The 70,759-nt window shown below is 34.1% G+C and overlaps 2 protein-coding genes across 4 annotated transcripts; one reads left to right on the forward strand and one right to left on the reverse strand.

Moving 5' to 3' along the window:
- The first annotated feature begins 14,407 nt into the window (after window positions 1-14,407).
- LOC114334860 (ribokinase-like) lies at window positions 14,408-27,844 on the forward strand. The gene is made up of 5 exons (XM_028284972.2): window positions 14,408-14,715; window positions 14,775-14,907; window positions 18,805-19,089; window positions 19,841-19,971; window positions 23,635-27,844. The coding sequence occupies exons 1-5, from the start codon at window positions 14,663-14,665 to the stop codon at window positions 23,948-23,950; spliced, it is 918 nt and encodes a 305-aa protein (XP_028140773.1). The 5' UTR covers window positions 14,408-14,662; the 3' UTR covers window positions 23,951-27,844.
- An 8,653-nt stretch (window positions 27,845-36,497) lies between these two features.
- On the reverse strand, window positions 36,498-56,750 carry LOC114334858 (uncharacterized). 3 transcript variants are annotated; one of them, XM_028284970.2, is made up of 5 exons: window positions 56,424-56,750; window positions 42,644-42,787; window positions 39,493-39,565; window positions 39,316-39,432; window positions 36,498-36,784 (listed from the first exon to the last, which is right to left on the reverse strand). In XM_028284970.2, the coding sequence occupies exons 1-5, from the start codon at window positions 56,481-56,483 to the stop codon at window positions 36,705-36,707; spliced, it is 474 nt and encodes a 157-aa protein (XP_028140771.2). In that variant the 5' UTR covers window positions 56,484-56,750; the 3' UTR covers window positions 36,498-36,704. The 3 variants fall into 3 exon arrangements, with proteins under 3 accessions (XP_028140771.2, XP_028140772.1, XP_028140770.1); XM_028284971.2 differs by lacking the exon at window positions 56,424-56,750 and adding an exon at window positions 56,237-56,330; XM_028284969.2 differs by lacking the exon at window positions 56,424-56,750 and adding an exon at window positions 45,871-46,047.
- Window positions 56,751-70,759: the final 14,009 nt, after the last annotated feature.

Raw genomic sequence — 70,759 nt, forward strand, 5'->3', positions numbered from 1 at the left:
CAAGGTTTTCGATACTTTTTATATTTTTTGGGCAATATTTATGATATAAATATACGAAAAACCCAGACATCCAAAGTGAAAGTTATCCTTCAACACCAAATTGTTCTATATGATCCACATAATGTTCAGAAAAAAGTCTCACCATTTTGAGCGTCGGGTTTGGGGGGAGAGGGGGAGAAATCGGTAAATATAAAAAGTATCGAAAACCTCCACTTTTCACCCTCAGTAACTCTGGAACCGTTGATTTTATAACAATTATGTATAGAACCTTTTTTGTTTTTAATTTTATGTAGAACATTTAACTATAGAACATTCCTTACGCTAAAGTATAGTTTTAGAAATATTGACGAAAAACGTAAAAAAACTACTAATTTACCGACTTCTCCCCCATCTCCCCCCCCCCCCCCCAAACCGGACGCTCAAAATGGTATAACTTTATACTGAACAATATGTGGACCATATAGAACAATTTGGTGTTGAAGGAAAACTTTTACTTTGGATGTCTGGGTTAGGCCTTTTTTTGGACCAATTATACTATACTACCTCCGTAACTTTGGAATCGTTCATTTTAGAAGGGTTATGCATAGGGACTTTTTTATTTCAAATTTAATGTAGAACAATTTTGTGTAGAAGGTTGTTCATAGACAGTCATAGACATCATGCTAGCAACAGCAGAAATATCTAATAAAATTCAGAACTGGCAGATCTCAGAGAACATCTCTATGTCTGATCACTGCTGGTTGTCCTATATTATTAGTCTGGAAAAGCCTTATCAAATCTCGCGACCCTAGGAGGACGGATGTAGAACTCTACAGCCGCTTCTTAGAAGATGCTCTGCGGAATGAAAAGGCTTTAACTCTGGGAACTAATACAGAATTGGAAAGGTACAGGGTATCTATCCAAAACCAAATAAACTACGCTTATAAAAAATCCTGTCCTATAAGGATGATCCAGGAAAGTCGCAAAACCAACTCTTGGTGGTGTGCCGAAGTGGAACAGTAGAAACAGTAGAACAGTGGAACAAGTAGAAAGACAGCAAGAACTGCATTTAATAAAGCAAAACGCACCAAACTCAAAGAGGATTGGGATATTTATCAATCAAACCTCAGAGAGTTTAAGAAAATCTGCAGACAAATACAAAGAGCTGCTTGGAGAGTCTACTGTGAGGAAATCGATGATTTTCCGCAAGCTTCCAGGCTAAAAAAAAGCGCTCTCAAAAGATCCACATCGGCATATCGGCATATTAACAAAGGAAGATGGAAGCAAAACTTCCAGCCTTTGCGAAAGTGCTGAGATATTGATGAATATTCCACGATTCTAGTGCCTCAAAAGAACCAAACTGGAAGGAAGAAATAATCATACCCACATTGAACGACTGGCATCTTGCCAGAACATTGATTAGTGAGGAAAAGTTAAGATGGGCCATATCGTCACCTTTCAAGTCACCAGGGCTTGACGGCATATATCCAACTCTACTACGGTGGGGACTGGATATCCTTTTGCCGCACCTTGTAGGAATGTTCAGAGCCTTCTTGGCTCTAAGATATATTCCTACAAAGTGGAGAGAGGTACGTGTGGTCTTCAAAACCAGATAGGATGGATTACACCCTACCAAAGGCTTTCCGACCAATTATCCTAACATATTTTCTCTTAAAAACGATGAAAAGACTGTGCGAGAGATACAAAAGGGATGAAGTTCTGGTTCATAATCCACTTTACCCAAATCAACATGCATATACTTCGGGAAGATCTACCGATTCTGCACTGCATCAAGTAGTGGGAAGAATTGAAAGATCGCTGGATAATAAAGAATCCACCCTAGGTATATTCATAGACATTGAGGGAGCGTTTGATTAAACAACATTCCCAACCATCACCCAACAGCTCAATATCAGGAATGTCCCCCTGGCCGTGAGCGAATGGATATTTAGTATGCTCTCCAATAGAGCAATAAGCGTGTTGTCCGCTAGGTGGAACAAATAAGGGGATAAAAAAAGAATGTGTGTGTACTTTGTACGGACGTAAGAAGTTATACTTCTATTATATGATTTCAACGAAATAAATATACTTTCAACAGGTTACTTGTATTTTATTTAGAGATTAAACTAATTTTTACTTACTATATATATATATATATATATATATATATATATATATATATATATATATATATCGGTTTTAAAACGTTCTCCTACGTCTTCCGATGCCTAGTCGCCATTCACTTCGGTCCATCCAAAGGTCTTCATCCAATTCTCTTTCTCTCATTTCTCGATTTATGCCTTCTCTCCAACTAAGGCGGGGTCTTCCTCTTTTTCGTCTACCATGAGGGGTCCACGTTAGGATTTGTTTCGGGAGTCGTTCTTCGGACATTCTTTGTACGTGTCCATACCATCTAAGCTGTTTGGTACTAATGTCATCTACTATTGTGTGTTTCACATTCATTATTTCCCTAATTCTGTTGTTGGTTACCCTTTCTAATCTTGATTTTCCTGCTGAGCGCCTCCAGAAATCCATTTCTGTTGCTTCAAGTCTTCTCTTGTATCTTTCTTTTATTTGCCATACTTCACTGCTGTAAGTGATTATACTCTTAACAATTGTATTGTATATTCTATGTTTGTTGTTGTTTGATATTGACTGGTCCCACAGGATGCTATTGAGAAGGGTAATTGCTTTTCTTCCCTGGTTGTTTCTTTCTTCTATCGTCCGGTCTACGCTTCCTTCTTGTGTGATGGTCATACCCAGGTATTTATATGCGTCGCAATGTTTAATAATTTCGCCATTCCCCAGTGTAAGGTCCTGCTGTGTCCCACCGATACACATATATTCGGTCTTCTTTATGTTTATTTCCAAACCACCTTTTTTGTACTCCTCTATTAATTTCCTTGTCATATATTCTATATCATCGTAGTCTTGCGCTAGTACAAGTTGGTCGTCTGCAAATGACAAAGTGTATATTGTATTGTTGCTGATCGGTAATCCCATGTTTTTGCATTTGCGTTTCCAAAGTTTTAGAGTTTGTTCGAGGTAGATCTTAAATAATGTCGGTGAAAGGCAGCACCCTTGTTTTAGGCCTTTGCTAATTTGGAATCCTCTCGATAGCCTGCTTCCAACTTTCACCCTTGATGCAGTTTTGGTATACAATTGTTTCGTCGCTGTTATTAAATTTGCGCTTATATTGGTTTTCTCTAATGCTTCCCATAGTTTGTTTTGTGGGATGCTATCATACGCTTTTCTTAAGTCCACATATAACAGATGCACCTCCTGGTTGACGGCCAGTTTCTTCTCAATAATCTGTGTAATACAAAACAGATGGTCAACCGTTGATCTCCCTGCCCTGAATCCTGCCTGTTCTTCAACTTCTATATCTTTATATTCGTTTTCGATTTTATTTTTAATCAGTTTTCCGTATATTCGGCTGATCGAGTTCGTTACAGCGATGCCTCTGTAGTTGTCACATTGATCCCGTCTGCCTTTTTTATGTATGGTGGATATCCATGATGTCTTCCATTCTTCTGGGATTTCCGCTCCGTTGATGCATCTTTGAAAGAGTTTAGCCAGGTTTTCATATAATTTTGTTGTGCCATATTTTATTAGTTCAGCTGGTATGTTCCCTGGTCCTGGTGCTTTGTTATTTTTTAAAAACTTACATACTTCTTCTACTTCTTTTGTTGTTACCCGTAATGGTGAGGCTAAGATATTTACATTGCTGGTATCACTGTTATTTAAAAATTCCGCTCTGTCCTCATTTAGGAGTTTTTCAAAATATTCGTCCCATTGATCCGGTGTGATTGCTGATATTATATCTCTTTTCTTTTCCTGTCGTAGCGATTTTAATACTTTCCAACTTTCTGTACTTCTCCGTCCTCCTAAATGTGTGTTAATCATGTTACACTTTTGCTCCCAAGCCTCATTCTTCTTTTGGCATATCATTTTTCGCACTTTAGCTTGGACCCTCTTGTATTCTACCTTATCGGCGTCGGTCCTTGTGTTCAGAAATTTTTTATACTTCTCTCTTTTATTTTTAATCTCTTGTTCTATTTCTTCGTCCCACCAATACGGAGTTTTTCTGTGGTTTTTTATTTGGAGTCCGAGGGCCTTTGTTGCTGCTTCCTGAAGACATGTTTTTATATAATGATAATGCTCTTCATTGCTGGTAAATTGCATGGTTTCTAACTTTTTATCTAATCTACTCCTGTATAAATCCCTCACGCTTTCTTGTTCTAAGCTGTTTAGGTTGTATTTCTTTTCTGTTAATTTTTTTATTTCCGCTGCAGCTTCTTTTAAATCTCTTGCTCTATCTATTCCTATTGTGAGCTTTGTTTTTAATAGATGGTGGTCACTGCCGCAAGTGGCTCCTCTATATACCCGCACATCCTGTACAATCAATTTAGTCTTTTGTCTTATGATTGTATAGTCTATGATTGATTTCAGCCTTTTTACTTACTACTTTCCAAAAATTTTTATTAAAACAATATCTACCAAAAATAAAAATAAAAAGTTAGATAACACACGGGTTTTAACCGGGGACCTCTCGATCTCCGGACGAACGCTCTACCACTGAGCTATACTCCCTTTGTTTTGACAGGTTACAAGATTTCTCATACATACTGACAAATTTAATATGCCCAGTGAAGTATAAAAATACTTTAAAATTTAAAGTAAATATACTTACTATTATTATAAAATATTTTATTCCCGAGGAAGACAAATCCAAAGACACAAAAATTATAATAAACTAGCTGACCCGGCAGACTTCGTACTGCCTCAATAGATAAGAACAAACTTTTGTAAACAATAAACTTAAAATAAACAAAAGGAATTCGTAATTAATAAACAAAAAATGCTCGATGTGAATGAGTTTTTATTATTATTTTTAATGAATTACACAGGATGTTTGAAGTAATAAAGTTTAGTTAGAAGTAACAAAATAAAGCTTGCAGTGCAACAGTTGCAATCTTAAATTTGTTTATCTTATAATGAATATAACAGCTTTATTTTATTTACATTCAAAACAACCCTGTATTTATAATTGGGTTCGGGGTTTTCCAACAATATAGGTGTTGATTAATCAAAATAAAATAAAATTAAAATTAAATATCAATAAATAAAATGCAACAAAATTTCATAAAATTGAATAAAAGTTGATAAAAATAAATAAAACTGAATAGCAAGGAGTACACCTAATTAATTTCGTATTTTTCACGTCATTATTCTGAGAGTTATGACGTCATACGTAACCCCCTTATGACGTATAGGTATGAAATATAGATATAAACCTACTCCCAGTCAAACCAAACATAACTGCCAAACTTCATAAAAATCGGTAAAGTCGTTTCGGAGGAGTATGGCAACAAACACTGTAAAAAGAGCATTTTATACATATAGCTGTAAAAATTTTGGTGGCTACTAAAATGACAATATAAAACCGTATAAACCTTCCCTGAACTTCCACAAAAAATTCCACAAATCAAAATTCCACAAATCAAAATTAGCCAAATCGGTCCAGCCATTCTCGAGTTTTAGCGAGACTAACGCACAGCAATTGATTTTTATATATAAGATGCAAAATTTTAGATGGCTATTAAAAAATAACGGTCGAAGATAGAAAAGTGAAAATTTAGGGTTGTATTTACTTTTGCCTTCCACATCACACAAAATTAAGAGAAAACAGTTTGACCAAAAAAATATATTAGGGGGACAGCCCCCGTTAAGACGTACGAATATGAAAAATACACAACAACCTATTCTCGGTCCGGTCGAATATACGTGGAAAATTTCATAAAAATCTATTCAGTCGTTCTCGAGTTATGTGTTGGTAACTGTCACGACTTTCTTTTGTTTATATAGGTGTAAAATATTTAAATGGCCATTAAAAAATAACAGTTAGTGATAGAAAAGTGAAATTTTAGCGTTGTATGTATCTTTACGTTCCACATAATATAACATTTAAAAAAAAGAGATTTTCCGAAAAAATAGAAATAAATATCAGGGGGGCAACCCCCCTTAAGACGCACGGGTATGAAATATAGATAATAACCTACTCCCGGTCCGGTCGAGTAAACTTGCAAAAATTCATAAAAATCGGTAAAGTCGTTTCGGAGGAGTATGGCAACAAACACTGTAAAAAGAGCATTTTATACATATAGCTGTAAAAATTTTGGTGGCTACTAAAATGACAATATAAAACCGTATAAACCTTCCCTGAACTTCCACAAAAAATTCAACATCAAAATTAGCCAAATCGGTCCAGCCATTCTTGAGTTTTAGCGAGACTAACGCACAGCAATTGATTTTTATATATAAGATGCAAAATTTTAGATGGCTATTAAAAAATAACGGTCGAAGATAGAAAAGTGAAAATTTAGGGTTGTATTTACCTTTGCCTTCCACATCACACAAAATTAAGAGAAAACAGTTTGACCAAAAAAATAAAAAATATATTAGGGGGACAGCCCCCGTTAAGACGTACGAATATGAAAAATACACAACAACCTATTCTCGGTCCGGTCGAATATACGTGGAAAATTTCATAAAAATCTATTCAGTCGTTCTCGAGTTATTTGTTGGTAACTGTCACGACTTTCTTTTGTTTATATAGATGTAAAATATTTAAATGGCCATTAAAAAATAACGGTTAGTGCTGGAAAAGTGAAAATTTAGGGTTGTATGTATCTTTACGTTCCACATCATATGAAATTAAAAAAAAAAGAGTTTCTCTGAAAAAATAGAAATAAATATAAGGGTGGCAAGCCCCCTTAAGACGCACGGGTATGAAATATAGATAACAACCTACTACCGGTCCGGTCGAGTACACTTGCAAACTTTCATAAAAATCGGTCAAGTCGTTTCGGAGGAGTATGGCAACAAACACTGTAAAAAGAGCATTTTATACATATAGCTGTAAAAATTTTGGTGGCTACTAAAATGACAATATAAAACCGTATAAACCTTCCCTGAACTTCCACAAATAATTCAACATCAAAATTAGCCAAATCGGTCCACACATTCTCGAGTTTTAGCGAGACTAACGCACAGCAATAGATTTTTATATATAAGATAATACATTTACTAAAAACACTAATATATTCTTTTAATGACTTATTTGCGCTGATACATACATAATTTGAAAGATTAGCAACGAACTACATACTGTCTGTCTGCGCATGCGCCAGGGAATTATAATTTCACTCTCAATCGTAAAGAAGTATAATTTCAAAAATAGTTGTTCTGGCAATACCTACCTGATGACTTCTGTCTCTATAAAATCAATTACATACTGAAATTTGTGTCTATAGAAAATAAATATACCGTAGGGGCCAGTGTAATCCTGTTAAGAAGCCTTCGTTGAGAGTTTTATATCGCCCCGAACTGGAATGTCGATATATGTCGATAATCGATATCGCATATAGATATATATATAATCGAAAGAAATATAGAAACGGCGTTTATCGTATGGACGGTGAATACGAAATCTCAATCGCTCTGAGCTGAGGATATATCATAGAAATCGTGCTTGTCTTTTATTTATGCATTTTGATATTCTCTATAGGTTACAATTTTTGCCTCATAATGGAAATATTATATTTTATTATTACGAAAATCGAATAAAGCAACATATACTTACACAGTTAAAAACTATGATTTTATTTACCTATATACAGAGAGGGGCAAAATTATGGATAAATTAATTTTTTCGAGAATGGGAGATTTTGGAGAGACATCCCGAAATAGATCGATTTTTATTTTTAAATTATGATTTTCTACCATATATTATTTATCATACTAGTGACGTCATCCATCTGAGCGTGATGACATAATCGATAATTTTTTTTAAATGAAAATAGAGGTCATGTGATAGTTTATTTGAAAGGTTATTCAATTCTCTTTTCAGTAATATAAACATGACCATAATTATTTATACAGAGTGGCCAAAAAAGTACATTAGTATCAATTTGGCCCATAAAGATTCACGGTTATATGTTGATGGTCATATAACTCAAAGAGTACCTAGTTTTAAATATCTTGGTTGCCATATTACTGAACAACTAGATCCAGATAAAGAGATAAAATGTAGAATCGAGATAGCCCGCACGACATTTTTAAAAATGAGGTCATTTTTCTGTAATGATAACTTGCAACTTTAACTTCGAAAGCGCATGACTAAATGTTACATTTGGTCAGTCCTCTTGTATGGTGTCGAAGCATGGACATTAAAAATATCCACCATTAATCGTTTGCAGGCCTTTGAAATGTGGCTGCACAGGCGTACACTGAAAATACCATGGACGGTTACGATGACAAATGTGGCAGTCCTTAAGAGAGCAAATGCTGCCCGCGAGCTGCTTGATAACATCAAATATAGAAATATGGCCTATTTTGGACACGTAGTAAGGGGAGACCGCTATAATATTCTTCAACTTATTATGATGTGTAAAATAGAAGAACGCAGAGGAATTGGTAGAAAGCAGGCCTCTTGGTTGAAGAATATACCCAGATAGCACAAGTACGTTTTATGGACATCCAATGGACGTACATCTGTGTACATTGGAACGTCCAATGGACGTCCCGCTAAGGTACAATGGACATCCGATGGACGTCCAACGAATGTCCAGAGTTCACAAAATTGGACGTCCATAGAACGTCCGCTACAAACGTACATTGTACGTTGTATTGAAGCTTTCAGTGTACACCTTATGTACATTCAATGTACGTCTTATGGACATTTGTAGGGCACTTTTCAGAAAGAAATCTAGTATCTATAATTTTGTGAATACATAGCAAAAAGCCTTTATAGGAAATAGTTCCTTATAATACTAAACTTATACTTAAAAATATTACACAAAAGACCTTTTTATTTCTCTTTACTATAACTTCATTATAATATATACTTTATTATAGGAACTAGGAACTTCATTAATGCACGACTGCACTTGCACGATAAACAGAAAACACAAATATATCACAGGATGTATTTTCATAAAAACGAGATTCAGATAATGACGCCCTAGGAAGCATGCACATTAAAAGAGGTTTAATCTCTGTTCTGTTTCTGTTCCAAACTATTTTTAGAGTCAGTACCGTTGTTGTATATTACAAGCGCGTTTGCCATTCTGTGAATTATCATAAATAAACCATCCTTCAGTATTCCACAACAATTAACAGCGATAATCCCCTAAAAGTACCTGTCTAATACTAACTTTCACGACCGATAGCGCGAAGAGCGACAACGTTGTCAAGAAGATTCTCATTTAGTTTGTATTGGGACTTAACATAATAGTCGCGTTTTGTGTAAAATATCCATGGACCACAAATGGATGTCCAATGTACGTTGAAATCCAACGTCCAATGGACGTCCCGTAATGTACGTACATAGTACGTCCAGTTTTGGTCCATGGACGTTTGGACTTTAAATGTACGTTATATGGACGTACATCGGACGTTGTGTGCTATATGGGTAAGGGAGTGGACAGGGATAAAGAAAGCAGAACAACTATTTAGAATAACTCGAGACAGAGACAGTTTCGCCATGTTAGTCGCCAACGTCAAGGGGACTTGATAGGGCACGTACCGTTAAGAAGAAGAAGGCCAAAAAATAATTTTTGAATTAAATTAATTCATATAAAAAGAAAAATTCATGTAAATTATTTAATTCAAAATACATTTTACTACTATCAGAATATAGAAAGAAAATATTTAGTTTACAAATAAACATTGCTTTTCACTTAAGAGCACACCGTACCGATCAACAGGTAGCAACAAACGCGTTCCAAGATTGCGGCTGTAATTTTGAATATTTTGTCGAGATATTTCACACACATATTCGTAATATAATAAAGAATGGCGGTATAGAGCCCAATTTCAGAAATATGTTAGTATGTGGAAATTACTCTATAACTAAATAAAATATTGCAAAACGTAGCCTGTACCGCCATTAAGAAAGATGAAAAAATAAACTTTCTTCAAATAAACTTTTTTATCCCGTTCCTAGATTTTGTGCAACATTCGAACTACTAAAAATCGATTTTTTTATAACAAGAAATCGAACGACACTGACTTGGCAACATTTCGCGCCTATATGTGTATAAAAATTATTGTTTTTGATAGTATAAACGTCACTGTCAGTGTCGAATTACCGACGCACTGTTGCCTCACTTTTGAAAGTTCGCAGAACTTCCGAAATCTTGGACCGCGTTTGTTGCTACCTGTTGATCGCTACTGTTTGCTCTTAAATTCAAAGTTAAACCTACCGCCCCTGTCTCTTAGCAGTTTGAAAATCGAATTTAAGCGAAAAGCAATGTTTATGTATTATTTAATTTAGAAAGAGAATTATTGTTAATGATTATTAATTGTAGCTTGTCGCTACATAACTTTCAAAAAATTAAATTAAATTTTACATGACCTTTAATGACTCAATAATGTTTAACTCCAATTATATATGTTTTAGGTTAGAAAAGGCTGCCTTAAAATTGATATTGTAATTCACAATAAACATGTCCAATCTTGTGAGAGCTTGGGCCTTATAGGTTCAGTTGACAATATAGAGTTCTACTGGCCTGTTAAGTCCCAAGTTTTTGTAGGAAATTATCACAACAACGGTGCCAAGATTCAAGAAGAAGAAAACTCTACCAGCACTACCATATCACACAAAAGATGGGAAAACCGTGGTAACAGGTTATTATTAGGTTTATAAAAACTGATCAGCACTTCGTATCAATGTATACTGATGGCCAAAAAAACTGCAACACTTTGTATAGGGTTATTTATTTGGATCAAAACTCTTTCTTTGAAGTCTCATTCAAAAATATAAAGTATGTGATAAAGTCTTTACCTCACTCTTTTATTTAACTGAAGTTTTTTTCTTTATTTTTTTCTTGAAGCTAATCCATCAATGGTGTTAAGGGTTTGGAGCAGATGGTCCAATGATAAGACTTATCGGCGTCATGGAGGGTCTGGACGTCCTAGAATATTGCAAAGTTGTAATTAGACTTCTGCTCTCAGAAACATACGACATAGTGTACAGCATTAAGGGATGATTGCATTAACTAATTAAGGGATGATTTAGTTGCAGCTACAGGAAGGATAGTCTAAAGAAGGACAGTTAATCAAAGATTACTTGGAATGGGATTGAGAGCTTACCGTCCGCTTTTGGTGTTATCTTAAGATGTTAGCTGTTAGCTTTAGACTCGACGTTTAAGAATGGTGCAAAACTTGGAAAAACTGGAATGGCCAATACAATTTTATCTGTTCAGTGATGAATCTAGGTTTTTTTGAGTGGCTCTTATGGGCGCATAAGGGTAAGACGTTTTCGAGGTGAGAGACGAAATATAGACTGAACTTCATACCATACAGCAAGACAACCAAACATTATGGTATGGAGTACTAATATACTCTATGCTTGTGAAGAAGATCTAGGATCTAGTTCTTATTAAGAGCAATCTGACAGCTCAACGATATATTGGTGGAGTATTGCAACCGGTTTTACATCCCTACCTACAAAACATTCCAAATGATATATTTCAACAGGATAACACCAGACCTTATATTGCCCGTGAAACCATATGGCGTTCATACAAGATTCTGATATAGACACTTTGGAGTGGGCATCAAGATCAGCTGATTTGTCACCCATCGAACATGTGTGGGATATGGTAGACCGAAACCTAAATCGATTGCCACGTCCTCCAGCAAACTTAGAATACCTTTGCCATGTCATGAGAAGAATCTGGAAGAGTATTCCGAAATACGATATAGACCACTTAACTCGATCAATGCTCCATAGAATAATTGAGTGTATAGAGAATCAAGAAGGAGCCACTCATTAATTTTTTGACGAAAATGTCGTTACAAATTTGTTTATAATGTTATCAAATAATAAGAATATTATAAGAAGGAGGTTGGCAATCATCATAGCTATTTTAATTTTTGAGGCAGTAGCTCTAAATAGTTGATTTGAGCTGCATCCAAACCATTCTCTCAGGTTCTTCAGCCATGAAATTCGTCATCTTCCGATGCTTCTTCTGCCATCTATCTTTCCTTGCATTATGAGTCACAGGATGCCATACTTCTCGCCCTGCATCACATGTCCGAGATACTGTAGTTTTCTTTCTTTAATTGTAAGTTTATCTTCCTTCTCTTTACCTATTCTTCTCAGTACTTCGTTGTTCGTAACTCTATCTATCAAGGAAACCCTCATAATTCTTCTATAGGTCCACATTTCAAAGGCTTTAAGTCGTCTCATTGTCTCTACATTTAACGTCCATGATTCCACTCCATAGTATAGTACACTGTATACGTAACATTTTGTTAGACGTACTTTAAGAGCTAATGTTAAATCTTTGCTACATAGGACCTTTTTCATTTTCATAAAATTAGAACGTGCTTTTTCGATTCTGACTATGATTTCTGCAGTGTAGTCATTATTTTCTGTTATAAGTGTTCCTAGGTAAGTGTACTTTTTTACTCTTTCGATCTGCTTGCCCTCTACTATCAAGATTTCGTTATTATTATAGTTGTTTTTACTAATTTTCATAAACTTCGTCTTTTTGATATTGAGAGAGAGTCCGTACTCCCTACTACACCTTATACTATTTTACTCATGAGTCTTTGCAGATCTTGTAAACTATCGGCTATTTTTACTGTATCATCTGCATATCTGATGTTGTTAACTAAGACTTCATTTACTCTTATGCCGACTGTTTCATCTTCCAGAGTTTCTCGCATTACCTCTTCATATCAAAATCTGAAGTTCAGAAAAAGCGTTAAATAATAATAGAGGTGATAGTATGCAGCCTTGCCTGACTCCTCTCTTTATTTCCATTTCTTCAGATGTTTCTTTTTCAATTCTTACTATTGCTCGCTGATTGTAATATAGGTGTGTTATTAGTCTTAAATCTCTTTCATCTATGTTTTTAGTTTTCAGAATTTCACAGGGACAGTTAACATCCAAACATCTCTGTGTCAGCACATTGAAGGAGAATAATGCCTCTCTGGTACCCATATCATTGCGGAACCCATATTGAGTGTCACTAATATCCAGCTCTAGTTTAGAGTGTATTCTGGCATGGATAATTTTCAGCAGAATTTTCAAGGTATGTGACATTAAGCTTATGGTTCGGTAGTCACTGCATTCTTTGGCATTCACTTTCTTTGGCAAACACACAAATGCTGATGTCAACATTTCTCTAGAGATGATTCCCGTACTATAGACTATAGATAGCGTTGAACAGTTCAACTATTATGTCCAGGATTTTCTCGTTGACCAACTTTATCAGATCGCTAGGTAATTCATCTAGACCAGCAGATTTATTGGTTTTCATAGAGTCTATTGCCTGACTAACCTCTGATTTGGTTATCTCTGGGCCCACATCTCCGGTTTGGCTATCTACGGATGTACTAGAAGCAGCATCAAAATCAATGAGCAAGTTTGGGGTTTCTTAGCGGCATTTGCCAGTATTTGAATTGCAATGCCCTTGGAAATCCCAAATATGTTCACAGTCTCGTACAGCTTTATTAAAAATGTATTATTCCTTGCTTATTACCATAAAAATAATTAGGTACTTATATTGTGCCATTTTAAATTTCGAATGAAATTGTGTTTTAAACTGTGTTTTATTACATTTTTGTCAGATTTACTGCTATTCTATAATAAATAATATTTACGTAACTATACAATATTTATTATTGAATATTTTGTAACTTGTGAAATGAAATAGATACAGTATTACCTGTACCTGTATTGTACCTATTTCTATTTACCATTAAAGTATAATGTAACTACAATGTTATATTTCATAAATCTCGTGGTGTAATATATGTTGCCTATCACGTGGTAGGTAGTTGAATGCCAACAAAAAATACATATACCTCGTCCAATTTACTTACCGTTGCACGTCATCCGCGCCATAGCCTGTGACACGATACCAACACGAAATATTTAGGCGGTGGGTGTGTTCTTTTTTAGAATCAAAATGATTCTAAAGGGGAACACACCTATAGTCTGTTCGCTAAACTCAGACGCAACTGGCTACATATTTTAGTCGATAATTTTTTTGTTTTTTGCCAATTTTGCAAAAACTGGAGAAATTACTAACTATTTAGTGATTATTAACTATTTAGTAATTATTTTTTGCCAATTTTACTAAAATTGGCAAAATTACCGACTAAAATATCTAGAAATTTGCGTCTGAGTTTAGCGAACAGACTATACCGCCCAAGGTCCCTATACCACCGCCTAGATATTTCGTGTTGGTATCGTGTCACAGGCTATGGCGCGGATGACGTGCAACGGTAAGTAAATTGGACGAGGTATAGTTCATTTTAACTGTCATTGATTTTAACCTTGTCTAAGATTTTAACAACCAAAACAAAAAAAGAAGAGGGATGTAACTTAACCAAACAAAATAACAAAATATTCAAAAAAATTTATTAATCTTGTAATTTGTAATTTATGTTGTGAATGTTTGATATAAAAGATGCTTTGTTTGTTTAACAATTTACATACGATACATATAATTTTGAAAACGCGTTAATCTTTCGTAACAACCTATCAAAGTGAAGTAATTATTAAGATTAGATAATGATTTTACTATTTTAACACAGATAAGGCAATGTGTTTAACATTCGCATTAACAGTTAACATTCCATTTAATATCATTATTTTAAAATGACCTCCAGCAATATTGTAGTAGTTGGTTCTTGCATGATTGATTTCGTTAGGTAAACTAATTTTGTTATTCTTTATAAAATCGTAAAAATTGTCTGCATTTCATTTGTAGTTATGCTCCACGATTGCCAAATGCGGGGGAGACGATCCACGGAAGAGAATTCGCCACGAATTTCGGAGGAAAAGGGGCCAATCAATGTGTTGCGGCTGCAAAACTAGGTGGAAATACTGCTCTTGTTGCTAGGGTTTGTGTATTTATTAAATATTGTTTTTTATATCCATTTATTAAAATCATACTGAATCAAGCAAAGATACCAAAGCTACGGATGTGTTATGTACAGCTTAGCAAACCAAAAATTGCTCAAACTTTGGATACTCCTCAGAGTTCAGCCTTGCTCTTGCAGCATATTACACCAGTCCTGTGGACAGTCTTCTCTGTGAAGCTAGAGACCCACCATAAAACCTAAGTAGAAAATACTTAACGCTATTGTATATGTCTTGGTTATAAAATCGAACCCTAAAAGCCCTGCTCTTCATCTTGCTGTGGCTAACAGATTCCAGGAAGTATATCAAAAAACAAATAGGGGTCCTGTACTCTTTTATGAATAGATACTTATTAGATTGTAACATTGAACTACCTCCTATTTAAATATCATACCTGTGAAATAAATTTATGTATTATGTTTTCCTTGGGTTATCCCTTCTGTGGTTTGCAGCCTTAAACTTACAGCATATACTTACAGAAATAATGTGATTCCCATTTTTTTTAAACTCACTTTCTCCATGTTCTCACACAATACAGAAATTACGATCATATTTACATGGGCACCTCTAAGATAATAAATGGAGTAGGAGCATGCTTTTTGACATAAAATGAACATTGTATCTATAAATTATCTCATCAGACAAGTATTTTTATAGCGTACAGAACTATTTGCCATAATTAAGGCATTAACCTTTATTCTAGAGAAAAACTTCCCAAATATCTTTTAATATATTATTCAGTTAGCTATCTGACATCAATTTCTCAGGTTTATCCCTCTCATCCAACATTACACCATATTAAGATTTTATAAGGTATATTATACCTACGGTGACCATATGTACTTATTTAAGTAGGACAGTACTTATTTTTAAATATTGTCCTAATGTACTTTAAAACCTTTCTGAGGACACGCGAATGTATTTATTTTTTCTAAAAAATGAATATTTTTATCTTTTACTACTTTTAAACAAATTTCTTTGTATACTGTTCCAAGTATTGCAGCTTTTGTTTTGATGGTTTCCAATATTTCCATTCTTTTGTTGACTCTTCTCATGACTTCGTTGTTTGTTACAGGCTCGGTCCATGCTATCTTCAGGTACCTTTACCCACAATTCAAATGCTTCCAACTTTTTAGTAGTCGACGCGTTAATTGACCATGCTTCTATCCCGTTAAAGCAGAGTCGAGAAATATAACACCTTGCCAGCCTAACTCTCAAGTCTTAATTATTTCAGTTCTCTTGCACAAACTACCTTTCTCATTTTATTGAAGTTGGTTCTTGCCTTCTCTATTCGAACTTTGATTTCTTTGGAGTAATCGTTTGTGTGATTAATTATTGTGCCAAGATAGTTGTAGTTTTCAACTTGTTCTAAAGTTTTACCTTTAATTGTCAGGCTTTTATCATTATTTTGGGTTTTTGATATCCTCATAAATTTAGTTTTCTTGATGTTTATTGATAATCCATATTGTTCTCCATACTCAACTATCTTGTTCATTATCTTTTGGAGGTCTTGGAGGGTGTCCGCTATTATGATAGTGTCGTCCGCGTATCTTTTTAATCTTGTCTTGTTGTTGTTAATAATTGGCGTTCCATTTAGGTACCTTTATTCCTGCTGTTTCTCCCTCATGAACTTTTTTCATAATTTCTTCAGAGTATGCATTTAATAGTAGTAGTGACAATACACACCCCTGTCGCACTCCTCTTTTAATTTCGAACTCTTCTGATGTGTGTTCGTTAATGCGTATGTGTGCCTGCTGTTTATAATATAGATTTGTTATAATTCAAAGGTCATTGTATTGTAACTGTTTTCCTTTTGAGGACGTCCATTAGCTCTTTGTGGCGGACTTTATCGAAAGCCTTGTTGTAATCTATGAAACAGACGTACATATCCTGGTTCACATCCAAGCATCTCTGGATTAATAGTGTAAATCCAAAGTGGGTTTCTTCAATATCCATATCAAGTGTTTGGTAAATGCGTTTATGAATGATCTTTAAAAATATTTTAAGTGTGTGAGACATTAGGCTTATGGTGCGGGGGTGGTACACAAAACTTCACCGCACAAGTGAAACATTTTTACACAAAATGTGTAACCTACCTAGAAAACTGGAGTACAAATTTTCATGAATTTAAACTATTCAAAAGCATAGATCTAAAGCGGGCTCCACACTCTCGGCGAAGTTACTTCGCCAAAGTTGACCGAAGTCCGAAGTACCCTCTCTACACACTCGTTCTACTTCGCGAGGAAATGTGATACCGACAAAGAGCGGTGCGATACCAACAAAGATCCCTTTGACCAGACCGACAGAGAATGGAAGTATAACGAAGTGAGGCAAAGTTACACAAGGTGGCCGTCTACACTCTCGTACTTGTTGAACCTCGATCGACTTCGGCGAAAGTGTGGAGCTCGCATAAGAAGTGAAATAACATGGAACGATGTTTGTTATTCTCTCGAAGCTTTTAAATTGTATACCAAGGCAACCATGTGAAACGAAGATCAACTCTTTGACGAACTGGGAATTTTGAAAGACGTGGCTACAAGTGAAAAAATTGCTGACTGGAACAGAGAAGAAACAATAGTCAGGATCGATGGCTTAAAGTTTTTAAGTGTGTAGATCAATTCAAACTGAAAAACTTACAAATATTATGCGAATTTATTTTTTGTCTTCCGGGTACTAGTGCGGCTATCGAGCGTTTATTTTCAATGTCCATATCCACTCTCAAAGCAGCGATGCTGGTGTACGCAAGTTCTGACGAGACTAATATGAAATGTTTCATTTACTTCAGTCGAAGCACCTTCTTAAACTAATTTTAAATTCAGAAAAATATGAATGATGCAAAAAACCGGAAGAAGTTGAGGCTATTCCAGGTCCCTCATCTAAAAACTCTTAATTACAGGCTTGTAACTTTTTCAGAGTTAAAGTAATGTGTTATGTTTAGTTTAATTGATATAATTTTTTATGTTTAGCTACATAGTTTATTTATTTTTAATGCAAAAAAGTTATATTTGTCCAATAACAAGATACATTTTGCGTTTTTAATACATTTTTGTTTTTTGTACTTTTTTTTCTTTCAAAAGATATGGTCACCGTAATTATACCAAAACAATTTGGCAATAGAGTTCCTCTGGGTACTGTCATATAGTGGAATAGATGGTAACGAAAAGGCAGATAGTAGCTACAGCCTGAAAAGGCAGTACAGCCTGATGAGTGAAAATCTTAACACTAAATTGATGGAAATAAAATCTTCCATCCTTCTCTGGAACTTCTGATCTTCAAAGCGACATCATCTTCATATCACGTCTCAGATTAGTACACATGGCTTATTCTTCTTAAGGTGCCTTCTCCATTACTGAAGGTTGGCTATAACTAGAGCAAATTGCTCTCTATCTTGAGCTGTTCTTAGTATCAAATGTGTGTCCATGCCTGTCCAGTTGCTTACATTCTTCAGCCAGGAGCATTTTCTTCTTCCTGGACCTCTTTTTCCTTCCAGTTTCCCTTCCATTATGAGTCATAGAAAGTTGTATTTTTCTCCTCTGTAAATATGTTCTAGATAACTGGTTTTTACAATATCTAGGAGTTCTCTCTCAGTCCCCATTCTTCTCGGCACCTCATTGTTGGTCACATGCTCTGTCCAAGACATCTTCAGCTGGCTACACATGGCTGCAACACATGAATATTTGCTGAAAAAAGAAGTGCAACTAATGTGTTTTGTTTGTGAATGTAAAGTTACACTATAAAGCACATTTTGATCAACTGATATCAAAATCCATAAATAAAAAATATATTTTGTATATGTTCACATATACAAAAGTGGTTAAAGAAAATAATAAAATAAAAGATATCAAAACGTAACTAATGTATTTTGATTTTTATTGAAGGTTGGAGATGATATCTGGGGTCCCAAGTACATCCAAAACTTAAAATCACTAAATGTAAACACTGACCATGTTCAAATCACAGAAAATTCTAGCTCAGGAATAGCCCAAATAACTGTGTCTGATGCAGGAGAAAACCAAATAGTTATAGTGGCTGGAGCTAACAACCATCTGAACACTAAGGATGTAGAAGCTGCTCAGGAGCTCATTAGTGATGCAGCAGTGTTGGTTCTACAACTAGAGACTGCACAGGATGTTGCTATTAGGGCCATTCAGCTTTGTAGAGGGGTAAATATATAGTTTTTAATTATTTTTCATGTTTTAAGTCCCTATCGAGATTCACTTCATCTTTCCTCATTAGAGATTGGTAATAGTAGGGGAGCATCGGATACTAAATTTGCAGTTAATAAAGCGTCATGGGAACCTATTGCGTTGTGAAGATTAGGTCCTAAAACCAAAAAAATTTACTTAAGTCTTCCATTTTAGTAGGGATTTAATAGATTTTTAAAAAATTTTGAACAGATATTTTTCAGTTTTTCGATTTGATATTAATTTCGCGAAGTATACACTTTTCTTTTGTGAAACTTTATGACTCCGCCATTTCCCTATGTCCTGCTCAAATCGTTAGATTTTTTAAATTAATGTACACTGTTCTTGATTTACTAACTTACCTTGTCTTAATCTGACGTTTTCAAGTTTTTTTAGTCATAGATTTTTTTATGGACTGCCCTCAACGCACGCCCCTGCCATTAATGCATACTTTGATAATTTAGTTTATTATAATTGTCAACCAGCCGGTTCGTTTTGATTCAGATCAGGCTTCTTAAAAGTACCTTGGAAGGGTAGACCCAGAAATACATAATATAAGAGAATTTATTGTAAGAAACTTGTGAAGACTCATAAGAGAAAGGCAATCGTTTATACTTAATCTATTCTGCATAATATTTTGATAGGATAATGTTATAATTGTGTTCTTTTATTTCTTTTACTTAAAAACTAAAGTTACTACTTTATTATAAAAATATTAATCTTATTTTAGATTTCAATATTAAATGGTGCCCCAGCTCTTTCGGAATATAATGACCAGATATTGAAACTTCCCACTATATTTTGTGTTAATGAGACTGAAGCTTCAATATTTACAGGCGGATTGCCAGTTACTAACGTCAGGTAAATACCAATATTTTGTAAAAATGTTGTTACTAATCGTGTAGATGTGTGATGTGTAGATTTATCGGGAACTTGTTGTTTACATACAAAAGTAGTGTTTAATTGTCTTCACAAAATATTGTATTTTCTGTTTGTGTGTTTTTTTGTAAAATGTATTACTAATTTTCGTTGTTTATTTGTTGCATTTACATAAAAAGATAGTTTTTAATTGTTTAAAAAATGTTGCATGTAGTGGTTGTGTTTTTGTTTGTAAAATGTATTACTAATAAATTATTTTTATTTCTGTATTTGCTACAGTGTTACATTGATTACCGGATTGATAATCGGTAATCTTCAATTGTCAATTCAGTCATGGCTTACTTAAAATTTAGATAAATTTAAACACCTAAAATAATTTGCTCTGAAAAATGAAAATATCTCGAAAACTAATAAATTTGGGCATAGGGAATGTTATATAAAAATTAAAGTACGTTAATGTTACTTTTCAATAATGATATAAAATACAGGGTGTTCCATTTAACATTACTGAGAAAATAATGTACTTGCGTTTTGACTCACCCTGTATTTGGTATAAAGAAAATTAGCAATATCAATAGTTCTTAAAAATTTTGACAATAAATCAAAAGATATGGCATTAATAAACCATTGCTGTTGTGCTTATTTTTATTTATACAGGGAGTTGAACTTGTTACGATTTTCATACAAAATTGGTTATACCTTTGTAAATACCCTGTATAACATTACAAACCTTTATATTTTTGTAATGGAGAAGTTAACAGGATTTTGAATATAAAATAAAATATAGGGTGTTCCATTTAAAAAAACGTGTTAGGTCTGCCACTGTGTTATCGAACACCCTGTAACATTCTAACTAATTTTGTAATGTGAAGCTCAAAGGTGGCTAAAATTTTTGTTATTAACTTTTATTGCTATCTATTACTATAGCGGAGCTATTGAGCTGTACCCTACTAATCAATCACCCTGTATATTTATACTAAAGAGGTTTTAAACTGTTTTCGTGTTACACTGCTACATGTCGGTTTATAGCGTTCTTCGTCGTTTTCCTACTTCCAATCGCCACTTCGTCCATTTGTGCCATAGGTTCTCTTTTATATCTCTTTCCCACATCTCTTTGTCTATTCCTTCGCTTCAACTTTTTGTCGGTCTACCTCGTTTTCTTTTTCCTTCTGGTTGCCATTTTAGTATTTCCTTTGGTATTCTTTGTTCATCCATTCTTTGTACATGCCCGAACCAGATAACGTGTTTTGTTGATGAGTTACTTCTCCAGAAATCCATTTCCGTTGCTCTCTGCGTTGCCAGTATTCTTTCTTTTAGTGGCCATACCTCACAGCTGTATAGAGTGGTACTTTTCACTATAGCCTCAAATATCCTCTTTTTATTTTCTTTGCTGATGGATTAGTCCCAAAAAATGCTGTTTAACATTGTGATGTCTTTTCTACTTGACGTATTTCTTTCTCTTATGGCTTTGTCTAATGTTCCATCGTGCGAAATATTGATATCTATTTCTTGTTACATGTTAAACTAAATAATAATTTATACAGCGTGAGTCATGAGGAACTGTACATACTCCTACCTCGTATAGAGGCCCCTATGGGGAATAACAAATGACCATTAAAAAGTGTCTGCTCCCATTGTTTAATAATATACAGGGCGAGCTTCGCATTTTGACAGAAATTTGTATTCGTCATAATTTTTGAACGGTCAGATCGATGTGTCTCTTATTTTGGTCAATCGTTACACTATTGCCACCTAATCAACTGATTTATTCAAACTAGAAAAAAATCAGGTCCGGCCTTAAAAAAATTAGTTCGTTTGGGTCTTAGAAAAAATTTCACCCTGTATAAGCTTTTTGAAAACTCTAATATGAATTTTACAAATTAGACAAATAGGCAATTAAAGTAACATATTTATTTTTTTCCGCACACGATTGCTTAATTTTTTATAAAAAAATCAAATTTGATTATGAATTAAAAGTTTGGTAAAGTGAACCATAGATTTAACAAAATTAACTTTTATTACCAAAATTAATTTTTTTTTGAACAAATATTTAATTTATGTTACCACCAATCAACTGATTTATTCAAACAAGAAAAAAATCAGGCCCGGATTTAAAAAATAAGTTCGTTTTGGCCTTAGAAAAAATTTCACCCTGTATACGCTTTTTGAAAACTCTAATATGATTTTTACAAATTAGACAAATAGGCAATTAAAATGGCATATTTATTTTTTCCCCACACGATCACTTAATTTTTTATAAAAAAAATCAAATTTGACTGAATAATTAAAAGTTTGGTAAAGTGAACCATAGATTTAAAAAAAAAATAACTTTTATTACAAAAATGAATTTTTTTTGAACAAATATTTAATTTATGTTATCACCCAATCAACTGATTTATTCAAACTAGAAAAAAATCAGGCCCGGATTTAAAAAATTAGTTTGTTTGGGTCTTAGAAAAAATTTCACCTTGTATACGTTTTTTGAAAACTCTAATATGAATTTTACAAATAAGACAAGTAGGCAATTAAAACGGCATATTTATTTTTCCCCACATGATTACTTATTTTTTTATTAAAAAATCAAATTTGACTACGCATAAAAAGTTTGGCAAAGTTTTTGCATAGATTTAAAAAAATTAACTTTTTTTACAAAAATTAATTTACAAAAACAACGTTTTTCTTAAAATTAAAAGTTTTACCATTTTTTTTTTTTTTCTATAACACGTCTAGATAGTTCATTTTTTTTTTTTCATTTTTAGGTTAAAATTCCGATTTTGACAAATTTGATTTTTTAATAAAAAATTAAGTAATCGTGTGGGGAAAAAATAAATATGCCACTTTAATTGCCTATTTGTCTTATTTTTAAAATTCATATTAGAGTTTTCAAAAATCGTATACATAGTGAAATTTTTGAAAGACCAAAACGAACTAATTTTTTAAATCCGGACCTGATTTTTCTCTAGTTTAAATAAATCAGTTGTTTGGATGGTAACATAAATTACTTATTTGTGCAAAAAAAATTAATTTTTGTAATAAAAGTTATTTTTTTTTAAATCTATGGTTCACTTTACCAAACTTTTAATTCATAGTGAAATTTGATTTTTTTATAAAAAATTAAGTAATCGTGTGCGGAAAAAAATAAATATGCCATTTTAATTGCCTATTTGTCTAATTTGTAAAATTCATATTAGAGTTTTCAAAAAGCGTATACAGGGTGAAATTTTTTCTAAGACCAAAACGAACTAATTTTTTTAAAGCCGGATCTGATTTTTTCTTGTTTGAATAAATTAGTTGATTAGGTGGTAATAGTGTAACGATTGGCCAAAATAAGAGACACATCGATCTGACCGTTCAAAAATTATGACGAATACAAATTTCTGTCAAAATGCGAAACTCGCCCTGTATATTATTAAACAATGGGAGCAGACACTTTTTAATGGTCATTTGTTATTCCCCATAGGAGCCTCTATACGTGGTAGGAGTATGTACAGTTCCTCATGACTCACCCTGTATGGGATTAAACCAGGATTGATTGTAACGATAGTTTTGTTCTGTCATATGTTTTCTGTTGTTTCATAATAGCCTTCGTAAAAATAATAATAATTAAGTATTTTAAAATTGACACTGTACTGATGTTTGTTTTAGTGAGGCTGAAAAAGCGGCTCAGGACCTAATCTGTAGAGGCTGTAATAGTGTACTTATAACTTTAGGTAGTCAAGGGGCACTATTTGTAAGTAAAAACGAAAAACACGTCGTATCTAGTCCTTCAGTGAAAAGCGTTGACACAACAGGAGCAGGAGATGCTTTCATTGGAGCTCTAGCCTACCTTCTCGCCAACGACAAAAGTATACCGATGCAAGAGGCCTTGGAAAAGGCTTGTATAGCTGCTAGTGATAGTGTTACAAGACCTGGTACACAGATTAGCTTTCCCGGACCTGAAGTGTTCTCGAAGAGCTCGTAAGTCAAGAAAATGGCTTGAAGGAGCGGCGGATCTACGGGGAGGGAAAAAGCGGAAATTTTCCTCCTAACAAGGTCCAAAATTAAAGAGAAAAATTGTTGAAAAATAAAAATATATTAGCTGACATGAAACTTGAGCCACAGACAGATAAATTCAACCCAATAAACACTCTAGTTAGGAAAATTAAGGGAACTTAATGCATATAAGTTGTTTTTTATGTAAAAAAAAACTAAGTTTTCAATCTAATAGCACATAAAACAACACCCAAAAATGTTATTCTACATCCTACCAGAGTAACACCTCCGAGGCTTCTACAATTTGCAAGCCATAACGGATGCTGAGACTAAGGAAGATGAGGGAATTCTACAATTTATAATTCACGTCCCATCTGCTCAGCCCGGTAAAGTTCCAACGAGAATGGTTCCCTTCGTAAACATATAAATTAAAAATGAATAACCATTTTCAATTTCATTGCAACACGAAACTACAGCCGCATCATTATTCCAGTTCAATCAGAGAGTGCAGCAAGCAGCTCTACCGGTTTCGAAACTTGTTAGTCTCTCATCAGGAGGCACATATGCTGCTCTCTCTGACCCAACTAGGACAAACCCCGGCGTGCAGTCACGGATTGCAACGAACGAAATGGCAGGGATGCCCTAGCGGCAACTGCTAGCAAAAAAACTAAGTTTTCAATCTAATAGCACATAAAACAACACCCAAAAATGTTGTTCCACATCCTACCAGACTGAAAACAATGGGAACCTTCTCTGGTAACACCTCCGAGGCTTCTAAAATTTGCAAGCCATGACGGATGAGAGACTAACAAGTTTCGAAACCGGTAGAACTGCTTGCTGCACTCTCTGATTGAACTGGAATAATGATGCGGCTGTAGTTTCGTGTTGCAACGAAATTGAAAATGGTTATTCATTTTTGATTTATATGTTTACTCTGATTGAAGTACGAAGGGAACCATTATCGTTGGAACTCTACCGCGCTGAGCAGATGGGACGTGAATTATAAATTGTAAAATTCCCTCATCTTCCTTAGTCTCAGCATCCGTTATGGCTTGCAAATTGTAGAAGCCTCGGAGGTGTTACTCTGGTAGGATGTAGAATAACATTTTTGGGTGTTGTTTTATGTGCTATTAGATTAAAAAACTTAGTTTTTTTGCTAGCAGTTGCCGCTAGGGCATCCCTGCCATTTCGTTCGTTTCAATCCGTGACTGCACGCCGGGGTTTGTCCTAGTTGGGTCAGAGAGAGCAGCATATGTGCCTCCTGATGAGAGACTAACAAGTTTCGAAACCGGTAGAGCTGCTTGCTGCACTCTCTGATTGAACTGGAATAATGATGCGGCTGTAGTTTCATGTTGCAACGAAATTGAAAGTGGTTATTCATTTTTGATATTATTTATGTGTTTTATCTAGTTTGCGATTATCTTTTGTATGTCTTTTGGTTGGTGTTTCACTGGAAGTTTCCCCCCTAAGGCAAATTTTCCCTCCCAAGGCAAATTTCTAGATCCGCCACTGGCTTGAAGGATATTATACAAGTAACAAGGAATTATTTTTTTCTATTTTGGCACTAAATGCTTGTTGTATAGCATAATTCGAGCACTATAAGTTAATTGAAGTATTCCTTTTTCACAGTTGTTCACAAGTAATCACAATAAGTAGAATCAAACTGCCACAAGATTATTTTACTTCTCAGTTTTGTTTTTATCATATTATGTAATGAATATATTAGAACTGTGCTATGGAGATGGTTTAATTGTTGATGTGATATAAATATTACATAGAAACAATCCTTCAGAAGGAACAATGGAGTAAACTGACAAATTGAAAAAATAATAAACTTAAAGATAAAACCCATAACTAAATTAAAATTCATGGTGACGTTTCAATTATTACTTTAATCATCGTCAGAATAATAAGTTTCTTGAGCGGATGCTTTAAAATAATTTTAAAGGAACAAACAATAATTAATGAAAACGTAAAAAATGACATTGACAATCATTGGGTTAAGTCAATAATTTCAAACACGCCATGTCTTGTTGCGTGTTTAAGGGTGGCTTCAAAAGAAATATGGATAATGCCTCCTTGATGCTGAGTTCCGTTGGAGAACTTGCATGACCAATGATTGAGAAGTCCTTAAGACTAATAGGGTGGTCAGAATCAGTCATATGTTGGAATACCGCTGAATTTGAAACTGTTCTTGATCGTCTTCCTAAGTGAGGAGTGACACCTAAGTGTTCGCAACATCTGACATTAAAGTGACGTCGAGTCTTCCCGACGTACGTAGCTGCACAGCTACTACATTTGAATTGGTATATAATGTTAGATGCGCGATCACTAGGAATCATGTCTTTCACATGGAAACGAGATCCTATCCTTTCCAAAGTTGTGAAAGCAAATCTTAATTCTATAGAGGGAAATGCTTTTTTAATTGTTCTACGGATGTTGCGTCGGATTTGTAAGCTGTGGTAACCAGTATATGGAAGTTTGATATAGATCTTTTCTTTGATTTCTACTTTGCTGTTTGGTTGGAATTTGTTATTGAAAAAACGTCTGATGTATCTTTCTAAGAAGTTCAACGAAAAACCATTTTTACTTAAGATTACCTTTATGTTTTCTAACTCTTCATGTAGGAATTGCCCGGTTGAACAGATAGTGAAAGCGCGGTGAACAAGTATATTGATTAAACTTGTTTTGTATTTGTTGGGAATGAAGCTATCTGCGTTTATATACAGGCCGGTGAAGGTTGGTTTTCTGTATATTGAAGTGGAAAAACCTGAAGGTGATCTGAAGATGTTAATTCCTAAGAAGGGCAGATTTCCATTGACTTCAATTTCACTAGTAAATTTCATATTGTGGTGTTTCTGGTTGAGATAATCTAAAAAATGTTGAATGTGATCGGTATGTTTGAAGATGAGAAAAATATCATCCACGTATCGTCTATAAAGAAGTGGCTTAAAATCAATTGGACAGTCAGTTAACCATGTTTTCTCATGGTGACATAGAAAAGTGTTCGCGAAAACTGGTCCTAAAGGAGAGCCCATTGCAACGCCATCTATTTGTCTATACTCTTTTCCGTCAAAACTGAATAGACATTCTTTGGCAGCTAATGTCAGTAAATCTTTAAATTTTGACTGCTTCATTCCTAAAATGCTTGAATTGGAACTTGGAAAAAGTGAATTTATTATTATGTTGATGGTTTCATCTAAGGGAACGTTTGTAAACAGACTTTCAACGTCGAAACTGACCATAATTCCATCTTTATTCCATCGGTATTCCAACATATGACTGATTCTGACCACCCTATTAGTCTTAAGGACTTCTCAATCATTGGTCATGCAAGTTCTCCAACGGAACTCAGCATCAAGGAGGCATTATCCATATTTCTTTTGAAGCCACCCTTAAACACGCAACAAGACATGGCGTGTTTGAAATTATTGACTTAACCCAATGATTGTCAATGTCATTTTTTACGTTTTCATTAATTATTGTTTGTTCCTTTAAAATTATTTTAAAGCATCCGCTCAAGAAACTTATTATTCTGACGATGATTAAAGTAATAATTGAAACGTCACCATGAATTTTAATTTAGTTATGGGTTTTATCTTTAAGTTTATTATTTTTATCAAGTTTAATGGTGTGTCCTTATCTACATAAATTAAAAAAAAAATTAAAAAATGAATGCTCCAAGTGAACGTCTTTGAGTCAACGATATTGGCTCTAATAAATTCTGAAGTTACTTGTTGAATATTCACGCTTTATACTACATAGTACTTAATATTGATTAATAGATTTATAGTATTTTATTTTATTTTTTAACAGTTGTTATGTACTTAATTATATGAAATTTTTGTTGAAAAAATGTTTTTAAATAAATGACTATTTTTATTGTGTTGCTTTTTATTTGCCTGTTTTTGTTAAATTTCAGAAGCAAGAAACTGGAAGGTTTCGTCAGACTACACCCGAATGGAGCATCGGATTCTCGATAACCAGAGCAGTGATCACTAATCTGGTCCTGAGTGGATAGGGCGATGAAAATGAGTGGAAAGTATGTGAGGAGTTTATTAAATGGAGAGTGAACTTGCTGGAAGGTTAATCACTGACATTAGAAAATCTGGAGGGAGTAATTAAAGAAGCGATGGAAGGAAATAGGTCGCTGAGATGTAAACAGGATGCCATACTTATAGAATGCGGACATCGAGGCATTGACAATTGAATGTATAGCCATGAGAAGAAGGTTAACAAGAGCAAGGAAGACTACTGCACACGGAAAAGGCAACTTTTAGAGGAAAATTTGTACAGAAAAAGAAGGCACTGCAAATAGCTGGATGACATCTGGGGTCAGGAATACAGGATCGCCATGAAAAATTTACAATTTGTACCCCCATAAGTAACAGGAGAGCTCTTTCCGTCCGAAAGATGGCATGGAATATGAAGGAGCTGAGCGGGCCGTACTCATTACCATGGATGAACTAGTTGAGGTATTGAGCGCACTCAAGATACGCAGGCCCACCGGGCTGGAATAAATATTACCTGAGGCGGTGAAGCTCCTAGTCACATAAGCTAATGCTCTGATGCCCTTTCCTGGGGATTGGAGGACATCGAAGTTGGTGCTGCTTCCCAAAGCTGGGGGAAAATATTGGCCCATCTACCTCCTTCCGTGCATCAGTAAGCTGTATCATAGGAGTAACCAGGGGGGTTTGGGGGTTATAACCCCCCATTGGGATGGACTTTGAGCTCTATACGCTTAACACCATACCCCTCAGAGACCTTCCAGTATTTGTAACCCCCTCCTTTAGGATCATCCTGGTTATACCTATGAGCTGTATGAAAGGATGCTGCGAGAACGAATCGATAACATAATTGAGATATCAGGAGGATATCTCAATTATGTCAGAATAATTGATATAATATACCTGAAGGAATTTGGTTTCTGCAAAGGGAAAAGCACAATTTATGTAATCGTGAATATACTCAACGCTCTGTGCAACAGAGGATTAACAACGCTGAGCGATCATGGTGTTGTTCAATGTTAGGAATTCATTCGATACGCTACAGTGGAACGAGTTAATGAGAAGACCAGAAAGGGAAAGGTCAATTGAAAGATGGCAAGAAGAATGGAACAACACGGAAGATGTGGCACAGTGCGCAAACATTAAGAGATCGGATGGACTGTGGTCACATGCGATTGGACGCATGGTTATAACCCCTCCCCCCCCCCCATTTGGATGTATTTTGAGCTCTATATGCTTAACACCATTACTATTCCAGAGACCATCAAGTAGTTGTAACCCCCCCTTAGGATCATCCTAGTTACACCTCTGCAAAGTTCTTCCTTTAAATTGGTAGTCTAATTAGTGATCATATGAAGAGCTTCTGAACTGCACTTAATCTTCTGATTTGTACTATTTTTTCTTCAAAAAATATTAGGCATCCAGTTCGTTATCAGCAAAATGGTCTGTTCTTATCTTTTCAATTATCTTGTATCCTTATTTTTTCCCTGCATTGAAACGCAATGGCATATGCAGATGACGTGGACCTAGTTGCCCGCACAACACGCAAACTAGAAGAAATGTATACCACCTTCTCAAATGCCTCCAAAAATATGGGCCTGAAAGTAAACGAGGAGAAAACTAAGATGTTGGCATCAACACCCAACAATAGAGCCAGAAACATCGGTCACCAATTCACTGTTGATAACTCTACCTTTGAAGTGGTGGACAAATTCACATACTTAGGCTCCCTGATCACCAAGGAGAACGTCATGACGGAAGAAATCAAGCGAAGGATAATCCTAGCGAATAAATGCTATTTTGGACTGAGTAGACATATGAGAAGCAGAAACTTAAGCCAAAAAACAAAAATAACCATATACAAAACCCTTATACAACCAGTGTTGGCACATGGATCAGAGACATGGACCATCTCTAAGGCAGATGAAAACCTTCTGCTTATATTTGAACGAAGGATCCTGAGAGAAATATTCGGTGGCATCTGTGAAAATGGTATTTGGTGGTAAAGACGTAGTATCTCTTATAAGAATAGGAAGACTAAGATGGACAGGACATTTAGCAAGATCACAGCATAACAAGCCTCTTAGAAGAATCTTTATGTCACAACCTGTGGGAAGTAGAAACGCAATAATAGCTAATTTAATCAAAGATATAAAATTTCGATAGCTTTGTACCACATTTGTCACTTGGCAACTGTTGACTTCCCTTCTATTCTATCATGCCAGTCTTCTCTTAAAATGGAAGTGGAAAATGATTTATCACGCCTTGAGTCCTTTAACGACAGTGTTTCTCTACAAAATTCATTTTTATTTCGTCCATCCTTTTTGGCCTGATATAATCAATTTCTGTCCCCCTTTCGGGGATTTTCCTGAGTCGACGATGGGTAAACACGTGAAATAAACATTTAAATGGCAAATAGCTAAAACCTAGCCACGTCACCTGGTGCCAACTTTATCCTACACAGCAAGCAATCTAACAATGCCATATGTACCTATCATTCTATTGTAAAGCTATAGGCAGAATTTGCTTATTAATATTAAAATATCAAAATATCACTGTTATATTTTTTATGCTAAGTAAATATGATTAGAGCTAATTTTATGTTAAAAGGCCCGTTCAAGACTCATTGTTCACCTTTTTCGACTAAGATAAGTTGAACTTACAACCGAATGACTGAGCTAGACGAAGCCTTAACAAGCCCAAAGTTAGTTGGAATTTTATTGTTATACCGTTCAATGATAACACAAGATTGTATATTCATCAATCAACGTATACCTTCTTGTATATTTATCAATCGACGGTTATACATTAATTCCCCAACTTTCTGTGGAGATCGACTGTTACAATGTATAACAGAGGCGTGCGGTCCATGGAAGCGGGGGAAGCACCGCTTCCCTATTATATACTTCGATATAACAAAATATATTATTAACTAATATTTAATTATCAAAAAATTTTCCCCAATCCCAGTAATCTACATATTTATTCCTAGGCAATAGGCATTGAAAATATTAAAAATTAATCGCATAGGAAGGAACTCAATATGCACTATGCACACAATTCAACTATTCGGTCCACCCCTGACAGAAGCGCATCGCAAAATCGCCGCTTGTCATGCAGTTGTCCCGTATAAAAATTGGTCAGGGTTCAATGACCGCACCCACTAGTCGCGCGAATTTTGGTATCCTGCAGAAGCGATCGTTCGATCGCCTTCCAAGAGTGGGATGCTCTGACTGTTACTGCTTCTAAGGGGTGCTTAGTCTGCTTAGGTACATACATTCGCTTAAAGAATATTTCGATTTAAATCTTTTGCAGAGATTTTTCCTTTTACTGATCTTTTATTTGACATTTTACAGATGCAGTCAATTGACATTACATTTTGTATAAGACAAATTGATGACGAATTGATTGACGCTACTCGTGGGAATAAATATGAATAGTCACCAACATGCAAGGCAATCACGGTGTTTAAATGCCACAAACCCGACCAGTGTAAACCAACCCTATTCAAAGTGCGTCAAAAATATAAACCTCAACATCGCCACATATAATGCTCGGTCGCTCTCTACCGAAGAAAGGTTCGAAGAAATGGAGGAAGAACTTTCAAAAGTGAATTGGGATATTGTGGGTATCAGCGAAGTTAGAAAAAAAGGAGAGAAACTTATCTCACTCCCATCAGGCCATCTGTGGTACTACAAAGGAGAAGAGGAATCGACAGTCGGAGGAGTCGGCTTCTTTGTTCACAAAAGAATTGCGAACAGAATTGTGTCAATAAACCAAATATCAAAAAGGGTGGTCTACTTAAACATCAAAATGAACACCAGATATATCCTAAAGTTCATTCAAGTATACGCACCTACTACAGGCCATTCAGATGAAGAAGTCCAAATATTCTACGACCAAATATCCTGTGCAATTAAGGAAAATCCTGGCCACTTATTAATAATAGGCGGTGATTTCAACGCCAAAATAGGTACCAAGGAAGACCCCTCTGAAATAATATTGGGAAATTTTGGAAGCGAAGGCAGAAATGATAGAGGCAAACAACTGTTAACTTTTCTTTTGGAAAACAATCTCTATCAAATCAACAGCTTCTTTAAAAAGAAAAAACACAGAAGATGGACCTGGGAAAGTCCAGATGGAAAAACAAGGAACGAAATCGACTATTTCTTAACAAATAAAAAAGAATTATTTAAAGACGTAAATGTGTTAAACCAGTTCAGCACAAGCAGTGATCACAGGTTAGTAAGAGCTAAAATAACGATATCGATCGAAAAGGAAAGACTCAAAATGATAAATAAGAAACACCCAAAGAAATGGGTAAAACCAACTAATATTCAGAAGTTCGAAAAATATATTAATGATACATTGAAAGATACAACAACAACAGACATTAATATACTGAACAAGCAAATAATCACCACAATACAACAGGCTCAAACTAAATACTGTCCAACAAACCAAAAAGATGAAAAACTAAGTCAACCTACTAAAACCCTTATAGAACTAAGACGACAGATGAAAGGAGATACAAGTTCCAGCAAAGAAGCGCTAAATCAAATAAATAAGACTATCACAAAGTCAATAAGAAAAGACATAAGAAACTACAATGTAGAAAAAACAAAACAAGCAATAGAGCAAAATAAGAACATGAAAGTTTTGAAGAACGTAAGCGTACAAAAAGGAAAAATAGAAATCAACAAACTAAGAAACAGAACTGGAAAAGAAACTACAAACAGAGATGAAATATTAACAATAGTCGAAGAGTTCTACACAGAGTTATACAAATCAAGAAAAAAAGATGACAATGCGCAACCTCCAATTACAGTAAAAACTGGGGTATTGAATCAAGGATCGGATTTAATGCCCGATATAACAAAATCAGAAATCAAAGAGGCTCTGAAGAAAATGAAAAATAATCGAACCCCAGGTGAAGATGGAATAGTATCAGAAGCACTAAAAATTGGAGGAAATATACTACTTGAAAAAATTAAACAACTTTTCAATATCTGCCTTCACAACGCCAATATTCCAACAGACTGGAACAACGCTACTATGATTCTATTACACAAAGCAGGAGACAAAGCCAATTTAGAGAATTACAGACCGATTAGCCTCCTCAGCCATTTATATAAGTTATTTACGCGAATAATAGTTAACAGAATGGAAAGAAAGTTAGAGATTTATCAACCAAGAGAACAGGCAGGATTCCGAAAAAATTACGGAACAAATGACCATCTACAAAGTATAAAAACCCTGATAGAGAAAGTAGTGGAATACAATAAACCCCTAGTTCTAGTTTTTATCGATTTTCATAAAGCCTTTGACACAGTTGAACTTAGCAAAATATTACAGGCGCTTAAAGAATGCAGGCTAGATTATAGGTATACAAAATTATTACACAAAATATACTTACAGGCAACAACCACTGTCAAATTACATATACTAACAGTAACCGCATAAAAATAGAACGGGGGGTTAGACAAGGAAACCCAATGTCACCTAAACTTTTTAATACGGTCTTAGAACATGCTTTCAAGAGTTTGGATTGGATGACAAAGGAAATAAAAATAGATGGAGAATACCTAAACAACTTACGTTTCGCCGATGATATAGTCATAGTAGCTGAGGATCTAGGTATGGCAAGAGAGATGGTACAAGAACTCGTTGTAGCTACAGAAAATGTAGGTTTAAATATAAACATCTCAAAAACAAAAATAATGACAAATTTGGTACCCAACCAGAACATCAGTATTGGTGGGAAGGAAATAGAACTCGTAGATAGATATAAATACCTGGGACATGAAATTACGATTGGCAGGGATAACCAGACTCATGAGCTGAAGAGAAGAATCGGTCTTGGGTGGGCAGCATTTGGAAAACTGAGAGAAACTTTTAAAAGTGAGTTACCCACATGTCTAAAGAGAAAGGTATTCGATCAGTGTGTCCTCCCAGTCTTGACGTACGGATCAGAAACACTTACCTTAACTAAAGCCTCGGCTACCAAACTAAGAGTCACGCAGAGAAGAATGGAGCGGTCAATGTTAGGAATAACTCTGCGAGACAAAATCAGAAACGAAGAAATCAGGAGAAGAACAAAGGTGACTGACGTCATCGAGAGGATAGCCAGGTTGAAGTGGAGATGGGCAGGACACGTAGCCAGAATGACAGATGGGCGATGGACGAAGAGGTTATTGGAATGGAGGCCAAGAGAAGACAAGAGAAGCGTCGGTCGACCGCCTACAAGATGGACTGATGACTTGAGAAAGGTAAATAAAAACTGGATGAGGGCGGCGCAGGATAGATGGGGTTGGAAACGAGGGGAGGAGGCCTATGTTCAGCAGTGGACTTTTGAGGCTGGATGATGAAGACAAATTGATGACTTTATTAATACGATAATTAAAAAACGAGAGCAGTTTAAAAATATTTGGGATAAAACTGAAAATATGGGGTTTGAACATGAAAGAAAAAGAATGAAGATTGATAATGTCGACAACAGAGAGACCTTTTGATAACATTCTACAAAAAATGAATTTTCGCTTTCAAAATTTTAACGAATTAAAATTTGTATAATTATACAGGGTGTAACAAAATTACAGGTCATAAATTAAACCACATATTTTGGGACCAAAAATAGTTCGAATGAACCTAACTTACCTTAGTACAAATATGCACACAAAAGAAGTTACAGCCCTTTGAAGTACAAAATGAAAATCGATTTTTTTGAATATATCGAAAACTATTAAAGGTTTTTTGTTGAAAATGGACATGTAGCATTCTTATGGAAAGAAAATCTTAAAGAAAAATTATAGTGAAATTTGTGAACCCCATAAAAATTTTATGGGGGATTTGTTCCCTTAAACACCCCAAACTTTTGCGTTCGTTCCAAATTTATTATTATTGTGGTGCGATTAGTTAAATTCAATATTTTTAAAACTTTTTTGCCTCTTAGTATTTTTTCGATAAGGCAGTTTTCGTCGAGTTGCGGCTTCTTTTTTAATATGTTTACATAAAAATTTTGTGAGGGTTTTGTTCCTTTAAACCCCCCAAATGTTTGTGTACTTTCCAATTAAACTATTACTGCGGTACCATTAGTTAAACACAGTGTTTTTAAATCTTTTTTGCCTCTTTGTATTTTTTTGATAAAGCATCTTTTATCGGGATGTGGCTTCTTTTGAATATGGTTCAAAATATACTTAAAAATGTAAATCATAAATAAATTTTCATGTTTTCATTACCAAGTCTCCATAACCGTACTTTACCATAGACAAATATGTGGTGGATTTGATAAATATTCAAATATCTCGATAAAAACTGACTTTTGAAAAAAGTACTAAGAGACAAAAAAGTTTTTAAAAACTTGTGTTTAACTAATGGCTTTACAATAATAATTAAATTGGAACGTACACAAAAGTTTGGGGGGTTTAAAGGAACCAAACCCCCAAAAAATTTTTATGGGGTGTCCAAATTTCATTATAATTTTTTCTTAAAATACTACTGCTATAAGAATACCACATATGTCCATTTTCAATAAAAAATATCTAATAGTTTTCGATATATTGGAAAAAATCGATTTTCATTTTGTAAATTCAAGGGGCTGTAACTTTTTTTTCGTGCACATTTGTACTAAGGTAAGTTAGGTTCAATCGAACTATTTTTGGTCCCAGAATATGCGATTAAATTTATGACCTGTATTTTTGTTACACCCTGTATAATATATTCTTATTTAATATTTCTAATTATAATTCATCAAAATTTCCCACAGAGGAATTTATTTCACTACGATTAAATAATGAAAATATTTTGATATGCCAGCTTTGCATTATAAGTTGAGTGTTGTTTATGAAACAACTACTCACATTAGTGATAAAGATATACTCAGAAATCTGGGTATTTCTTATAACTACTGGTTTAAAAAAGTCCCTGTGTGAAGTGTCCAAGTTGTGTGAATTACTACAAACTATCTCAGTCACAAGTGCATCAGTTGAACGAAGTTTTTCAGTATTAAAATGCATTAAAAGTTTTACAAGAAATTCAACAAGCGTAGACAGACTTTACAAGTCCATTGAAAAAGACCGAATTCAACAATTATCAGAAGTTGATAGGAGAATAGAGCTCAAGTATAGATAAGTGTCATATTGTTGAAAGTTGTGTGTTGTGGAAAATGCCTCGGAATTAAAAAAACATTTAAATAGATCTCTTCTTTAGGAAACGAAGCCCGGAGCGAGGGCTTAAGGCCCGAGCAAGCAATACAGATCAATGATAGGTCACTATAGTCACTAGAAATAGCGGCAATAGAGTGCCTCACGCATTGATCGGGGTAGGATTTAGTGTGTGACTCCTTGTACCCAGGACGTCTCACATAAGCACTTTGCTGATAGAGAGCCCCTATAGCGCATCAGAGTGTTATCAGGTGGGAAGTGGCTCGACCCTCGACCCTTAAGAAAATATGTTTATATCCTTATTGAATCGCTTCCCCTTTAGAAAAAGTCACCGCACGCCACTGATGTATAATATTTCAAAAATCAATTTTTACATTAAAGTTTTTATTTGGTTAAAACAACGACACCAATAATTGATTTTCACCAAAGTTTTATACAACAGCAGTCTTAGAATAAAATTATCTCTTCGTATGGCAACCGTGGCTTCTTCCAATGTTATAGATAGTTAATACTTAACCACATATCGTAGTGTTTTATAAATGAAATCGTAAACTTTGTTAATTATCTACATGTGCTATGTTATGACTAGTCTATTCTTCTGAAAAGTGGGAAAATCGTAATCCTCCAAAGTCTGTGTTCCCGTTTCAGGGTTCTCTAAAACAAAGATATAGTCAGTACATAAAGAAAAACATCAAAAGAAAGGCAATTCACCGAGCCCTTTCAGATTTAATTTAATAATGGACAAGATAATAGAAAACCTTCCCAGAACAGCTGGATTTAAAGATGGGTAATACATTCTTTAGAGTTGTTTGTTACGATGATGAAGCTGTCCTTACCACCGATTCTGAAGACAATCTCCAAAGGCTACTACATGCATTTAATACTAAAGCTAAAGAACTACCTAAATATGCTCATTAACACCGAGAAGACTAAGTGCCTAGTAATTTCCAAAGAACCGATTAGATGCAAATTGGAAATTGACTCTAAAACTGTGGAATAGGTGAATCACTTCAAATATCTTGGAGCGGAAATAACAAGCTATGGAAATCTCTCAAAAGAGGTCAGAGAACAAACAAACAATGAAAACAGCTAGAATCTCGGGATGCCTGAAAGAAATCGTGTGGAAGAACAAATATCTAAATACTGAAAGCTTCTTCTTCTTCGCGCGACTAGGATTTCTCCTGTTTGTCTGCCTCTTATTCTGTTTCAGTTGTTGTTGACTGTACTCTTTCCACCTTTTCGGCGGCCTTCCAACGGGTCTTCTGCTATACGGCTTGTTGTTTTTACAGATGTTCGCTAATCTATCTGATTCCATTCGGTTTACATCTTCGTTCCAGTGTTTCTTTCTTGTTTTTATCCACCTGTTAATATTTTGAATTTTGCATCGTTCTCGTATACTTTGTTGGTTTGTCTGTCTCTTAATGATATGCCCCCTATTGATCTTTCTTGTATCGGTCACTGACAGTCACTGTCTCCGCTGCATATGTTAAGATAGGTCTTACTGTTGTCTTGTATACTTTTATTTTGCTTTCCGTGGTCAGATATTTGTTTCTCCATATAGTTTCTCGGAGGCAACCACTTACTCTTGCCGCTTTTGTTGCTTGTGTTGTGGTCTCTGTTCTTATATTCCTGTCACTAGTGATCTCTACTCCTAGGTAATTGAATGTCATTACTTGTCCTACAATTTTGCCGTCTAGTTCTAACTTGCATCTACGCGGCTCTTTACTTATCACTATACATTTAGTTTTTTCTACTGGTATTCTCATATTAAGTTTATTTGCTGTGATATTGAAAGTGTGGAGCTGCCTTTGTAGGTCATCCTCGTTATCAGCAATTAGTACTGCATCATCGGCATAGCATAGTATCGACATTTTATGCGCTCCCATGTGGTATCCATGTCGTTTTCTTACTTCGTGAATTATTTGATTCATCACAATATTGAATAACAATGGGCTGAGAGTGTCTCCTTGGCGGATTCCTCCCTTTAGTTCTATGCGTTCTGTTTCTCCTGTTGAAATTATAACTCTGGTCTTGTTGTTCTTGTTAATTTCATTAATTAGACTTATAATCTGGCGGTCTATTTGTTGAGCTTGTAATAAATTTAAGATATCATTTCGCCTCACCCTGTCAAAAGCACTTTTTAAATCTACAAAGCACATGTATGCTGGTTTTCCATATTCAATAGTCTTTTCTACTATTTGCCTTCTTCTTCTTCTTCTTCTTGTAGTACCTATCCGTTTCGGATGCTGGCGACCATCATGGCAATCTGTACTTTGCACACTGCCATTCTGAAAAGATTTGTAGTGGTTGTGTTGAACCACGTACGTAGATTTTTCAGCGACGAAATCCTTCGCCTTCCTGGTCCTCGCTTTCCCTCTACTTTTCCCTGTAAGACCAGTTGCAGCAGTCCATATCTTTCACTGTTTCTCATGATGTGACCGAGGTATTCGATTTTGACTATTTACCTGATAATAGAAATTGCATCTATTGTGCTGCGGTTCTTCCGGAATCCTTGCTGTTCATCTGCCATGTACGCTTTTTCCTCGATTTTATCTTTTATGACTGCCGTCAACAATTTTAATGTGCTGTTCATCAGACTAATGCCTCTATAATTTTCAGGATTTTTCGAGCCTCCCTTTTTGAGTATCGGTAGCAGGAGACTTTCCTTCCATTCCGCTGGTACTACTCCGATATTTATTATATCGACAAATAATTTTAGGAGCCATTTGAGTAGTGTTCCTCCTCCATATTTTAGCAGTTCATTATTTATCTTATCAGGACCAGGTGCTTTTCTATTTTTTAATTTTTTTATTCATTCTTGTAGCTCTAATATTGAAAGCAAAGTCAAAATATATAAAAACAACCATAAGACCTATTATTATAACATGGCTATGCATAAACAAGACCAGGCACAAATAGAACGTTACAAATGATGAGAACAGTTGAAATCAGAACACTAAGAAGTATACAAAGCAAAACTCTACGTGACAGAATAAGAAGTGAAGACATCAGACAAAACTGTGGAATACAGGACATAGGAAGGTGGGTCATACAGAGACAAAAATATTGGAACAAACATATAAAGATAATGGAGGACAGTAGACTTTTTAGAAGCCCAATAACTGAGCGCTTGTAGGAGGACTCCAGACGCGTTTAACGGTCTAATACCTGATTTTAAAACATACCTGTATCTGGTTTTGGAGTATTAAGTTTCTCGTCTTTCTTCATTAATAATAAAATACTGAACGGTCTAAATATTAAATGAATTAAAGATGCAGCAGCTGATAAGGAACTTTTTAATCCTAAAATATCAGTGAATGTTTATTTTATTATAATGGGACATTATGATTAAGTTATCTTACCCTGTAAACTGTCCGCCATTGCTACAATATATAAGGCGTCCAAAATTATGGAGCACATATTAATAACGATAGCCTAAAATAACGAAAAGAAAAGTTAGATATCTTGATTAATAATTATTATTATAAATGTTTTTTTTTTCGTTTTGCTTCGATGTTAATGCGAATACTAGTAGGTATACCTAAACATAGATAACGGTAGGAGAGCCCAAGCGGGGATTTTTGCAGTTAGTCGAGCGCGTCAGATTTAAATCAGGAGGGAAAAGACTACAGAAAGAAATATATGACCTGATAAAAAGAATATGGGAAGTAGAAAAAATGCCATAAGAGTGGACATTAGCAAGGATATGCCCTATACATAAAAAAGGTGATAGAATGCTATGCGAAAACTACAGAGGCATCGCACTATTAGAAATAGTTTACAAAATCTTGGCACAAAGTATAAGAAAAAGGCTAATTCAATATTCGGAAAAAATACTGGGGAATACCAGGCAGGTTTTAGAAACAACAGATCAACGACTGACCAAATATTTGCCTTAAAAGAAATACAGACTACCTGTTACGAACAAAAAACATTACTATATGCTTTGTTTATAGACTTTAAGCTGGCTTACCCTACGACACAGTAAATCAGTAAATAGACAGCAGATGTACGAAATGGTGAAAGAATTGGGGATACCAAGTAAAATTGTCAGGATGATAAAGATGACGATGGAAAACACAACAAACTAAATAGCTTGGAAAGGGTATACATCCAAAAAGTTTGAAACCAAGGAAGGATTACGACAAGGAGACCCACTATCAACAACGGCATTCAATCTAACATTGGAAGGAATAATCAGGAAAAGCAGAAAAAACATGCAAGAAACGATATTTAAAAACGACCACCAATGCATAGCATTTGCAGATGATCTGACGCTATTAGCAACAAGCAAAAAAGAACTACAAAAGTTAATGAAAAACATAATAACTGAAGCCAAAAAATTCGGACTTAAAATAAATGAAGAAAAGACAAAGTATATGATAATGGGAGAGATCCAAAAAGAAAAAAAAATAACATCACAGTACAAATAGATGGAGAAAAAACATACTCGTTCAAAAGAGCCAAAGATAGCTATTTGTCTAACAAGGGAGGAAAGTGCTACTTTTCCTCCCGAGAATGAAGTTTACTGCCCGACGCGTAGCGGAGGGCAGTAATCATTCAAGGGAGGAAAAGGCACTTTACTCCCATGTTATACATATGGTTTTTCCACCTTCCTCAAATAACAAGTAATTTTTTCATTTTTACTTAATTTATTTATGTAACTAACCAACAAAATTTATTAGAACTAAAACTAACAAGTAAGTAGGTACGATATAACTGTCAACTGTCAAATATAAGTCAAATTATTAATGTAAACATTGTTAAATCAGAATAACAATTTACTGTTTTTTACCATTCTGCAAAATACAGAGTGTTTTAAATAAACGTTAAAATGTATAGATACTTACCTAATAGAAAATAGATATTGTACAGGGCGTCAATAAGTTATATTTCATGAATGAAATACCATGACGTCACTTTTACTTTTCCTCCCTAGGGAGGAAAAATATTTTCCTCCCTAGGGAGGAAAAGTACAACTTTGCTCCCTACAATCAGGTCCGGAAAAGTATACTTTCGATAGAGGTAGGTGGAAAAATTATTTACCTGGGAGCCAAAATAGATGAAAATGGTCATGAAGAAGGGGAGATAAAGGCAAGAATAGCTAAAGGAAATAAAAAATATGGAGCATTACGCACATTATTGAAATCCAAATACGTATCAAGAAAAACAAAAATAAGAATTTATAAAACTGTTATCAGACCTACAGTAACATACGCATGCGAAACATGGGTGCTCAAAAAGTCAGAAACAGACCTTTTAGAAAGATGGGAGAGAAAAATGAAAAGAGGTGTGAAAATAGAAGGTCAGTGGAGAAGAAGAACAATAAAAAATTGGAAGAAATATATCAAGAGTCAACGATCAGGACGACGATCAAAGCACAGCGAATACGATACTTAAGACACATCGAGAGAATGGGAAGTAAACGAATGCCAAAAATGGTACTCTCACGAAGACCAATACAAAAGAGGAGGAAAGGCAGGCCAAGGAAAAGATGGAAGGACAGTATGTATGAAGCCTAGAAGAAAAGTAACATTGAGAGATGGAAAGAACTAGCATTGGACAGAAGGAGATGGAGGGAAGTGGTGAAGGAGTGTATAAAAAGACTGAAGTGTAATTAAATAAAATTTATAAGTTTTATAAGTTATGTAAGTTATATTAAGTTATTTATTCTATTATTTATGTAATGAGAAATGTAAACATTTTAGCCCTAGGCCTACAAGGTCTGTTGCGCTTAATAAATAAAAATAAAGTACATGCAAAAGAGTGTATATTTTAAAAATCTGACGATTTGAGCGGGGCGTAAGGAAGTGGGTGAGTCAAAAAGTTTCACAAAAAAAGCCAATATTTCGCGAAATTAACGTCAGATCGAAAAACTAAAAAATATGTCCTCAATGTTTTTCAAAAATCTATCGAATTGTACTAAACATGACCCTCCATGGAGAGGGGTGGGGGTAAATTTAAAATTTTAAATACAAACCCCGCGATATTTCTCAAAATGAACATCAGATCGAAAAACTGCAAAATACAGTTGTAAAATGTTTTTGAAAAATCTATCGAATTGTGCCAAACACGACACCCCACGGTAGTGTTGTGGGGTTACTTTAAAATCTTAAATGGGACCCCCAAATTTTTATTGCAGATTTGGATTCCTTACGTAAAAATAAGCAACTTTTATTCGGGACATTTTTTCGAATTATGGATAGATGGCGCTATAATCGGAAAAAACGATTGTTGGAAATGGAAAATTTAATTAAAAAGTGGAAAATCCCCACTAAAATGGAAAATTTTATTTAACTTTTTTTGGTTTTAGGACCAAATAATCACAACCCAATAGGGCCCCACAACGCTCGAGTGACTGCAAATTTAGCATACTTTGCTCCCCTACCATAACGAAAATTGTTGGCCAAACTCGCAATGTGAATAGAAAGGAAAATAGATAAAAAGATAGAAACTAACCGTAAATACGTATGTACATAAAATATGTATATGTATAGCAAAGTAATGTCTTACCAATTTCAGAGGTTCCTCTTGTTTGGCGTATATACTCCATATTAATAAAAATATGACAACAAAATTGTAAAACAAATATACAATGGGATTGTAGCTACCTAAGGCACCCAACACTGAAAGCATGTAATGTATTACAACAACGATCTGAAAAAAAAATATTTAATTAGTGCTATGAAATGCAAGATATAACATTACGTCAATCGTTTACGATCAACAATTAAGGAGTATGTATCTAGTTTTACTATGATGAAAAATGATTTTTCTTTTTGCTACAATGATTTTTTCCGTGTTTGTTTTTATAAATCAGTGGCACGCACGTTGGTCGTTGCCCCCCATAACATTTGAACTGTTTTATCGCATGTTTAATCGGCCGATTAGTATAAGAAGGCGACTGAGCGAAAATTATATCAAATCGATAGTGATTTTAGCTTGTCATGAAAACTACAAAATCTGCTGAGGAAAAGTAGGTGACATGAAAGCTTGTACTGTTGTGTTGTTGCACGTAGGTAATCATGGATATTATTGCGACCTATATTCCAAGTTTTCTCTTATTAATTAAATGCGGATTTTAGTATAAGGGCCATTCTTAATAAATTGACAGATTTTTCCGCTAAGTTTTAAAATATTTAAGATTCATTAAATATGTTGTTTTTTTCGTAACTTGAGATATAGCCATTTGTTAAAGCAATGCTAGAGGTCAAGCTAAATATAAAGTATGTACCTAGGTATTTTTCCCGTAAATTCAAAAAAATTGTAGGTATGGTCCACGGACATGATGTGATCACTGACTTGACAAAGTATTTTGATTTATGATGTCTATGTACGTAGGGTACATAAAATAAATGTGCATTATTTAATTTTTTTATATTAAGTTTTTTTTATAGCAATAAACTTAGTTAAATCTTTCCTTTTTTTATTTTGTTTTAAAAAAATATAATGTTGTCTCATTTTTACAAAATTGAGGCTAAAAATAATAGGTAGGTATCCGAACCAAATGTTTTATCCTCTTATTTTTACTGAAATATATAAAAAATGTCTAAGGTTATCCATCAAATATTCATTTAATCAATTCTACTTGACCTTCCCGCTCGATTAATAATAAATTTATTTACAATATATGTAGTTTGATACTTTTACTAGAACTGCCGTTGATTTTTTTGAATTCAAACATGTGCTTTAGTTCAATATTATAATACGCGTAGTCCTTGTGATATTTATTTATTTGTTTCTTGATAAAAACAGAAAGGATTGAAAAGGATGCAAATAACTGAAAATAAAAATAAGCTAAACAGGCTCACACAACAGTTGCAAAGAGATATGGCTAAAATTAAAAACGAATTAATAAATAAATAAGTAGGTACCTGAGAGAACTAACTGACAATGAATAATGCATGGATTGCTCCCTCTGGAAGGCGGCCAAAAAGATAAATAAGCCAGTTCAACAAGTACCTTCTTTACGAAAAGAAAACAGAAAGTGGTCAAGAAATCCCAAAGAGAAAGTGGATGCGTTCGCTGATTATTTAGAAAATATATTTCAACTAAACCCTGGGAAAACTAATGTAGACGATGAAGTAGCTCCTGATTCTGTTAACATACAATTGACTACTACAAAAAAAGCAGTATTCCTGGATATCGCATAAGCATTTGACAAAGTATGGCACGACGACCTGTTGATGAAGCTAAAGACAATATTTTCTAAGCAACTCGTTGAAATATTGCAGTTATACCTACATCAGCGAACATTTAGAGTTAAAATGAAAACGAATACTCTGTGTAAAGTCTTATACCGTCTATATACATCTGACACTAGGGAGAGAGAAAACATTCAACTACCCACATTCGCTGATGATATACAGCAGTCCAGACAATAGGCAACTATAAAAGAATCCACGATAAACTAGAAGGATGGTCAAAAAATGGCGTATAAAGTTTAATGAACAGAAATTAAGTAGTTTATAATACAAGAAAATAAATTATCTCCCAATTATCTTAAACAACGGCAACGGCATTGTTCGTAATAACAGCGAAATGACTGGGTTTAAATCTGGAGGTCAAAGTCAAATGGAAGGAACATGGTAAAAAGAAAACTGAACAGTTGAAATAAAAGTACAAAAATTATTATTGGCTGATAGGTAGGTACTCTCAACTTTCCACCCAGAGCGAGGTACTGATTTACAAATAGATATTGAAACCGGTGTGGACTTATGGTCTATAATTATGGGGCTTTACCAAAAAAAGCTCGATATCTAGAAACGCTCTAGAACCAAATGTTAAGGGATATTGTAGGTGCTATTTGGTATGTAGTATGGATTTACGTAGAGACCTTAAAGTAGAATCTATTCCAAATGAAATTAAGAAAGTCGCCAGGAGACATGAAGGGAGGTTGCGTAAGAATCCCAACCATGAAATACTTCAGGTTCTTGTCAAACAACCTCAGATGCGAAGGCTCAAGAGGACTAAACCGTTCGAGCTCGTGTAACGTGAGAATTTGTGCAAGGCTTAGTTAGTGTTGTGCATTGTAGCCACAACAAGGGCTTGAGCAGTTAGTGAAAAGCAGAGTCAGTGCTGTGCTGTGTAGCCCCAACAAAGAATTGGGCATTTCATGTCAAAAAACAAGCTAAGATGGACCAGGTGACATCTAGATTACAAACAAGTTTAGGAAAATTAAGTTAAAGAAAAAAATGGTGATTGAGTTTGTATATTAGGTGTATTCGTACTGTTTAAAAAAACAATACAGTTTGATACTCACTATTAGTGATGCAGCGAATGTCATTTTTTGAACATTCGCGAATACGAATGCGAATGCGAATATCTGGTACCGACATTCGCGAATGCGGATGCGAATGCGAATGTCCAGTTTTTTAATAATTTGTTTGTATTTTTGTAATGTTTCCTAAATTTATAATGAAAAGTTAATTGGTATTTAGTGTAAATCAATCTGAATCTTAATCTTTATCTCATAATACCAAATAATAAAATAAAGTGAAACCTGATAATGTGATTATTCAAGGTCAAGTTACCTTTCTTAATAAGAAGAAGTTGAGAAGTGAATAGATTTTGATTATATTAACCTAATATTATCTTCAAATGATTTTTTTTTCTGATATTACTATTCGCAAACATTCGCACAAACTTCGCGAATGCGGATGCGAATGCGAATATGCAAAAATATGCGAATATTCGCGAATGCGAATGCGAATACGAATATTCGTTACATCACTACTCACTATTAATATCGTTTTGTAGTCACTACAACTGCAGTTGATTTTTTTGAAGTCAAAGATGTGCTTCATTTCAATATTGTAATGCGCGTATATTCAATATGGTAATCCTTGTGATATTTATAGAACAACTGGAGATTTTCCTGCTGTTTATTTGTTTTTTAATTACCTGATATTTAAAATGTTGGTGGCTAACTTGTTAAACAATTAAGGATGCTATTTTTGGCTTACAACAACTATCATTTAACGAATAGGTCAGTAATAACCTATGGTCAGTAAGAGTAAGGGGAATTTTACCTAATTTAAATGTGTTAAAAATATCTATAAATATCAGCAGACATATTAATTGTTACCATTTATTAACTTAATTATATCTAGATATACACTGCTCTCCAAAATTAACGCACAGCCCTTAAATGTACACAACAAACCGGCATACAGTTGAGTCCACGACTCTTTACCCGCGTGTCATCATTTAAAGCATACGAAATAAGTCGAAAATCTATTCCACGCAACAGCAAGTGACAGAAAGTGGCTAATGTTCCGATCACGGATTGTATTATAAAATTTGACGTTATCATAAACAAATTAGAATGTAAAATGTTAGTTTTGCCATGTTTTGCTTTAAAATTTTGGTGCAGAATTACAAATACATTTAAAGTAGCTTAATATCATTATGAGATATTAAATATTTGTTATAATTTATATATGATGCTTTTAATATCATTATGAGATATTAAATATTTGTTATAATTTAAATATTTGACAATAAAATATTTTCTTTTTGTTATTTATTTCACTTTTGCCACCTTTTGCGAAAACTTAAACAAAACCATTCCTTAACTCTGAATGAGGTTAACGTTGTATGTAAATAAATGGCAAAATAAAATACACTTACCACAAAATTTCAAAATCCAATTTAAAATTAGTTGTAAAAACAACTGTTTGTGTAATATAAATAACTTCTAAATGCAAAAACAGCAAAAAAAATCAACAAACTGACAGTGACAAGTAAACAAACCAGAAACGTCACAAATTGTACTTAAAATCTGAAGACGTGTCCTCAACAGTGGCCCCACGGGGGCCCCCTATCAAAGTTTGTCGCGGGGCCCTTTTCCACGACTGATATGGGATAGTGCTAAAAAAATGTTCAACAAAAGCAGCAAGAACGTGTGTATAGAATAGAATAGAAATATACTTCTAACAATAAAACACTGTGTATGTGTTTTGTGTTTTATTGGCACTGGTTTTCACAACCAACTGGCCAGTCAATTTCATAATTATTTTTTAGACTATAACTTATCACTAACTCAGGGGAGTAATGTGTAGTGTGTGTGTGTTGAGTAAGTGTCCTGTTACTTTGCAAAGTCGACGTCATTGTCTTTGCAAGGAGACGCTAATTGTATCCGAACGTCTGCGGTCCATCCAGTGAGTACCGATCCCACAAGGACAGAAACTATTTTCATTTATTAATTTATAATAAACGAAAAATTTCTGACCCTGGTGAGATTCGAACTCACGACCTTTTCGGATTTTTCGATCCATAGGTAGGCGCTCTTACCACTGAGCCACGGAGGGGCTTCAATAAAACACTGAAAACGTTTGTTTTATTGTTAGATAAAATGAACTTCCATCAAGTAACGGTCGAATCCATCAATTATAGAAATATACTTTATTGTCACTGAAAATTTTACAATTTTATGGACAAAGCGTAGGTATGTACAAAGAGTAGGAAAAAAACAACAACAAATACAGTCTACTGAAATTACACAAATCGTCAATATTATTACAAAATAAAAGATAATGAAATAAAACAAAACAATACAGGGTGTTTCATAAATAATTGGAAATATTGTAACTGTAGATTCCTGGGAAGGCTTCCTAAGGGAGCTGGAGCTCTTTGAAGATGGTGCCTTTTAATTAGTTTTTTTGAAATACCTCTAGAACACATCTATTTAGAAAAACTAAAACTGGTACGGCTATTTATCTTCCAGAGATAAATTTTTTTCGTAAATTTCGAATTTCTAGTACCGGTCATATGCGTCCTCTTTGGGTAGGGCAACGGTTATTTTATCGCATAACTTTTTTGTCTTTAACTTTTAAGCATTTTTGGCACTGGATTATTAAATTGTATGGTATTCTAGTACTAAAAGTTACTTTTACTTTAAGTCGGTAGGATACACAGTTTTCTAGAAAAATCGATTTGAAATTTTTTCGTTTTTTGAATTTGATCAAAATTTAAAAAATTTTAATACACCTCATAATTTAATAATCTAGTGTCAAAAATGTTTTAAAATTAGGATAAAAAATCTCTAGGAATAATTAAAATGATCGAAAATATCTACCAGAATAACACAATAAAAGTAAAAGTAGAAGAAGAACTAACTGACCCAATTGAAGTTGGCGATGTCATAAGACAGGTAGATTCTCTGAGTCCTCTATTGTTCAACCCATAAAAAAGTAAGAACTAAAGAAGGATACCTAAAGGGAAAACACAACTTGGAATAATCTGCCATTCAAACGATGCAATACAAGGTAATATATCAAGTGGAGATTAGTTACAACGTATGCTGCACTAATCAGAGGCGTAGCTACCGCTGTATCAGCCGTATCAATTATACGGGGCCCCCGACATTCAGGGGCCCCAGTGCAGTATGTAGAAACAAAATTCCATTTAAAAAAAATTAACAAAATATTTTAAAATTAGTTTACTATTAAAACGCTTTGAAACAGTGTATATTGTTTGGATATTGACATTTTCGTGTACTGGATTATTTATTTATATAAAAATTATATTTATCTATTTTCTATTCTCTACCGCTCGCCGCTATTCCATCAACAGAGCTTTTTTTGTTTTCAAGCTACCTTTCATTGTCCATTCACCGTTGCGTTGGCTGTGTGTGAGAAATTGTATAATGTATAATGCCAAATTTCAATTTTTGTGTATTGTTTTGGGTATATTTTCGTGTAATCTGTTCTTTATCTATCAATTGTATTTATGTACCTACATCTATTTGCAAGCCGCTCACCGTTAGAACAGAGCTTCTTTGTTTAAGCTCATTTTTAATGTCCATTTACCCTTGGCTTGAAAAAACTGAATCTGTTTTCAAACAAGGAGTTTCAACAATTCAAATCTATTTTTAGACTTTGATTTATTAGAGTTTATTAGTTTTATTATTATTATCTATATTTGGGTGTTATACGCAGAACTTATTAGTTCCTAAGGTTGTACATATTATGTAATTTGCAATTTATTTAAATTTTGCATATATTGTTTTGTTTTATTTCATTATCTTTTATTTTGTAATAATATTATATACAGTAGCACTAAAGACCTTAGACCCATGGCTTGAAAAGTTTGGCCTTTCTTCATTTTCACTTTTCTTTATGTACTAAGGTCTTCTGTGGCTTGAGATGTGATTTTCCTCTATTCCTTCCTGTTATTCATTTTTCTTTTCTGGTCTTCTATAGTCCCATTCTTTCCATATATTTTTCGACCTCTTACTTCTATCTATTTGTCAGCCTTCCTTTTCTCTTTTTTGAAGCTGTAGTGTAGTTTAGTACCCTTTTTGTAGTCCTCGTGTTCGGCATCCTTCCTAAGTGATCCCGTCATCTAAGTCTCTGTGTGCCTTTATCACACCTATTATATTTGGTTGATTGTATAATTCCTTGAACTCATTATTTAATCTTTTTATCCATTAACCGTCCCTTATTATGCCTCCATATATCTTCCTCAGGGTTTTCCTTTCCCAGATCTCCAATAAATTTTGTTCATTTTTTGTCATTGTCCATGTCTCACAGCTGTATGTTACTCTTGGTTATATAGTTGTTTTGTATAACTGTATTTTTGCCTTTGTTGATAAAAACTTGCTTTTTAATATTCCATTATACGCATGTACACTTCTATTGCCTGCCATTATTCTACCTTGTATTTCTTTGTTTACGTAATATTATTGCTCCTAGAAATATTTCTACCATTTCGAATTCGTATATGATGTTCCTTAGTTCTACTTTAAACTTTTGTACATTCCTGAAATGACCATCTGCTGTCCACGTCATACTTTTGTTTTAGTTTCATTTATGTACAGTCCCATCGCTGCTTTTACTATTTTCTGTACTATATCTTGTAGCTCTCTTTTCCCCTTTTACCTGCAACACCACATCATCTGCAAATGCCAAAACTCGGTGGCTTTTTTGATATAGTAGTTCTTCTCTATTGATTTTCGCTTTTCGCATTATTTCTTCTATTAGTCGAAGGCTATAAGTTGAAGAGTAATAATGACAAAGGATCGCCCCGCCTTAATCTTTGTAATAATATTGATGATTTATGTAATTTCAGAAAACTGTATTTATTATTGTTTTTTTCCGACTCCTTGTAAGCTTTGTCCCTAAAATTATAAAATTTTCAGTGACAATAAAGCATATTTCTATTCTATTCTATACAAGCATTTTTGCTTCTTTTGTTGAAGATTTTCTTAGGACTATCCCATATGAGTCGTGGAAAAGGGCCCCGCGACAAACTTTGATATAGGGCCCCCGTGGGGCTAGTTACGCCACTGGCACTAATATAATATAATCGCCAGAAAAATTAACATGTTAATTTACCCAAAAAAGACAAAATGCATAGTTATAAGAGCTGGAGAGTCAGATAATAGAACAAGTGGTGGAGTTTAAATATCTAGGCATCACACTATCTAGGAAGGACACAAGAGAGATCTAAATGACGGCCTATTATGACAAAAGATGAAAATAACTGTTTTCTCCATTATGGGGTGTAATATTAATTAGAATAGAAAAGTAGAAGACGCAGAAACATTATATTTTGTTATGGAAAACGTCCAATACATTGTAATTTCTTCGTAAAGGTCCAAATTATACGGACTTCCCATAATAAAAACTAATTTTTGATCTTAAGTTCTGCAAATGGTGCATCGCTGTTTTAAAACCATAATAAAAATCATACAATACTGAAAATAAGTAAAATATGAAAGCATGTGATTTTAATTAAGATTGACATATATACATATTTACCAAACATATCATACAAATAGAAAACACATGAATCATGTCAATTAATTACGAATCACAAAAATTTAGGCCAAAGTACGGAGTATATGAAAAGAAGCATTTATTAATTAGTAGTTACAACCAATAATAGCAATTCCTTAAAATTTTAATAATATGTAAATGAGAATGTCTTATACAATGTGTGATCCAATGTTCAAGGCAAATATGAAACTACATCAATATTTGTTTCTTTATACAGATTACAGATGTAACAACAAATAACTCACACTGCAAACAATTCTTATTTTAGAATATTAAATGATGCATTTAATCACCATTATTATGATTTGTGAAATATAGGTACGAGGGTTTTAGGAAAAATTTTGAGATTATGGCAACAGCTGTATAGAAAACTCAAGTTCAAGTGAGACAGTTTCTATTTGCCTAGGACACTTTTTCCCTTACTTTATTTTAAAGTAAAATTGTGGTTTATTCATCTTATAAATATTTAATTGAAACTAACCCGAAAATATACCTAACTGGACAAGAAAATAACACAAATACATTACCTACTCTGTTTTTAAACCAGGAGTAATTCAAATTTTAATTTAAAAGTTTCTAGTATTAAAAGTAAGGAAGTTGGTCCCCTTTTTTTGGTAAATAAAATCGTGAAAATCACCCCCTAATTAGCATCCCAAATGAAATTAATCGTTACCACCAGTTGCTTTACTCGTGTATGTATTGTTTATTATATGATCTGTAAGTTCCACCAGTTCAAGGCGCTTATTTTTGAAGTTGCTGTAATTGAAAGAGCTTGAACTACATAGTCACTAATCACGAGTGTATGCAAACTTTGAACAGCCAGATCTCAACCAACATTTGTCTTACAAAAAAACAGAAAATTCAAAATATTCAGAAATGCAAAACCTACATTTTTTACTGTTTGTGCTTTTTGGTATCACTAATAAATTTTAAGATATTATGAAAAAGAAGCATTTTTCCAAAATTGAAAATTAAAAAAAATTTACTTTAAAACCAATTTTTTTTTCAAAAAAAAGCCCTTTGAACCGATGAAACTTACATATCCTAATATAAAAATACATAAATAAAGTAACTTGTGAAGTATACCTAACGATTAATTTGATTTAAGATGCTAATTGGGGCATGATTTTCCCGAGATTTTTTTATAAAAAAAAATTAGCCAACTTTTTTGAGCGTATCTTGCTTACTTTTATGTTATATTTTTTTTAAACAGAAAAATTTTTTTTACAAAAATTATAATGAGTTCCCCAAAAAGTGCATAATTATTTGGTTATTTCACGTTGAAATATTCGTTTTGAAATTTGACGAATATAAACGTATTTTTCATTAGCTACAACTTTGCTTCTACTGGGTCTAAAGAGCTCATACATTACACCATTTTTTTTTACTTATTTATAAGCTATATTTTGCTAAGAATGTTTTTTCTTCGATAAAATAGTTACTATTTGAGTTATTTGCAAAAAACCATCTAAAAACGTTTTTTCTTTTTTGTCGAAAAAGAACATATTTACTCGCAAATAACGAACAGTATTAACTTCGTGAAAAAATGCTATAGAACAAAAGTTACTTAGAATTAGTCGGTTTATCCATTTGCGGACTTATTTTAAACGTATATTTCTTCACAACCTGAGAAGGGGTTCACCCCCAGGGTAAAAGGCACAATATCACTTCTCTTCTTTGACATGTTACCTTTTCTTCTTTGACGTGTTACCTATGTGTATGCCAAATTTTATGTCAATCCAAACGGTTCTTTAAAATTTGAAGCAAAAACCGTGATTCAATGGACTAATAATATTTTGCGCAAAAAACTATTACAGTTTAAAAAAACAACTATAGTACTAAAGTTACTATTTAAAAATAACTTATTAAGGAAAACGTAAAAAAATTTTAATAACTAACTTTTAAACGTAAATAATTAAAAATGCACCAAAAATAGCATCCTTTTTTAAATAAGAATGATTTGACTTGCACTGAGGGTGAAAATATTTCATTCACTAACGGTAAAATATTGCAAAACCTCCAAATTTTAAAGAACCGCTGGGATTGACATGCAATTTGGCATACACATAGCTAACATGACAAAGAAAAAAAGTGATACATATTGTGGCGATGTGTGCTTTTGACCAGTGGATGAGTTTCACCCCTTCTAAGGGGTGAAAAAATTACGTTGAAAGTAAGTCTGGAAATGGATAAACTGACTAATTCTAAGCAACTTTTTTTCTATATGTAGAGGTTGTTCACTAAGTCAATACTTTTCAAGTTATTTGTGAGTGAATGTGTTCATTTTTCAAAAAAAAACACATTTGAAACGGTTTTTCGCAAATAACTCAAAAAGTATTTTATCGAAAAAAAAACACTCATAGCAAAAATATAACATATAAAAAAGTGAAAAAATGGTGTAAAGTAAATGGTTAATTCCCTGAATATTTTGGATTTTTGTTTTTCTGTAAGACAAAAATTGGTTAAGATATGTTAAGATATACTGGCAGTATACCATAAATCACAAAAATACTAGATTTATTGTAAAAGGTATTTAAATAAAGATATTTAAAATACCCTAAATAAGGCTTACATTAAAACAGAACGTTTTCGGATTAAAAAACCCATCATCAGTGTTACTAAAAAGCCAAAAAATAGAATGCCCCAAAAATGTAACCCCTGTAAATATTTTAAATATAGCTTTTACAATAAATATAGTATTTTTTATATAAACAATACATACACTAGTAAAGCAACTTGGGATGCTAATTTAGGGATCATTTTCACGATTTTTTTACCAAAAAAAGGGACCAACTTTGTTTTAAGCGTAACTTGCTAACTTTTGATGCTAGAAACTTTTTTAAAAAACAGAAATAAACCTTTTTTAAAATACTTGTAATGAGTTTTTCTCAGAACGTGCTTCATTTTTTGGGTATTTCACGTTGAAATATTCCATTTGGAATTTGACGAATATATGAACCTATTTTTCATTCTACTTCTACTATAGTCCGTTCTTTAACGGTAAAATATTGCAAAACCTCTAAATTTTAAAGAACCGCTTGGATTGACATGAAATTTGGCATACACATAGCTAACAAGTCAAAGAAAAAAAGTGATATTGTGCCGATATGTGCTTTTACCCCGGGGGTGCTTTTCACCCCCTCTTGGGGGTGAAAAAGTATTCGTCCAAAGTAAGTCCGGAAATTTATAAACTGACTAATTTTAAGTAACTTTTGTTCTATAGAGTTTTTTCACTAAGTCAATACTTTTCGAGTTATTTGCCAGTGAATATGTTCACTTTTTCAACAAAATAACAACACTTTTAGACGGTTTTTGCAAATAACTCAAATAGTACGTATTTTGTCGAAAAAACATTTTTAGCAAAAATATAGCCTGTCAAAAATTTAAAAAAATTGTGTATATATCACGTTTCTATACCTAGTAAAAGCAGGGTTACAGCTAATTAAAAATAGGTTCATATTCGTCAAATTACAAATTGAATACTTTAACGTGAAATATCCAAAAATGAAGCACATTTCGGGGAAAACTCATTACAACTTACTTAAAGTGTTTAAAAAAAGCTTCATTTTTGTTTTATAAAAAAAATTCTAGCATCAAAAGTAAACAAGTTACGCTCAAAATAAAGTTAGTCCCTTTTTTTTGGTAAAAAAATCGGGAAAATCACCCCCCAATTAGTATCTCAAATGAACTTAATCGTTACGACTTCACAAGTTTCTTGACCCGTGTATGTATTGTTTATATGATCTGTAAGTTTCATCGGTTCAAAGTCCTTATTTTTGAAAGGGCTGTAGTAAAAAAGGGTTGGACGAGTCACTCATCACGAATGTATGCAAATTTAGAAACACCAAATCTCAATCAATTTTTGTCTAACAGAAAAACAAAAAATATTCAGAAAAGCAATTCTGACTTTATTTGTTTTTTCGAAATTTTTGGTATCTCTAACAATTTTTAAGTTATTTTGAAAAAAAGCATATTTTTCAAAATTAAAATTTTTAAAAATTTTACTTTAAAACCAAATTTTTTCCAAAATAAGCACTTTTAATCGATGAAACTTACAGATCATATAAACACAACATAAGTAAAATAATTTGTGGAGCGGTAACGATTAATTTCATTTAAGTTGCTAATTAGGGGGTGGTCTTCCCGATTTTTTTTGCCAAAACAAAAGCGACCAACTTTATTTTGAGCGTAACTTGCTTAAATTTAATGTTAGAAACTTTTTATAAAAACAGAAATAAAGCTTTTTTAAACACTTTAAAAAAGTTATAATGGGTTTTCCCAAAAAAGTGCTTAATTTTTTGGATATTTCACTTCGAAGTATTCTATTTGAAATTTGGTGAATATGAATCTATTTTTCATTGGCTATAACTCTGGTTTTACGAGGATCAGAGACCTAACGCGTACACCATTTTTTTACTTTTTTACAGGCTATATTTTTGCTAAGAACGTTTTTTTCGACAAAATACTTACTTTTTGAGTTATCTGCGAAAAACCGTCTAAAAATGTAGTTATTTTGTTGAAAAATGAACATATTCACTCGCAAATAACTCGAAAAGTGTTGACTTGGCGAAAAAGCTCTATAGAACAAAAGTTACTTAAAATTAGTCAGTTTTTCCATTTCCGGACTTATTTTAGACTTATATTTTTTCACCCCCAGGGCAAAAGCACACATCGGCACAAAATAATTTTTTTTTTCTTTGACATATAAGCTATGCGTATGCCAAATTATTTGTCAATCCAAGCGGTTCTTTAAAATCTAGAGCAAAAACCGTGAAAGAATGAACTACTAGGTCTAGAGACCTCATAAATACCCTATTTTTTTAATTAATAATCTATATTTTTGCTTATTTTTGTTATAAGTAAATTTTTTTCGATAAAATACTTACTTTTTGATTTATTTGCGAAAGAGCGTCTAAAAACGTGTTTATTTTTGTTGAAAAATGAATATGTATATTCACTCACAAATAGCTCGAAAAGTATTAACTTAGTAAAAAACCGCTATAGAACAAAAGTTGCTTAGAATTAGTCAGTTTATCCATTTCCGAACTTATTTTGAACATATACTTTTTCACCTCCGAGTAGGGGTGAAACTCAGCCCCAGGACAATCCAAGCGGTCAGATTTAATGTCAATCCAAGCGGTTCTTTAAAATTTAGAGATTTTTCAATATTTTACCGTTAGTGAATGAACTAAATATTTTGCGCAAAAAAACTATCACAGTTTAAGTAAACACCTATTAAAGTTACTATTCAAAATAACTTATTAACAAAAACGTAAAGAATTTTTAATAACTCTAATGATTTAAAATGCACCAAAAATAGCACCTTTTTTAAATAATAATGATTTTACTTGCACTGAGGGTGAAAACTTGCGCTAAAAAATCCCAGTTGTTCACTATCACAGTTATTACACAACTACTATTGGCGCACACCTAATTTTCCAACTCTCCACCTTCTTTTATTCTACCACTCGCGAAAATAAATCGATATAAAAATGCAACATCATACTCACCTTCAGCACAGTCGTAGGGTCCATAAATTTGATTTTCTTAAACTCCAAATAAATCGGCATCTTTCACACAAAACACAAAATCCTCATTGGATATCAAAAAAAAAAATTGTTTCTCTCTCTGAGAGTTGTAGACGATAATTATTACTACAAGGTAATGTTAATGTTAACGTTAAAGGTTACTTTACTATAGAAAACGAGCAAGTTGTTTGCATTTGCTATCTATCGCTGTGTTTCCTTGCGTAATTATTTATTCATGTATTACAATAAGAATATCGAAAGTAACTACTAATATCGTAGTGGGCGATATGAGAACGACTCGCGCGATAGGAATTGTGAAACTCACCAAAAAAGTATCATCATCATTTTTATTGTCGTTAATGTTGTTTTGCTAGTAAACAATAATTTATACTATTAACATTTATATTGTTATATATTATATTATTATTTGCGGATGATCAGATATAGGGTGTCCCAAAAGTAACGGAAGGGTCGAATATTTCACGAAATGAACGTCGAATCGAAAAACTGAAAAATACGTGTTCAATAATTTTCAAAAATCTATCGAACAACACCAAACAGGACCCCTAACTTTACCCCCTGGAGGTGGGTAGGGGGTAGCTTTAAAATCTTAAATGGAAACCCCCAATTTTTATTGCAGATTTGGATCCCTTATATAAAAGTAAGCAACTTTCATTCGAGACATTTTTTCGAATTATGGATAGATGGCGCTATAATTGTGGAAAACGATTTATACTGATACCATAGGTAAATTATAGAAACGGTCTAATATCTCGAGAAATACACTTCCAAATGAGAAACCAAAAAAACGGCAACTAAGATCAGGTAACGTCGCAAGAAAAACAAAATGCCAAATATACAAAACCTTAATAAGACCGGTACTCACATATGGCTCAGTAACCTGGACACTGACTAAAAGAGAGGAAACATTGCTAGCCACCTTTGAAAGAAAAATCTTGCGACACATATATAAGGGCACAAAAGAAAACGGAATTTGGCAGCGTTGCGTTGGATGGGACATGTAGAAAGAATGGAAGAAGGCGAAATACCAAACAAAATATTCAAACAGATGCCAGTAGGAAAAAGAACAAAAGGAAGAGTAAAGCTGAGATCATCATCCAGCCTCAAAAGTCCACTGCTGAACATAGACCTCCTCCCCTCGTTTCCAACCCCATCTATCCTGCGCCGCTCTCATCCAGTTTTTATTTACCTTTCTTAAGTCGTCAGTCCATCTTGTAGGCGGTCGACCGACGCTTCTCTTGTCTTCTCTTGGCCTCCATTCCAATAACCTCTTCGTCCATCGCCCATCTGTCATTCTGGCTATGTGTCCTGCCCATCTCCACTTCAACCTGGCTATCCTCTCGATGACGTCAGTCACCTATGTTCTTCTCCTGATTTCTTCGTTTCTGATTTTGTCTCGCAGAGTTATTTCTAGCATTAACCGCTCCATTCTTCTCTACGTGACTCTTAGTTTGGTAGCCGAGGCTTTTGTTAAGGTGAGTGTTTCTGATCCGTACGTCAAGACTGGGAGGACGCACTGATCAAATACCTTTCTCTTTAGGCATGTGGGCAACTCACTTTTAAAAGTTTCTCTCAGTTTTCCAAATGCTGCCCACCCAAGACCTATTCTTCTATTCAGTTCATGAGTCTGGTTATCCCTGCCAATCGTAATTTCATGTCCCAGGTATTTATATCTATCTACGAGTTCTATTTCCTTCCCAACAATACTGATGTTCTGGTTGGGTACCAAATTTGTCATTATTTTTGTTTTCGAGATGTTTATATTTAAACCTACATTTTCTGTAGCCACAACGAGTTCTTGTACCATCTCTCTTGTCATACCTAGATCCTCAGCTACTATGACTATATCATCGGCGAAGCGCAAGTTGTTTAGGTATTCTCCATCTATTTTTATTCCCTTTGTCATCCAATCCAAACTCTTAAAAGCATGTTCTAAGACCGTATTAAAAAGTTTAGGTGACATTGAGTCTCCTTGTCTAACTCCCCGTTCTATTTTTATGCGATTACTGTTAGTATGTAATTTGACAGTGGTTGTTGCCTGTAAGTATATTTTGTGTAATAATTTTGTATACCTATAATCTAGCCTACATTCTTTAAGCGCCTGTAATATTTTGCTAAGCTCAACTGTGTCAAAGGCTTTATGAAAATCGATAAAAACTAGAACTAGAGGTTTATTGTATTCCACTATTTTCTCTATTAGGGTTTTTATACTTTGTAGATGGTCATTTGTTCCGTAACTTTTTCGGAATCCTGCCTGTTCTCTTGGTTGATAAGTCTCTAACTTTCTTTCCATTCTCTTAACTATTATTCGCGTAAATAACTTATATAAATGGCTGAGGAGGCTGATCGGTCTGTAATTCTCTAAATTGGCTTTGTCTCCTGCTTTGTGTAATAGGATCATAGTAGCGTTGTTCCAGTCTGTTGGAATATTGGCGTTGGGAAGGCAGGTATTGAAAAGTAGCTTAATTTTTTCAAGTACTTAGTATATTTCCTCCAATTTTTAGTGCTTCTGATACTATTCCATCTTCGCCTGGGGTTCGATTAATTTTCATTTTCTTCAGAGCCTCTTTGATTTCTGATTTCGTTATATCGGGCATTAAATCTGATCCTTGATTTAATACCCCAGTTTTTACTGTAATTGGAGGTTGCGTATTGTCATCTTTTTTTCTTGATTTGTATAACTCTGTGTAGAACTCTTCGACTATTGTTAATATTTCATCTCTGTTTGAAGTTTCTTTTCCAGTTCTGTTTCTTAGTTTGTTGATTTCTATTTTTCCTTTTTGTACGCTTTTCTTCAAAACTTTCATGTTCTTATTTTGCTCTATTGCTTATTTTGTTTTTTCTACATTGTAGTTTCTTATGTCTTTTCTTATTGCCGTTGTGATCGTCTTATTTATTTGATTTAGCGCTTCTTTGCTGAGCTGGTATCTCCTTTCATCTGTCGTCTTAGTTCTATAAGGGTCTTAGTAGGTTGACTTAGTTTTTCATCTTTTTGGGTTGTTGGACAATATTTAGTTTGAGCCTGTTGTATTGTGGTGGTTATTTGTTTATTCAATATATTAATGTCTGTTGTTGTTGTATCTTTCAATGTATCATTAATATATTTTTCGAACTTCTGAATATTAGTTGGTTTTGCCCATTTCTTTGGGTGTTTCTTATTTATCATTTTGAGTCTTTCCTTTTCGATCGATATCGTTATTTTAGCTCTTACTAACCTGTGATCACTGCTTGTACTGAACTGGTTTAACACATTTACGTCTTTAAATAATTATTTTTTGTTTGTTAAGAAATAGTCGATTTCGTTCCTTGTTTTTCCATCAGGACTTTCCCAGGTCCATCTTCTCTGTTTTTGCTTTTTAAAGAAAGCTGAGATATTTAGAACAAATAGAAAATGATATAATAACCTTAAAAATAAAAAACTGGAGAAAAAAAGCACGAAACAGATCAGAATGGAGAAGAATCCTGGAACAGGCCAAGACCCAGAAAGGGTTGTCGAGCCAGTGATGATGATGATGGATAGATGGCGCTATAATAGAAAAAAAACTATTTATCGTAATACCATAGGTAAATTATAAAAACGGTCTAATATCTCGACAGATAGGTACACTTCGAAATGAAAAACCACAAAACACGTGCTTAATATTTTTCAAAAACCTATCGAACGACACCAAACACGTCCCCCCACTCCACACCCTGGAGGTGGGGTGGGGGGTAACTTTAAAAAATATGAACCTCCGTTTTTTATTGCAGTTTTGGATTCCTCATGAAAGAGTAAGTAACATTTATTCGAAGCATTTTTTAGAATTGTTGATAGATGACGCTAATAAATTGTATTCTTCCGATTATAGCGCCATCTATCAACAATGCTAAATAATGTTTCGAACAAATGTTGCTTATTTTTTCATGAGGAATCCAAATCTGCAATAGAAAATGGGGGGTCCTATTTAAGATTTTAAAATACCGTTGGGTGGAGCGTCATGTTTGGTATTATTCGATATGTTTTTGAAAAATATTAAACACATATTTTTTGGCTTTTCATTTGGAAGTGTATTTCTCGAGATATTAGACCATTTCTACAATTTACCTGTGTTATCACTATAAATCGTTTTTTTCGATTATAGCGCCATCTATCCACAATTCGAAAAAATGTCTCGAATCAAAGTTCCTAACTCTTTCGTAAGGAATCCAAATCTGTAATAAAAACTAGGGGTTTCCATTTAAGATTTTAAAGTTACATTCCACCCCACCCCCTGGGGGTGGAGTGAGTTGTGGTGTTTGATGTCATTCGATAGATTTTTTTAAATTATTGAACACGTATTTTTCAGTTTTTCGATCGGATGTTCAGTTCGGAAAATATTTGACCATTCCGTTACTTTTGGGACACTCTGTATGTGTATGACCAGTATGACTCTTATAGTAGGGGAGCCCAAGCGGGGATTTTTGCAGTTACTCGAGAGATCACGATATCTCGAGTTACTCAGATTATCATATGGAGAGAAACCTGGTACCCTGCAGATGTACATCTACTATATATTGGCTCTTAACACAGGGAAGTTGGTTAAGGGGGCCTGAAACAAAAATCTATCCTTAAAAATACTCGAAATTGTCAGATTAAGATAAGGTAAGTTAAGTCCATGCAAAATAGTGTATATTTCAAAAATCTGACGATTTGAGTAAGGAAATGGGTGAGTCAAAAAGTTTCACAAAAAAAGCGAATATTTCGCGAAATGAACGTCAGATCGAAAAACTAAAAAATACGCCTTCAATATTTTTCAAAAATCTATCGAATGGTACTAAACATGACCCCCCACGGAGAGGGGTTGGAGGTAAATTTAAAATTTTAAATACAAACCCCGCGATATTTTGCAAAATGAACATCAGATCGAAAAACTACAAAATACACTTTCAAAATGATTTTGAAAAATCTATTGAATGGTACCAAACACGACACCCCACGGAGGTGGAGTGGGGGGTTACTTTAAAATCTTAAATAGGACCCCCAAATTTTTATTGCATATTTGGATTATTTACGTAAAAAAAGCAACTTTTATTTTTTTCACAAGAGACATTTTTTCGAATTATGGATAGATGGCGCTTTGTTGGAAATGGAAAATTTATTTAAAAAGTGGAAAGTTCCCACTAAAATGGAAAATTTTACTTAACTTTTTTTGGTTTTAGGACCTAATAATCACAACCCAATAGGTCCCCATAACGCTCGAGTAAGTGCAAATTTAGCATACTTTGCTCCCCTACCATATAGTCCGAATCTAAATCGACTTTCCGGATGAAACATTTTTTTTTATTAAATTTCATATTTATAGACAAATATTAAAAAAAACAGTAAAATCCTGTATAAAAGGTATATTTAAAATCCCTCAAAAGGGCCACATCAAAATCACAACATAACTAGTTATCGACTGGTTTACCAGTCATCATCAGTGCTTACGTGCAATGTACATGCTAACCACCAAGATATTGTTTAACAAAAATATGTGGGTCAAAGTCCAGTAAAAGTTGTCCGTCAAGGAAACATTGGTTTAAAATGCTACATTAAGATAGGATGTTTAAAATATTTAGCTAATCTGCCCCAGGTAACATCTGAGCTGTGGATTTGACTTGTTCACATGTTGAAAGTATGACGGCAAGTGATACTTTCATACTGTCATACTTTCAACATGTGAACAAGTCAAATCCACAGCTCAGATGTTACCTAGGGCAGATTAGCTAAATATTTTAAACATCCTAGCTTAATGTAGCATTTTAAACCAATGTTTCCTTGACGGACAACTTTTACTGAGCTTTGACCCACATATTTTTGTTAAACAATATCTTGGTGGTTAGCATGTACATTGCACGTAAGCACTGATGATGACTGGTAAACCAGTCAATAACAAAGTTATGTTGTGATTTTGATGTGGCCCTTTTAAGGGGTTTTAAATATACCTTTTATACAGGATTTTACTGTTTTTGTATTATATGGTATACAGACAACTACAGGAAAACTGTTTCCTTGTGGATTTTTTAGACAAATATTACTTGCATGGGTTTTCTATCAAAATCTCGTCATAGCTATCCGTAGGGTTTAAAATCAGCATTTCAAGTACATACATTTGTGTGAATTTTTTTCTGAAAGTATGGTAGAATTATTTTATTTTTAAATTTAATAAGCATATTCAGTGCATTCATAGATTATTCAAAAAAAATTCAAGGAAAATATTGAAAAATAAGGCAACGATGGCAAAGTTTTAAAGACAACTCAAAAAACAATGAATTTTGCGGTGGACATCAGAACTCATGATTGGATCATGGTAAACAAAAAATTCAAAAAGATTTTATAAGCTTATGAGTTTTTCGAGGCAACACTGTCGAGTTTTTTAGCTTTCTCGACTTTTGACTTTTTGATATCACTCAGAAGTCAAAACAACGAATTTTTTGCAAAAAGGGTAAAAATCAACATATTTATTATTTTTAAACAAAAAATAAGCATAAAACAATGAATATCTTGACAGCTTTACCTCAAGGAATGTCTGAAAAAAATATATACAAAATTCCAGGTGTGTCGGTCAAGTAGTTTTTGAGTTACAATATCTACCGCCTTTGAAAAAAGCAGTTTTGAGGAAAACGCGTTTAAAGTATTGTCAACTTTTATTTTCAATTTCTTTTTTGTCAAAAATGAATAACTATTTTCAATTTAGTTGCCACACGAAACTACAGCCGCATCATCAATCCAGTTCAATCAGAGAGTGCAGCAAGCACCTTTACCGGTTTCGAAACTTATTAGTCTCTCGTCAGGAGGCACATAATATGCTGCTCTCTCTGACCCAACTAGGACAAACCCCGGCGTACAATCACGGATTGCAACGAACGAAATGGCAGGGATGCCCTAGCGGCAACTGTTAGCAAAAGACTAAGTTTTCAATCTAATAGCACATAAAACAACATCCAAAAATGTTACTCTACATCCTACCAGACTGAAAACAATGGGAACCTTCTCTGGTTACACCTCCGAGGCTTCTATAATTTGCAAGCCATACGGATGCTAAGACTAAAGAAGATGAGGGAATTTTACAATTTATAATTCACGTCCCATCTGCTAATCTGCTCAGCGCGGTAAAGTTCCAACGAGAATGGTTCCCTTCGTACTCCAATCAGAGTAAACATGTAAATCAAAAATGAATAACCATTTTCAATTTCGTTGCAACACGAAACTACAGCCGCATCATCATTCCAGTTCAATCAGAGAGTGCAGCAAGCACCTCTACCGGTTTCGAACCTTATTAGTCTCTCATCAGGAGTCATTTTGTCTGTCTAGTCGTAATGTAATGCCCACCGGAATATATTTTTAAATCGCGGAGTAATTTTCAAAAGAGAATAAGAACAGCTGTTGACTGTTTCTCACTACGCTCAAGCGCGCTGGCGCAAACTTGCTGCAATGCGAGTTGAAGGTAGGGAGGTAGGGAGGTAGGGAGATAGTAGGCCTATTCGCGCTGCATGCCCTGAACGTACCCAGAGGGAGATCGCCTGCGCATTAGGTTTTCGGAGGAAGAAATTCGACCTTATTGAATTTTGAATCCAATTTTGTAATGCGCAGGCGTTCTTCCTCTGGGTACGTTCGCGGTATACAGCGCGAATAGGCCTAGTGTTGAATATCCCTACCTTCGACACGCTTTGCAGCTAGTTTGCGCCAACGCGCTTCAAAACCTAGAAATTAAGTAACTTCATACAGAACCATTAGCCTGCTGGCACTCCTTGGTATACTCCTAGAAAAGCTGCTCATAGCCCGATTGAATCCCATAATAGAAGACAACCACTTGATTCCTGAACACCAATTCGGATTAGAAAAAATCATAGCACAATTGAACAGATACACAGAGTAGTGGACGAAATAAATGAAACATTTGATCAAAAATGTTACTGCACGACTGCTTTCTTAGATGTGAGTCAAGCATTTGATAAGGTTTGTCATGATGGTCTACTCTGTAAATTAAAAAAACATCACTCCCCCACCCACTGTACATTATTATTTAATCCTACCTAAAAAAAAAGATATTTTACTGTGAGGTACGGACAGACATCAGAAATCACATTGATAAAGGCAGGGGTACCACAGGGCAGTGTTCTTGGTCCACTTCTCTATGTACACAGCTGACCTTCCAGTAAGCAACCAAACAATTACAGCTTCCTTTGCAGATGATAAAGCGATAATGGGCAAACACAAAGACCCAGTCATAGCTGCAAGAATTCTCCAACAACATATAGTGAAAATTCAGGATTGGACAAGAAACTGGGGAATCAAATTCAACGAAGTAAAATCTGCATTTACCAAATGCAGAGGTACAGTGCCACCTGTTACACTAAGGGCCGGTACTTTCTGTCCCGATTAAACCCCGGTTATAGGAATTTTGCATGACAAAATTCCCCCGATTCTCCCCGATTAAACCCAGGGTTTAAACAGAAAGTACCCGCCCTAAATGGACAAAATTTGCCTCAATCTGACAGCGTCAAGTATTTAGAGATACACTTGGACAAAGGACTAACCTAAAGAAAACACATTTTCAACAATAGAAAACAACTTGGCTTCAAACTCAGCAAATACTATTGGCTACTGGGAAGACAGTCAAAACTTAGCTTAAAAACAAATTATTGGTTTCAGGACCAATATGGACCTATGGGGTACGGCTGCAATAACTCAAGCATAGCGATATTGGAACAATTTCAGTCGAAAGTACTACGGACCATTACAAATGCACCTTGGTTTATACTAAACAGGGAAATCCGAGGCGATCTCCAAGTAGCCACAGTTAAGGAAATAGTAAGTGAATACAGCAGCCGCTATTTGGAAAAATTAGAAAATCACCCAAACAATCTTGCATTAAACCTGCTAGATAATAGTGAGCAGACTCGGAGACTGAAGAGGCACAAACCATTGGAGCTACCATATAGGTTCTAAGTAGCAGCAGTGAAGTACCTACTTAGCGTTAAAGGCACATTTTAATAATCAAAGAGACTGATGGAGTTTTTGTTATCACTGGATAACAAATCCAAATTTATACATAATATGTACACCCTTTTTACGCCAGTCAATGGGAGCAAGAATAGGATATTCCCTCCGAAGTCTACTTTACTGCATGGATTTTATTGGCCTAGTCTCTACTTATCTCCTAATTCAAAGTCTACTCTATGCCGGTGTGTGCTTTTATCTTGGGAGTGGTTCCCACACCTTCTTAGGGGTGGAAAATTTTTTGGTTAAAATTACCACGGTATTCGCTAGAGAACCTAATTCTAAGCAAAAACTGCTCTATAATTTTTTTTTGAAAACTCCATACTTTTTGAGATATTCGTGGTTGAAAATTCGCCATTTTCATTGAAACATAATACCTTTTCGAACGGTTTTTGAAGTTATACTTCTTTACCGGCGATAGAGGGTGATTTTTTTATATGTTAAAACCTATCAGCCCGGCGCATGCGCATTATAACTTTGTTCTGATTGGATGTTCAAATGACATGTCAAAAATTATCCGATATGGCAGCTGTGGTTTGGAGGTAAAGGTAAAGGTAAACAAATGTATAATATATTAGTTTTATTGTTGTGAGGACAGAAACAAAAAAGTTTATAATATTGTAGTGACTTTTAAATAGTTTTTAAAAGCAACAGGTACGTAATAATTGTTAATGTATCATGTGTATAAACCTACCTACTTGATCTGCCAAAATACATAGTATGTAATACTTTTATTTATATAATTTTATTACCATCAAAATTTCTATCAATATTCACCTAATATATTGTTTTTTACTCTATGTTTTGTTGTATTTTTCAATTTTAAATCATTTCAATTCAAAATTAAAATAAATTGATCAATTTTCAAAATACCACAAGTTTAATCCGTTTAGTTAGTCGATCTTCGTAAATAATGACACATAGTGTCCGTGGCTAAGCGGAGAAGGCCAATGAATTCCAATACCAACCGCTCTTATCAGCGCTGGTTCGAGTCCCAATAGGAACTTTCTTTTTTGTTTTTTTTTAATACATTTTATGATTGTAAGTATATTTATTATATAATTGTATCTTCAGAAAATACGTATTTAGTTAAAAAAAATTTCGACAATTAATGTTCAGACATCATTTGTGGCTTGTTTAATGTGTTTGTGTGTGTTTTATTCTTTTATTAATTTTTGGCACTGTTCTAATAAAAATGTTTGAGAAGTAGTAAGTATAAATTAGTTTAATATTTAAACAAAATATAAATAAAAAGTATATTAATTTCGTTGAAATCATATAATAGAAGTATAACTTCTTACGTGCGTAAAAAATACACACACATTCTTTTTTTGCGAATACTTTAAAAACTATGCATCTAACTAAAAAGACTATATTAAACACTTTTGTAGGTTATAAAAAAAAAACAAAGAGACACTTGCCTTCATAAATCTTCTAGTTATCATACAAAAAGAGATATGGTAGGTGAAAATAATTTGTTTTTTGGTACATTCTCAAATTGGTGTATTCAACTTGAAATAACAGAGAAACGGTCAATTTTAGGTGTATAATGCTACTAATACCTTTTGTAGTGCTTGGAAAGACCTTTAAAATGAGCTATTATAAATAAGGCCCATTACATTAAAACTAAGCGAGATATGCTGTAAACAAAATTGATACCTAATGTATTTTAAGAAAAAATGAGAAGTAATTTTAACCCCCATCCACTCGAATGTAAATGCATCGTTTTACTTCTGCAATACCTTTTATTATAGGGTTATTTCTATGTTTAAAAAGTTGGATGGGTTTAAAATAAATGGTTTTTGAAAAAAAAAAGATCAAATTATAGAGCGCATTTTTAAATTTTCTTCAAAATCTTCTTTTTCTCCATGTAACTTGAAAATGATTAAAAGATACAGTACCTAATGAAAAAAAAAAGGAAATTGTTATCTGAAAAAGCCCTACATTTTTGTGTGGTTTCTTTTTTTCGTATCTCTTATCATTTTCGAATTACATGCAGGGACGTAACTAGGTTATTCAGCACCCGGGGCAAACACCTATTTTGGCGCTCCCCCCCTCCACCAATTGGACTGAAACTAATTCCTTATAACTCCTCTTAAAAAGTGTGGTGTGTCCATCGGCACGCTACATTAATACTATCTTGATCTTAAAATACTCAACCTCAAGTTCGAAGTATATAGGCCTAAATATATTTGGTAAATAATAGAATACGTATTTTCAAAAACAAATAGTTTATTTCAAAACAACATCATTTATACTAAAACACTTAAGATAGTAAATTATGTACAAGTAGATCAAGTATTAGATAAAATTATAAAAAATTTAACTAAAATATTGATTTAAACATTTGACTGTTCTTAGAATTTAACTTTTCGGGCTTTTCTTGCAGCAAATGTACTGGCAATCTCACTGAAGCAGAGTTTTGAGGCTACCTGGTGCTCAATGGAAATAATCCCTAGGTTTGTCATCCTCTGTTGCCCTGTCAAATTCCGTAAATAATTTTTTATTATTTTAAGTTTGCTAAAACTTCTTTCATTCGAAGCCACTGAAACCGGAATTGTCAAGAAGATTCGTAAGGCAGTCATTATGTTTGGATATACATCCTCCATTTTGTTCACACACAAAAATTTCAGAAGATCAATCGAATTGGCTGTTTGGATATTTGGTACTAAATCCAAACCATGGTATTTGAAACTTTCCACTTCGGTTGCCAATTCGTCTTTGTGCAAGTCTTCTTTATATGTGGAGGCTAATTCGATTGCTTTAGCCTTTAGGTCATCCCCACTCATTGTTCCAAAGCTAGCTCCGTTGAGAAAACCAAACAAATGATTTAAGTTTTGAATAGAGTTGAATCTTTCTCTGAGTTCACAAAGAATGCGATCGACGATTTCTAATAGCTGCTGTTGAAATTTCTTCTCTTCTGAGAATTCAGGTGCTTCATCTTCGGCATTCTCATCAAACATGCGCTTTTTTTTTTCTTCTCTTTCGAACTACTTTGAAATGAGGATCAAGGCCAAGATTTGTTGCCATTTCTTTGGCTTCCTTCATTGCAGCGTTTGAATAGTTTGCCCTTTCCGAGTCTAGTTCAGAGATCAATCGACTGATGTGTTTGGCCGATCTATCTATGGTGATATTCTCCACTTGTAGAAGCTTGTTCACAATGTCAATGCGGGTCAATTGCTTGTACCAAAAACAGGAGAGAACTGTAAACTCAAATTGCTTAATATTTTTCAAAAGATTAATTGCTTCAGTTTTTGTTTCATCTGACGTAGTTAGGCTAGTTCTGAGGTCATTTAAAGCATTTATAATTTTACCTAGATGCTTGTATATAATTTGTACAGCATCCCTCTTAGTCGACCATCTGGTGTTACTTTGTAGTTTTAGATATAGAGGAACATGTTTTAATAAAACCTCCCATCTATTGGTGGAGGAAGCAAAACAAATTGTACAAGCAGTTAAGAGTTCCAAAGTATGACTGTACCTCCCCTGACATACTAGCAGCATTTGAACCTACTAAGTTTAAGGAATGAGCCGCGGAAGGCACAAAATAAGCCAGGTTGTTTTCGGCAAGAATCCTAGATTCGACGCCTTTGTATTTGCCAGCCATATTCGAACCATTGTCATAGCACTGGCCCCGGGAGTTCTTCAAATCTAAGCCATCTTTTTTGATTTTCTCTGAAATTTCTTGCGAAAGACCCAATCCAGTTTTTTCACTAACTCTTACAAAATCAATAAAACTCTCCACTACCTCCGGACCCTGTTCGGTGATTTTCACATAACGAAGGACTTGAGACATTTGCTCCAAATGACTTACGTCAGGAGTACAGTCAAACATAATTGAAAAGTATTTTGAAGCCGTAATGTCACAAAATATGTATTCTCTAACTTTTCCTGCAATAATGTCTAAAAATTCATTCTGGATGAGCGGCGAAAAGTAACTGACTTGGCCTTTTTTATGGCGAAGAATGTGCTCTTTCAGAGGTGCATGGTAATGCGATACTAGTTCAATAGTGTTCAAAAACCTACCGCATCTAGGGTCACTGAAATCCAGGTTTTCATGGGAGCCTCGTAATGGGCTGCCATCTTTTGCTAGATATAAGATTACATTAATGATAGCATACAAAACACCCTTCCAGTGTGCCTCTTCAAGTGCAATCATGTCTTGTAGTTCTTTGTCAATGCCAGAACGTTTACTTAAACTAGATTCTAAATTCTTCCAAGCACAAAAGCACTGTTTGTGATTTAAGGAGTTCTCATGCTCAGGAATCCGTTCACTTTTCTTAGACTTAAATCAAATAAAAATAATAAATATAATGATTTTCTTTTGCAACATTAAAAATATTTTCAACAATTTTTATTAGAAAAATCTGTGGCCGTGTTGGCGCCCCCAACAACTTGCGCCCGGGGCACATGCCCCGCGTGCCCCCCCCCCTAGTTACGTCCCTGGTTACATGGAGGAAAAGGAGGATTTTTAAGAAAATTTAAAAATGCGCTCTATAATTTGATCTTATTTTTTCAAAAACCATTAATTTTAATCCAGCCCGACTTTTTGAACATAGAAATAACACTATAATAAAAGGTATTGTAGAAGTAAAACGATGCATTTATATTCGGGTGGATGGGGGTTAAAATTATTTCTCATTTTTTCTTAAAATACATTAGTCATTAACTTTTTTGCAGAATATCTCGCTTAGTTTGCATGTAATCGACAATTATAGTATTGCTCATTTTAAAGGTCTTTTCAAGCACTACAAAAGTTATTAGTATCATTATACACCTAAAATCGACAGTCTCTCTGTTATTTCAAGTTGAATACACCGATTTGAGCATGCAGCAAAAAAACAAACTCTTCTTACCTACCATATCCCTCTTGTATTTTAACTAGAAGATTTATGAAGGAACGAATATCTTTCTTTTTTTATAACCTACAGAAATATTTTATATAGTTTTTTTGTTAGATGCATAGTTTTTAAGGTATTCGCAAAAATCCGTCCGAAAAGGTGTCATTTTTCAATGAAAATGGATAATTTTCAACCACGAATAACTCAAAAAGTATTGAGTTTTCAAAAAATGATCATAGAACAGTTTTTGCTTAAAATTAGGTTCTCTAGCCTCTTCCGTGGCTATTTTAACCAAAACATTTTTCACCCCCGAGAAGGGGTGGGAACCACCCCCAAGATAAAAGCGCACATCGGCATAGGGTAGAGTTTGTTTCTTGGGCTATTCCCTACTTACTGTGAAAATATCAAGTAAATCGATTTAGTAGGATGGAATTCGGGGCGAAATACCCTCATTG

Source organism: Diabrotica virgifera, chromosome 8, assembly GCF_917563875.1.
Source record: "Diabrotica virgifera virgifera chromosome 8, PGI_DIABVI_V3a".
Taxonomy (NCBI): Eukaryota; Metazoa; Arthropoda; class Insecta; order Coleoptera; family Chrysomelidae; genus Diabrotica; species Diabrotica virgifera.

Coding starts and splice junctions, on each gene's coding strand:
- LOC114334860 (XM_028284972.2), top strand. CDS start 14,663: ATGACCTCCAGCAATATTGTAGTAGTTGGTTCTTGCATGATTGATTTC. Junction 14,716..14,774: donor TGCATGATTGATTTCGTTAG/GTAAACTAATTT, acceptor TTTCATTTGTAG/TTATGCTCCACGATTGCCAA. Junction 14,908..18,804: donor ATACTGCTCTTGTTGCTAGG/GTTTGTGTATTT, acceptor TTTTTATTGAAG/GTTGGAGATGATATCTGGGG.
- LOC114334858 (XM_028284969.2), bottom strand. CDS start 45,936: ATGAAGCACATCTTTGACTTCAAAAAAATCAACTGCAGTTGTAGTGAC. Junction 39,433..39,492: donor AATGGCGGACAGTTTACAGG/GTAAGATAACTT, acceptor CTGATATTTTAG/GATTAAAAAGTTCCTTATCA. Junction 36,785..39,315: donor TACTCCAAAACCAGATACAG/GTATGTTTTAAA, acceptor TCTTTGTTTTAG/AGAACCCTGAAACGGGAACA.